We start from the raw sequence: 69,700 nt of genomic DNA, 5'->3' as shown, positions 1-69,700 counted from the left end.
AAAAAAAGTTCCAACTTCATAAGGGTCACTGAGAACTTAAGTGACAGTCACTCGTCGTCGTCGTCGGCAGCCATCCGTCTCGAGAGACGATGGTGTAGCTTCTTAAGAGTCTATCTGCACCGCCGAGAATGGCTGTGCAGTCCGACTCGGGAGTGACACGGTATCTGTCTCCTCCCGTGTTGAATCGACATCTTACGATGACGCTGGAGTGTCCTCTCCAGTGAAGCTGAAGCTACAGAGCCTGGGCAGGGTGATATGGAGGGTCTGCTGTTGCCCATGCAGCAGACCCCCCCTCTCTTCGCAGCTGAAGGGTCCAAGGGAAAGACGGAGTCAATACAGCTTGGCTTCAGGTGCGCTGCAGGAGTTGCCGGTGTTGACTACAACATCAAACCGCCTTAGGGACTCCGGCTCCGGATTTTCTGTCGGGGTTTACTCCCTTAGCCTTTCCCCTGAAGAGGTATGCCGCAAGGCAGTGGAGGTTTTTTGGAGTCAGAGTTTTCCTTCTCTGATGTGCCCTGACTGGAAGATCGAACCAGCGACACTTAGCTCGCAGGCCGACGCTCAATCCACTGACAGTCACTATTCTAGCCTTAATGGGGTAGCCAGAGACCCCTGCCCATGTAGGTAGATGCTATATAAGTAAATAAAATGTATCATTGGCAAACTTGGGATAAGTACTTTGGAGAAAAATAAAGGGAGGGATGAGAAATCACGGTAGTTAGAGTTTTAGCTTGGATGGTGAGGAAAGGTTTCAGTGAAAGCTGAAAGAGGTGGGAGGGGCCCACCTCTGGGTGGCCTGGGGGAAGAACATTTGTGTAAAGCAGTCAGAAACTGCTCAGTAAATGTGGGCTGTAGCTATCATTATTATCATCCCCAGCCCTGGCGTTTTGCCTCAGTAAGTATGTGTGTATGAATAAATAAGCGGATGGCCTCTCCTGGGTTTCTAGCTAAGAATCCTGTCTGCTTAGCCCCCTCCTCCAAGGCCCCATGCGTACAGGTGTGTACAAGGTTCTGGGTGAGGCTTGGGGTCCCCCCACTTTCCCATTAAAACTGCAATGGGGCTCATTTTAAAATGCAGATTCCAGGGCTAGGCCCAGATCTACTCCCAGATCAGGCAGGACAGCCCCAGGAAACTGAATATAGCCGTTTTTCCTGGGTGACAGGGACTTCATCTACCTTCTGCTCGTGTCCTACGGATGAGAGTGGTGCAGCGTAAGTGTTCCCTTGTGCAAAGAATGAAGAAATGCCTTGTCCCACACCCTCCTCTCTGTCTTCACTTCAGCTGCGGCTCTGTTCCTGACTGGCCCTGGGCCAACCCCGCCCCGTCCTGGGCAAGGCCCCTTTCCGCTCTCTCCTCCGCAGGGCCAGTGCCAGGCGAGTGTGCGCACAGGGCGGCCACTCACACATGACGCTGAGCCCCACGGTGCGGTTGTCCTGGCCATAGGCGTTCTCTGCCAGGCAGGCGTAGACGCCGTCCTCCCCGGGGGTCACCTCTTCCAGCTCCAGGAACAGGCTGTCTGCCACGGCCTCCCGGAGTACCGTGCCGTCCCGCATCCAGGTCAGCAGCGGTGGCGGATTGCTGTCAGCCCCACAGAGCAGGCTGACGTGGGAGCCCTCGATGGCCTCCACCGAGGAGTTCATCTCCACAATCACAGGCGGGTCTGAGGCCGGTGACACAGCAAGGTCAGCGGGCAGGTGCCGCATGCCCTGTCCCGGGCCCCGCCCCCACCCCCGGGCCCGCACCCAGGCTCACACTTGACGTCCAGACTGGCATAGCCCTCGAACTGCAGGGTGGTGTTGGGGAAGGAGGCCTGGCAGCCGAGCCGGTGGCCGTTGGCCTCCCTAGTGGGCACGAAGTGTAGCAGTGACACCTGCACCCAGGTGCCTTCCTCTTCGCGCAGCCGACCCAGCACAGCGGGCTCGCCCAGCCCATTGTGGCCCAGCCAGCTCAGCTCTGGGCGCAGCTCTGGGCAGTTGTCAGGCACCATGCAGCTGACCTCCACTTCCGTGCCTGCCACCACCTCTGGGGGGACCACGATGTTGGGGGTGTCTATGTGAGGCGGGGAGAAGGAGAGTTGAGGAAGCAGACACTCCCACCTTGGTCCCCTCCCCTTGGATACAAGATTCCCTAAAACCTTCACCTAGAAGCCCTGCACAGATCCATCCACAGATGTAACACTAATGAAAATATAATGGTCTGAGTACTTCACAAGTGTTGAACTTGCCAGTCCTTCCAGTCACGTTAGAAGAAAAATGAGGCCACAGCTGGTAATACTGAGCTTCAAACCCTGTCACTCTGGCTTCGTCATCTGTGTCTTAACACTACAACATATTCCTTATGAAAACTGTCTCCTCTCCCATGTTTGTTTTGGTTTACTTTCATCAGTATGTGTGCGGGGGGAGGTGCATGTGTGTGTGTGTGTGTGTGTGTGTGTGTGTGTGTGTGTGTGTGTGTGTCGAGAGCAGAGGTCTCTTTCTGCATCAGGATCAGGGCTGTAATCTTCCTACTCCTTACTCGATGCTGATAGGGAGCCTGAATCTAAGACCTCCAGGCAGTAAGTTTCTCAGAAACGAGGCAGTAGAAATGCCCAAAATGGAGCTGTGGGCCCCACTCTCATTGTCAAATTTGGCCCAGAGCTGCATTTTATTTGGCCTAAGTTTAGGAATTAAAAAATATATATATCTGAACCAACAACAGCTAATGTTTAGGAATTAGGAGATCACGGGGAAATATACAATTCTGATTTCTTCTGAAAATTCAGATTGCCTAACAGCAATGGCTCTACATTCTTGCCCAGCACCTGTTAGCAGAGCTGGTGCCATGTGCCAGGTTCTGTTCTGAGCACTTGATAACCATTCACTCACTGAACTTTAAATGCTGCTGTAGTCCCCATTTTACAGAAGAGGAAACCAAGGCTTAGAGAAGTTAGGTAACTTGCACTCAGTTGCCCAGCGAACACAGAGATCAAGAGGCCTTACTTACCCTTGAGCCCCTGGGCCCCGCTGCCTTTTCCCCAGGTGTTTCTAGAATAGTAAGAGCACTCCTTTCCCTCTGAGGGCAGCAAGACTGTTTGGGGACTCCACTTTGCTAATTTCTGTCATTTACCTGGTCCCTGTGGGCACTGGGATTTTCACCCTTCAGTCTAACAAACAAGTCTCTGGATCTGTGCTGGAGAGACCTCCCTGGAAATGTGCTGGGGAGGACTTCCTGCTGCACCCATGCCTGCCCCAGGGGTGCCCCTACCCCACTGCTTGTGCAACCTCCAGGGGACTCACTGACGATGTCCAGGACGCTGTGCTCAGAGAAGGTGTACTGGTTGTAGCCGCCTAAGTCCCCGCGGAAGTAGTACTTGCCGCCAAGCTCAGGGCTGAGGTTGCTGAGCAGGAGGGTGCAGTTGCGCAGGCCCAGGTCTCCCAGGAGGCGGCTGCGGCCCTGGAAGCTTTCATGGACGACTTGGGTGCGTGACTTGAAGACCACTGGGGGGTAGTTTTTTGGGTAGGGGCTATTGAAGTACCAGACGCCATGCACGACAGCAGGCCGCAGCTCGTCAGGGAAGTCGAAACGACAGGGGATGGAGACGCATGTGCCCTCGAAGGCCGAGATGGACGATGGCATCCAGGCACCCCAGTGACCCCCTCGAGAGGCTGCGGGCAAGCAGAACTGCTGAGGTCAAAGGACATGTCCTGACTAAATCACCCCTTCCCCACTCCCATCACCTTCTCACAGCCAGAGGGGTCCAGGGACCCACAGAAACAACCCCAGCCTGCTTGGGGCCAAGGCCCCAGAATCCCCAGCCACCCCCCACCCCAGCCATTACCTGCAATCATAATCCAAAACAGGGGCAGTGCTGTGAGGAATATCATTTTGTACAGCAAGTGAGTGACAGCTAGAGAAGGGAGAGGAGGGCATTGAGGGCCAGCAGAAGTGAAAAGGGGTGCTTCTATTAAGGCTTCAGGAAGGGGTTTATTCAGATGTTAGGCGCTGCTGCTATTAATATTTATAATCACAAACATTTATTGGCTTGACCATGTACCATTCCTCAGTGCTTTGCTCTGCTGTGTTAATTCATTTAATCTCTTTGAGGTGGGTACAATTATTATCCTCATTTTATAGCTGAGGCCCAGAGATGTTAAGTAACTTGTCCACGGCACACAGCTGGTAAGTGACAACTAGGATTCAAGCCCTATTTTCCAGGCTCCAGCTTTGCAGACTTAACACCCAAATGTCCTTGTCTCTGTGTGGTAGTAATATGCTGACAATGATCTTCATCACCATTGTGCCCCTTGGGGGTCCCCAGAAAGTAAGGACAGAGCCAAGGCTGAATCAGCAGGAAGAAGGGAGAGCCAGGAGGAAGGAACACAGCCCCTCACCTCAGTCTCCCTGAGTTAGGAATGTCTTCTGGTCCCACTTGAAGATGTCAACCAACCACCCTGGAACAAGAGTTAGGCAAGTGCTAGGAGTTGGGGGGCTTGAAACATCTGCTATGCATTGTGGCCTGTTGTAAGGCTGCCCATGGATGCTTGGGACCCTCCCACACCTGGGAGCTCCTCTACGTAGGGTCAGCCCCCCGCACACACTTCCCTCCAAACTGCAATGAAGAACTGTAGGAAAGGAAAGGGGAGTGACAGAACATTAAGTTGGGGTGGAGGGATGTGGTGAGTGGGGTGAGGCCTGGGGGTGGCAGGCAGGGACCCAGTGCCATCAATGACTGGGTTTCACAGCATCAGCATTCCCAACATGCCGTGAGAATTCCTGACGCCCGCTCCTACCCCACAGACAGCCTCTGCTGTCCCCACCCTCAGCAGAGGCTAGTGCCTGGCACAAAAGAGCCCTGTTCCCTCAGGGAGAGGGTGCTGCTCTTGGGGGACTCCTGGGGTAGTAGGTGGGGTGAGAGAAGGGTTGTCACTCCTGGCTGGGCTCTACCTGGGGCCAGGAAGGACCAGGGGTTGGGAGGTAGGGAGACCCTGGTACCCAGCTTCTCTGTGGGTCCCCTCAGGGTTGGAGCCAGGGTTTCCAAGTGGCCTTCACCATTCTCTTCCCATGGACAGAGACATGTACACACTCAGACACATGCAAATGCTGCTATGAAATATGATAGATCTAGACGCAGCCAGAGGAGCAGGCTTGTACAATAGAGACTCATGTGAATACCAGACCAGGACCCTGCCCACACAAACAGGCACGGAAACCCCCTGTGCCCACAGAATGCTGGCATACACAGTCATAGAAGCATACCTGCTGTGCCTTCCTCCTGCCCACCTCATACCTGCACTGACGTGGGCACATCATTCATGCATGTTGCCCTGCCTGCATGCCATGCTCTCAAAGACACTCAGACCTGCACACCCACACCGAGGACTAGCTAAGGACTGACCCGACCAGACATGTGCTGAGGGACTCAGGGCAGATACCACCCTTGCACCTGTGATGAGAAGGTGCAGGAGACAGACACAGGGCCTGAGCAGACACATGAAACAATCATGTAAACCAAGCATTGGGGAGTGGGGTAGAGAGTAAAGTTTTTATTCACTTTCCAAGAACGGAGGGGGCATGTTGTGGAGAGATACACCAGCCAGCCCTAAGCATTTTTAATGGGGGTGAACATTGGTTCTTGGGGTGAGGGCAAGAAAAGACTTAGCTATGACAGTGATTTGTGTACATAAACATACATACAGCATATCTTAATAGTGAAATTCATAGCGGGTGTGGGATTTAGGAAAAACAGGTCTAAAATTTTTCCTTAGTGTGCTGTAAGGAAGAAAAGGTTGACAAACACTGATCTAAATTAAGACCCACCCAGCGGAGATGCATACACACACACACACACACACACACACACACACACACACACACACACGCCTTGTTATGTTCCCAGGTGCTGAAACTTGCTCACCCACAGTCCACTGCCCCACCCCCTCTCAGAAGGCAGGATGCAGGTGTCTAATCACCTGGACATCAGTCCATCTTCACCCAGCCCCAGGCTGCTTTCATCACATCTGTCCCAAACTTGGAAGCCCCAGGACAGCTGTTCCTGTATAACCTCCACCACAAGGGGTGCTAAGGAGAGCCCATGGTTCTCTCTGCAGTTTCTTCCTAAAGTACTGTCACTGTCCTACCATGGTCCCAGCTCATTTCAAAGTCCTAAGGAACACCCTCCCGCATCCTAAATTAGTGGCAGTTCACAGCGACCTCACCTTGCATGTGCTTTGGATGCCCCTGCTCCACCCTCTCAGCCCTGGCCTTCAGCTCCCATCCTGTCTCTGGCCCCTCTTGGCTGTTATGTACTCACCGGGATGCTCCTGTGTCTGCACCCTCTGCTACGAAGCCCAGCTCACAGTCCCCTGGCCTCCCAGGATCTAGGCCCCCACTAGCTGGCCCCTCCCCCCCCCCCCCCGGGTGCCAGGGGCCGCCTGCCTCCAGGGCCCAGCTCCTCCCTGTCCTCCTGGGGGAGGGGGGCACAAAAGGGCCCTTGTCACCACTGCTTAACTGGGCAGCTTGATGCCTGGGCCCTACTAGCTCCTTCCGGGAGGGGATGGGGGTGCTGCCTCACTTGTTCCTCTCCATCCTCCACCTCTGTGCACCCTGGGTCTGAGTCCCTGGAAGGGCATTCTAATATCTCTGAACATCTCAGACTGAGAAACAGAAGACGTTGTGCTCTGCATCCAGGGAATCTTGGTGCCAATGATAGATATAACCCCGGTCATAAGAGGCAACGGAGACTGGTGTGGGTGGGAGGAGAATGCTTCAGTGTCACCTCCACCCTCGCTTATAGTCACTTCCCTGGGTCACATTTAGTGCTTGCATCCTGGTCTATTTTCTTCTAGGCTCTTCTTGTCATCAGGAATGACCTTAGGTATTGACTGTTCCCTTTCATGAAAACATGACCTTCAGAAGGACAAGGGCTTTGCTAGCTTATTTCCAATCTATCCTGCTTGTAGAACAGCTCCTGGCACAGCTAAGCTTCATAAATGCAGAGTGGATGCATGAATGTGCCTGTGTAATACCCTGTGGCACCTTCTAACTGGAGGCCTTTGCCCTTGTTCCTTTCTCCTAGAAAGCTCCCCTACCATATCCCACCACTACTCCATCTGAGCCAAAGGTCCGACTGGATGCCATTTCTTCCTGAAGCCTACCTGCCTTCTCACCAAGCCAGAGCCCCTCCATTTGTTTTATTTTATTATTATTTTTTAAATCCTCACCTGAGGATATATAGAAAGGGAGGAAGTGAGGGAGAGAGAGAGAGAAACATCAATGAGAGAGAACCCTCATACACATCCCAACCAGGGATAGAACCTGAAACCTAGGTATGTGCCCTGTCTGGGGATTGAACTCTCAATCTTTTGGTGCATGGGATGATGCTCACCCAACTGAGCCACCTGGCCAGGGCAAAGTCCTTCCATTTAAATGCAATCTTGTCCTTCCACAGCTCTCAGCACATCTTCCCACTTGCACTATCAGTGAGCTCCTTTCCTACTAGCCAGGAGCTTCCAGGGTCTGTCTGTCTGTTTTATTCACTCTGTGTTCCCTAGAACAAAGCCTGTGCCCAGAGGGTGCTTGGTGAGAGCTGTGCTGACTCTGAGCTGGGTGGGGACCCTCTGTAGGAAGATTTCACAGCGATCCTCCTGCCACCTCAGTCCCTCACATTCGTCATGATTTTTGCAAAGTGGTTGCTGGGAGCTGGCAGTGTTTGACAACTGTAGTAGTGGTTTGACCATGAGCTGCTCAGTCACACGGGCATCTTCTGTCCCCCTTTAGGCCATAGCAGTGGGGAGGGATTGAAGAACGGTTCTTTCTGCTGAGAAAAAACCTGGGTGGGTCAGGGGGTGAGGGGTGGGAAATCCCTCAGATAGGGAATTGAGGAGTCAGAGAAGGCTGGGTGGAGGGGAGAGGGAGAGCCCCATCCCCATCTCAGGCTTCATGATGTCAGACTCTGCCCGTGCCTTTCCCAGTCGGGAACAAGGGCCCATTGAGAGTGGGATGGGGCTTGGACGCCTGGATCCCGGAGGAGAGAGGGGCCTGGTGCCTGGGTTGTAGGGGAGGACACCATGATCCTGGGGTTCTCATATGTTATAGCCTTCAGGGTCAGCACCAACTCCCTTGGGCTCATGTACCTGTGAAGTTTTGGGAGCACATCTTCTGTCTGAATGTGAACTGAAGGCTGTCCCTGGGAGAAGCATGCGCAGGAGAGAGTCCCACAGACAGCACTGGCAACTATCTCCGAAATCTGAAAACTCTGGTCCAGAGCACAGAAGAACTCCGGGGCTGGAGAGCACGTGCTTGCCTATAGGGAGAGGAGCCGCTCACATCCTGCTACCAGCACTGCCCACTCAGCTGATGCTTCCAGACAAGGCAGGGCTGTTTGTCTGCTAGGGCTACTGTGACAAAGTACCACAAACTGAATAGCTCAAAAAACAGTTTATTACTCACAGTGCTGGAGGCTAGAAGTCTGCAGTCAACTCATTCGCACTTGGTTCTTCTGAGAGCTGTGAGGAAAGGATCGATTTCTTTCCTTCAGGCCCCTCCCCCAGGCTTGTAGATGGCCATCTTCACATTCACAAGGGCATTCTCCCAGCGGGAGAGTCACTGTGTCCAAATTCCCCCCTTTTAAAAGGACACCAGTCCTATTGGATTAGAACCCACTCTAATGACCTCATTTTAAATTGATTATCTCTCTAAAGACCCTTCCTCCAAATAAGGTCACAATCTGAGGTACTGAGATTTAAAACTTCAACTTACGAATTTGGGAGATGGGCATACAGTTCAACCCACAACAACAGGAATTCATATTTTAATGTGAAATACCTTGCTTTTTAGATATTTGCCCAATTTTACCTAAAATATTGTGCAGACTAAGCAAAACTCACCTCAGGGCAGAATCAAGCCCTCAGGCCCACTGGCTTAATGTTCTTGAGAGGAAGCTGGTGCCTGGTCCAACCAGAGGCACTTGCTGCCCTCAGCCAGAGGTGGCAGCTTTGTACCAGGAGTCCTCAAAGTGTAGCTCCCAGGCCAGCAGCAGCAGTATCGCCTGGAAGCTGGTTAGAAATGAAAGTCTCAGGGGTCCACCCCAGACATGCTGAATCAGGAACTCTGGCAAACTGCACTTCACTGAGCCTTCCAGGAGATACTGGTGCCCACTGAAGTCTGAGTGCCACTGCCTCTCATCTTTAGGACCACCTGGAGAACTTGCTAAGATGAGCAAAGAGCAATACTCAGTGCCATTTAATGTACTTAGTAATTTCAGGTTTCCCACCTCTCAGGTATTTATGGAGGGGGACTGACAGTCTCCTACCTTCCCGTCAATACTGATCCTTTACCTTGATGAAGCATTTGACAGTTTCCAAAACCCTTCCACACTCATTCCTTGCTGAGCAGTTCAACGGCCCAATCACTCAAGAACTGTAGAAACACTTTTTCCTTCTATACATGAGGAGGTGTTGTTTCAGAGGCAGGAGAAGATGCCTGTGAGATTCCACAGTAAATAGAAGGCCAGGTTCTCAAGCTTGCCTTCCTCTCCCTACCCCTCAGTCTCAGTCTAAGTCTCGGTTCAGGAAATCCTCTCTTAGAGGATGAGACTCTCATGGTTTCAAAGGCAGAAGTTAATGGCTTACCAGACTGAACAAGCTCCCAGCAGGGTTAAGTTTGGCTCACAGAGTATTGATTTGATAAAATAAAATTCCTTTAATTAGTTGCAAAATTTTCTAAAAATCGGGATATTTCGCATAAAAGGAAGGATGGGCACCTTCTCTTGTAAAGAAGCCGTAGCCATGTTCAGCCTGCCTTTGAGCATGGCAGCCATCACCAGGAGCCCTCTTTAGCTGGGATCCAGGCCTCCCACTTCCCATTTCTACACAATGTTGAGGCCAAATGGCCAAGGCCCTTTCTCATCACACTACTGCTGATGTTTGCTTATGAGCTAAGAAGATAGTGAAACGAATCTTTGTTTCTATCAAAAGTGAGGAAATCAGATAAATTGAGAGAAATACAGTTTTTAAGAATGGGAAGGACCTTAATTCTTTATGGAGGTGACAGTATTCTCTTATGCGTCTCATGTGCAAAGTGTGTTCTTACTGAGAGATTACAACCTAAGATGCTCCTATAAAACAAACCCACACCTAACTCATTTATGCATCTGTCTGGAAGGACAGTGGTTCTCAGACATTTTGGTTTCAGGAACCATTTCTGAAAAATTATTGAAGACTGCAAAAAATTTTCACTTAAGTGGGTGATATGTAGAGTTGCTTAACATATTCAAAATTTAAACTGGGAAATTTTTAAAGCACAAGCCACGGCCCATTAGCCATCAGAGTGATGATGTCATCATATGTCACAGAGCTTCCGGAAAACCCCATTGTACACTCATATGAGAATAAGAGTGAAAGAGACAAGTAACATCTTCGTAATGTTCAACTGTGGAGCCCTAGATGGAGCCCTAGATGGAGCCCCAGACCTGACTTTGAGAACCCCTGCTAGGCATTTGAGTTTATCACCCATTTCAAAACTTTGAGAAGAAGAAAGTTTGTCTAGTTTTTATTCCCTGCTATGGCAACAAAAATCCTAGGTTCTACGAGGTGGGGCTTAAAGAAGGGGAGGAAGCAATAGCAAATTCCCCTCACCAAGCTTCTGCACAACTGCAGTGCACAGCAACCCCATACAGCCCACCGAGTACTGGCCCTTACAAGGCAGTGGCTGAACAAGCCTCTGGCATAGGCCTTTGGCAGGGAGAAAGGGCAACAGACACTCTTGTTTGGAAAATAAAAGCTAGAACCAGCCACTTTATTCCGAAACCATTCACCAAGTGTTGGAGGGCAACAGGAATAAATAAGGGAGGGAGAGGAGGGCAGGGAGGTTCTACGTCTTGCAGCAGATCCCACACTTTGAGTTATGACAGCAGCCACAGCAGAAGATGCAGATGGGGAAGTGGGTGTCTCGCCTCCTCAGCCTCTGGAGCCCGGGCTGTGGGAAGAAAGGAGAGAGTCGGTGTGGGCCCAGAGAAGGCTGTGGAAGCTACGAAGGGAGGCCCAAGTGTTCTTACCATCAAGCCAGCCGTGGTGCTAGCTGTGTCCTGGGTCTGGAGGTCTGCAAGCTGTTTTGTCTGTGAAAACAGAAAGGGCATCAGGGATGGCAACTAAGTAAAGCTGCCATCTTTTATAAGTGTCAGAACCTTAAGATATGGTCCTGGTATCTGGAAAATGTCCCTGTGAAACTTTGACCATGAAAGAGCAGTAGCAGTAGTGGCTGCACCTCATTCGCCACAGCTGATGTGCTGGCTCACTCTTGTGCTAACCCAGCCAGTACCACCTGTCCTCAAAGCAGCACCTGCCTACCCCAGCAGAGCTCTCAGATTTGCCCCCACCAACCCATTCCTTCCCTAGGGGTTGCGTCCGGTGCTCAGATGGAAGCCTTGCTGTCTGGACTTTTCTCACATTCCTACAGGCAGTCTCCTTCCTACAAACAACCCAAGTCTCCTGCTCTCTCCACATCTGCTGGTCTTCTTCGGGACATTGCCTTCCCTGGTCTGGATGCCAGCCCTTACGCCTAACAAGTCTCCCTGCATCTTGCACCTACGATTTGGTCCCCTCGCAGAATCAGTCAGACTGCAGCTTTTCCCATTAGGAAAGCCTGCAGGGCTCTACCTGCACTGAGGAAAATCAGTTTGCATTACTGCCCATAAGACTTGGCATACCCGCCCCTTGATCTCATCTCCAAGCACCATCACCTCCACTTCCTAAAGCCTCTGATCATCAAGTACACCGTGCTTGCCCCCACCTTACATCTTTGCTTGCTGTCGCCTTTTTTTAACCTCCAAGTCAGGTCAAATAACATTTTCTCACAAAACACTCCTTGCTTGACTGCCAGCTCTTGATTCTACCTCACATCCCACCCCGCACCATGGTAACTCTATTACAAGCTCCTGTGTTATTTGTGAGTAGCATTTACTAAACACCATGATCTTGTGTTGTGCCTTTTTGACTAATTCCCTGACTAGATTGTTAGCACCATGAGAACAAAAATCTCTCATTTACCTTGTTCATTGCTTGACCTCCACTGTCTAGAATAGGACTTTACGCAGAGTAGGTACTTAATAAAGAACTATGGAATTAGTTCAGGGCACCCAGTCCCTGCCACTTGGACCCCATTTCTGTATTTTAAGCAGCTGCCTATCCCCACTTGGCCCGTCTTGCTCTCTGTCAAGACCTGAGGGGTCTCCAGCCGCCCTCAGCAGCACCCCTCCCAAGGCCCGATTCTCAGGTCCTAACTGCCTGCTGGGCCCGAACCTGTGGGCTCTCACCTGATGCAGGAGAACTGAGGCACTGGCGAGGCTGGCCAGGAGGAGGAGCAGGAGGCAGGCAGCCTGGGTCCGTGTGTTCAGTGCCATCATGCTGTTTCGCTGTCCTGCTCTCAGGTCCGGGACTGCTCTGATGTCTGGGCTGTCACAGTTGCTTTTATGGGGCCTGCTGGGGGAGGCGGGGGTGCTAAGCCCCCTCCCCTTTGTCCTAACTCATTTCCAAGAAGGTAGTGGCGCCGAAAAGGCGGGAGATAAGCGGGAACAGAGCAACAGGGAACGGTTGTGTCACCCTCAGCCAGCAGAGGTGTGTCTGGGGGGTGGGGCAGATGGGGCCACAGACAACACGTCTTGCCAGCCACCTGGGAAATACTTTCCCTGACATGACATCACCTTGTTGATCTCAGAAAAAAAATTCCCCCTTTTGCCCCAGAGGCTGAACAGGTCGATGAGCAGGAGCAAGGTTTCCTTGTCCCCCACCCTTCCCTGACGTCCTCATTCACACGGGGAATGGCTGTCTTTTCCCAGGCCCTGCAGGGGTGCCTGGCACAACTCCCACAGCTTTGGATCTGTTCTGTGGGGGCCACTGCAGCAGTCAGACGCAGGAGTTTGAGTTGGCACAAGCTCCCAACACGTGTGTGATCTTCTAGAAGTGTCAGAACCTTAATATGTGGCCCTGGTATCGGGAAAATGTCCCTGTGAAACTTTGACCGTGAAAGAGCAGTAGCAGTAGTGGCTGCACCTCATTCTCCACAGCTGATGTGCTGGCTCACTCTTGTGCTAACCCAGCCAGTACCACCTGTCCTCAAAGCAGCACCTGCCTACCCCATTCTGGGATTTGCGCTGTATTCAGTCCCTAGCTATCTACTCAGCCCATCCCCAAGGACCTGGCTTTCCAGACACTGCTCCCTCTTAGGACCCCACCATTCATGTCTTGTTTTCACTTGACAGGAGAGGAACTGAAGGCAAAGAGTGGGGCACTGCCTGAGCCAGAGGCAGAGTTGGCATTCCAGACTAGGCAGCCTGATTCGGGGGCCTGTGCTCTGATCACCAGGCCTTCCTGCCTCCCCAAAACACTGGCTCAGTGAGCTACTGTGCACACCTCATGCGACCTCTACATTCAGTGGCATCATATTGGTGTCACGACACCAGCAGTGGGGTATGTACACCACAGGAATCTGCAACACTATAAACCAGGGCTTTTCTTGGAGATCCAGTTCCCTAGAACACCGCTGGATGGGGAGATGTAGCAAGGCTGCCTGACTGTCCTAGTCATTGCCTGAACCATGGGCAGTGGGTGCACATAGCCCAGGACTCACAAACTTGATTCCAGAGATGGGGCTTCGGCCATTTTGCCTGACTCATTCTAGGATCATCCAGTGTCAACCCTATCATTGGAGCCTAGAGATGCTGTTGCCAAGGAATGAAGACTTCTACCCTGCCATGAACTGTAGCCAAGCTCAGTCAAAAGCACAGGAATGTGAAACCCCTGGGAAGTAGAGGCTGCTCCCTGCCATCTGCCTCCTCATTCACTTCTTGTTAGGCTCTTCCTGCTGCACAAACCCTTGCTCTCCAAGGTGGCCTCAAGCAGAGGAACGGCCAGGACGAGGAGACAGGGCTCTCAGAGGGAAGAAACCAGTTGGGGGCATTTGTAGTGCACAGGGTGGAGAGCTCAGCAAGGTGACGACTGAAGGCCTAGATCCTGGGAGTGTATGGAGTTGCACGGGGGCTGCAAGCTCAACTTCAGGGAGACACAGGAGCATCCCCCAGCACGGCCTGGTGTTGCTGCATCTCCATTCAGGCAAGGTTTCATCATCAGCCAGGGGCCAGGGGTCACAGCACAGGCGCCAGAGACACAGTGCAAGGCGACAGGCTGACGGGCCAAGCCTGGCTTCTTGGCCATCTGCCTTCCTTGGGGGTGGGGGGCTCAAGGCCAGGCCCCACCATTGGCTGGTGAAGAGGGAGGGGCTTCAGCCCATAAGGGCAGGGCTAGGAGCCAGTCCCATTTTTTAGAAACTGGTGACACAGGAGACCCCAGCTTCTCCTCCCAAAACATGGGTCCTTCACCCAACCTCTCTCCCACCCCCACCCCCACTCCATATATACACACCTGGGGCCTCAAAGAGAATATTTTTTCCTTAATTTCTCGATCCATCCATCCAACAGACTGCATACCATGCAGTACAGGATGGCAGGGACTGATACACGGCCAATGACACAACAGCTGAGGCCCTGCCCTGACAGAGCTCTGCTCAGACCCCACGCCCTCCGCCCATACCTGAGATGGACAGATACACAAACACACAAGGCGGGGCCACATGGGGCCAGTTTATTGCAGTTAAATACCTCTCTCTCTATTTTTTGTCCATTTTTTTCATAAAGAAAATTAACACACACACACACACACACACACACACACGCCCGAAGGGAAGCAGGAATCCAGAAACAAGAGGTGGGGTGGGACATGGCCTCCCTGCTTAGGTCCAGGTCCCAGGGATGGCCCCCCAAGGGCTCCCTTCTTTCCTGTAAGCACCGTATCAGTACCTCTAGAGACCAGGGAGGTAGTGGGGTATGACAGGGCCTCTGCCTCCTCCCTTTTGCCTTCAGGCGAGACCACTAGAAGTGCTGGGGCTTAGTGGGGACCAGGAGAAGGGACACAGACAGATAGGGGAGGGAGGATATCATATCCATGTTGAGGGGAGCAGTGGGTTCTTATCCACAGAAATGCATTACTTCTCCCCATATTTTTTTTCGTTAAAAATCTACTATAAAAAAACGCAGCTGGGGGAAGGGCATCTGTCCCTCTCTGTGCTAAGGGCTGGGGAAGGGGGCAGCAGAGGCCCAGAGGAGGGCCCCACTGCACGATGGGGTGGGTGTCACTGCCGGCTGCTGTCGCCCACCATCTCCAGGTTGTGCTGCTGCAGCTGGGCGCGAAGCACGGCATTCTCATTCTTCAGCTCCTCTATCTGGAAGACACAATAGTGGACAAGGAGCTAGGGATAGCTCCCTGCACCTTGGGGTTCTGGGCTCTCCACCCAGCTCCCAGCCCTGGCACTCACCTGTTGCCTCAAGAGCTCATTGTCCATCTGCAGCCGCTCGGCCTCCTTGAAGGTCTCCTGCATGCGCTGGTTGGTCTGGCGCAGCTCCCGGATGTAGTCGCAGGCCTTTGACAAGATCCCTCCTTTACTCTGGGAAGGGGTGGGCAAAAGCATTAGAGCGAACACTGCCCACTGGCCTCTGCCCACTGGCTCACCCCAGGGCAACTCCCATGTTCAGTGGTCAGACACACTTTCTGGGAGGGGTAAGGAGCACTCACCGCTCCTGTCTTGCTATTGTCTGCATTACAATCTGGAATGATTTTTGAAAGTTGGACGATCCAGTTGTTGATCTTGTCCCTCCTCCTCCGCTCCACTGCAGGAATAACACCAGTAATGAGAGCTAGGTTACAGCACTTCCTGTGCACCTAGGTGATTTCCCTCCTGAGGCAGGTGCCAGCAGACCCCAGGTGGCTGAGGGAGAGGGTGGGCCCTGGGCAAGGTCACACTGCTAGCAAATACAGGAGCAAGATCTGAACACAGGTGGCGGGCCTCTATGCCTGCTTCACACTGCTTCTCAAGAGGAACAAAGGAAGTTTCCCTCTCAAGTGCCACACATACCTTTAAAGCAGAATCAACAGTGGGAGACTGTGGGTTCGTTCTCTTTGCCTATTTTTAAAAATTTTAGTCGACACTTTAAAATTAGGAAATTTCACATAAAATTAACATCTTTTGAAGAAAGGAGTTGTGGATAGAGTGGGCATGTATTCTTGAGAGGCAAAAATGGGCCAGAGTCCATTTACATGGGAAGTGAGTGCCCCTCTTTGGTTCCCACAGCCCCTGCATTTGATTCTCCACAGTCCTTAGGTCTCCCCAGGGCAACGGGCCCCATGGTTCTTTTTCTTCATCTTTAAAATCAGTCTGACCTTGTCTCATCTTTGTTTAAAACCCTTCTTCAGAGACACAGTAGCAAATCTCAGATCCCCAGAATGGCATTTGTGGCTCACAGGGGCCTGGCCCATCAGGGAATTGGATCACCCAGGAACTACATGAACACCACCTTGAAGGCCAGGGATGGTAAACACTGCAATATAAGATTTCACGTGAAGAAAATCCAGATTCATGATTTTCATAAAATGCCACAATTTCACTCTGCCACCTGAGTTGAAAGGCCGTTGCTGCCTTCAGATGGGGCATGACTTGTCTCTGGCTTCTAACCTGGCCCACATGTCCTGACCTTAGGACAGCTGCCTGGGGTCTGCCTGTGTTGAAGCCGGAGACCCCTGGTTTGGGGCCTACTGAAGCAAATCTATCCCAGCCCTTTCTTATCTTCCAACTCCAGTATTAGGCACTGGTGGGGACACATAAGAAAGCCTAGTTATCCCCCAACTCTCAGTCACACTCAGTCCCTTGCCAGGATGGCCCGTGGACAAATGCAGGTATGTTTGTGGAGAGGAGACTGGGCCTATACGTAGGATTTAGAAAGAAGTGTGAGAAGATACTTTCTCAGAGTTGGGTGGTGCTGATGGGAGATTGGGAAGGGGGCTGAGTGATAGTGAGAAAAGAGGGGTGGGCCAGGAGAATGCCCCTCGATCCTCATCTCCTAAGGCGAGTACTGCCCCTGACCCTGTGTTCCCTCAAAGAACACACCTGGTCACCAATAGACAAATCCCACTGTCTTCTCTTGGCACCTGGTTTTGTCCACTCATTCCACCTCCACGTGCTCCCCCAGTCTGGCTTGGGTGACAGCACCCTCCTATGTGGAGGACTCTCCTCCTCCCTGGCCTCTCTTCCTCCCTCGCTTTCCTCTTTCCTGAGAAACCTTCCCAATACCATGACAAGCACAGTGCCCAATAGAGAGCTTCGTCTGACCCTATCCCTGGGCCCCACTGCTGTCGGAGTGAGAAAAAACTTCCCTTTGAGGACAGCCATGTCTGTCTTAGTCTCTGGCAACTCTGTGGCCCAAAGCTGCAGCACAGCCAAGAGTGCAGCCCAGGCCTGGTGGCACAGCCCACCACTTCCCTCAGAAGTGTGCCTGCTCCATTCCTGAGGTTTCAGCTGAAGAACTTAGTAGCAGATGACTTCTTGGTTTTTCCCCCACTCTCATGCAGTCCAACATTCATGAGCCTGGACACCCAGGCTGTAGCTGTATATCCCATGTAATCCTCATTTCAAGCCACCAGGGGGCAAGCACAGGGGGTGTGGCACAACCCCAATTTGCATTTACATCTTAAAAATGTAGCCCTCGCTGCTGTGGCTCAGTGGATCAAGAGCCGGCCTGCGAACCAAAGAGTCACTGGTTCGATTTTCAGTCAGGCACATGCTTGGGTTGTGGGCAAGGTCCCCAGTTGGGGGCATGTGCGAGGTAACCACACATTGATGTTTCTCTCTCTTTCTCCCTCCCTTCCCCTCTGTCTAAAACAATAAAATAAAATCTTAAAATATATCGCTTCTCTGTCCTTCTGGTACTCAGTGTGAAGTGTGCAGATGAACAGCTGATAGTCATACCAATGATATATGTTATAATTGAAAGCTGTGCCAAGTGCCTGGCGAACTCCAGGGTAGAGGAATGACTTCTGCATGGGGCTGGGGTGGGGTATAGCTTCAAAGACTTAGAGAGGGGACATTTGGGCTAGTTTCTGAGGGGGATAGGCATCAGGCAGACAGGTGTCAAGATTCCAGAAATGGTGACATGGAAATATTGGGGGTGGGGTGGGGATGAAACAGGGTGGTAGAAAAATGTGAAAATAGGTTGTGATGGCCTTGAATGCCCTGCTAGTGGTCTGGATCTCATTCTTATCCTAGGGGTCCAAGCCCTTGAGTCTGGGGCCTTTCATTAAGCGAGTGGTAATATGGTTAGACCTGTGGCTTGGGAAGACCATTCTGACACATTTGAAATGGAGGAAAACCATTAAGAAGACCAAGGCCATGTATACTCCACAGAAGTGCTTCAGTTACATCCATACAATATTTAAAACACAATTTACAAGTAAAATATGCCAGGACTGAAAGGAGAAATGGACATGAATTTGGAGACATCAACACTCCTCTCAGTAACTGATAGAACAAGTAGACAAAAATCCCAGGATAGAAAACCTGAACACTGTCAACCAACCAGCTGACACTGAGGAAACACTGTAACAGCAGTGGATACATATTCTTTCAAGTGCACACAGAAACTTTCATGAAGATAGACCATATTCAGGGCCATATAATAGTCTTAATACATTTCAGAGAACTGAGATTATACAGAGTATAATAAAACTAAATTTAAAAAAATCAGTAACAAAAAGACATCTTAAAAACCCACAAATATCTAGAAATTAAGCATCACACGTCTAAATAACCCACAAGTCACAAGAAGAAATCACAAGGAAAATCGGAAAATATATTGAATTGAATAATAATGAAAGCATAACATATCCAAATGGGATGTAGCTAAAGCAAGTATTAGAGTGAAATTTGTAACTAGAAAGGTTTGTATTAGAAAAAAAGGTTTAAAATAATCTTTTAAAAAGTGGGGGAAAAAAACCCCAGCAAATTAAACCCAAAGTAAGTAGAAGGAATGAATTAGTAACATTAAGAATGGAAACTGATGAAATAAGAGAAAAAGCAATCCCATCTGGCATTTAAAAATCAGATTTCACAGAAAGATCTGGATTTCTGGCTACTCAAGACGTTCTCACAACAGTGGAGCTAAATGCTGAGATGGCAGCAGTGGGCTGGCGCTGCTAAGGTTGTCCTTCAGGCAGGAAGGACACACATGCCCCAGTTCACTGAGGGGCTGGGAGATGGGTTCCCATGGTACCAAGAAATGGTGGGAAAGATGTAAGGAGGAGGAAAGAGAACATGATTTGAAGTCCACTTCAGTAGAGAACTTTAGGTTTTGGGGATGTGAGGGAAAAGTGGGCAGAGTTGAAGATGGCCTGGCTAAATTTAAGTTCTGGCTTGGATAATTGTGCCAAGGGTGCCTTTTGCTGCACTAGAACAAGAAATGTTGCATGGGAGCCTTTGGGAAGGAGAGAGAGCAGATTCTCTTTTGGTCACATTGAGTCTTAGGTATCTCAAGGACATTCAGAAATGGAAGTTTTGAACGAGCAGCTCAAAATGAGTTGAGTTCAAGGAAGCCCTGGAGGGACATAGAGGAGCAGGTCTCACCTTTTTGAAGTCACATAGGAGAAAGCCAGCAGACCCCCCTCCCCAGAGAAATAATGCACACTGAAAACTGGGGATAGGACTTTGGGGATAATGACAATCCCTGAGCCTAATGCTTCACTCTCCTGAGGCTGACCTGAGAGGGGACCAGACCTTAAGAAACACCAAGAGCCAAAGCAGTTTCCCAGCCTTGACCAATGGAAGAAATCACTTGGGGAACTTATCAAAATACAGACTTCTGGGCCTCCCTCCTCTGATCTATCCATTCAGAACCTATGAGGACAGGAGTGGAGACCTTGATTATTAACAAGCTTCCTGGAGTATTTGGGAAGCCCTTAAGGAGCAGGCTGGGAAAGAAAGGCAAAGAGTATAGGAGACACAGAGCAGGTAAAGCAGAAAGGATCATTACTGAATGAAGGGGAACAGAGAGGTTCGGGTGCTTGGAATGCAGATAGGAAAGGAAGCCAATGGATTTGCCGTTGAGGTCATCATGGGTACAGGATGGGTAGAAGGTGATCCAAATACTCTGCAGGTTAGGAGAGGCAGGATAAAGATGGAGGGTAGGGCAAGGTTATGAAAAAGACTGCTTTTCGTAGGAGAAAGATTCCAGACTGTTTGCAGGTAGATTAACCCAGTGAGAGGTAGAGAGTGAGAGAATGAGGTAGAGAGTGACTGGATGGTAACCCAAGAGTGTTCTGCTGCAGTCGCACCGGGGATGGGGGGACAGCACACCACCAGGGAGCCAACATGTCTCAGCTGGCTATATCCTCACTATGAGCCTCTGCATAAGTCTGGCTAACATCATCTTACGGAGGACTAAGTAGGTGCAGATTTTAAGAACCAGTCTGAGGTCATATGACATAAGCAGTAGAGACAGAACTGCTGGGTAGCCTACAGGAGGCCCCTCAAACTTGCCACACTTAAAAACCAAGCTCCAACTCACCCACTCCCTCTTCAAACCAATCTGCCCCATTATGAACTCTGAGTAATGAAACCCTGATTTTTCAGCCTTGGAATCTTCTCCCTATGCCCTGGTCTGTCTCTGACCAGATATCTGCAGTCACCTCCTATTTTCCTAGCCTTCGGTATCCCTTACTCTCTAGCCTCATACACAAACCTCTTCGCTGGTTTCCCCCCAAACTACAATAAAAACTCAGAGCAGGAACACTGGAGGGCCTCATGTGACCTGGCCTTGACCAATCCTCCCACAACTCTGCCAACTTCTTCTTTCCTTTCCTGAATTCTGATCTTCTTTAAACATGCCGGCTCCGTTCTGGTTCAGGTCTGGGTGTTTGCACTTGCTCATCCCTCTGCCTGGGACTCTCCCCCAGTACTTGGCTGGCCCATTCCTTAAGGCTGATTCAGGTCTTTGCTCAAATGTCACGTCCCAGAGGCCTACACTGCCACCATTACCCTCCATCTCCTTACCCAGCTTTATCTTCCTTCATGCTGTCTGATGTCATACTGTACCTTTGGATAATTTGTTTTCCCCACCAGAATAAACACTACAAGAGCCAAGACCTCATCTGTCCAATTATCCACTGTATCTGAGAGCCTAAAACAGGGGCTGGCACATAATATGTATGTGCTGAAATGAATACCTCAACTTAGTGAGCTGTTTAGATCACAGATGCTCAGGCCCATTCCCAATTGAATACCTTTAGGATTCTGGGGCCTCACCCTGGCATTCAGGGCCTCCCTCAACTCTCCTGGCTTCCCTCTCAAGCACTCCACATGGAAGCTCTGCAACAACCAAACCAGCACCCACCAAAGAAATTTGACTCCTCTCTGCCTTCCCCCTTCCAGCCTGTGCTCCCCTCTGACTGACAGGCCCTCCCAAAGACCACCTCTCTGGGGAATCATCACCTGATCCCCCAGTCAGTGTTCAGTCAGATGCCTATGCTGAACTCCTAAGTCTCTCTGACACTCCATACCATGCCCTGTATTTGGCCCAGGGCACATGTTGCTCAGCCTGGAATCCACCTTCAAGAAATATTTGCTAAAGAATTGTCTGGGTGTAAGTATTCACCTTGACTTCCATGCTGCTATGTCCACCATGCTGGCTACTGACTGGAAGCAGGGTTTGGGGTGGGAAACCAAGGAATAGCAAATAGGGCCAAAATGACCTTAGGATGGATTTGGTGTTTATGGGAAGGACAGGATGCTCCAGTGTTGGCCAGTCAGATATAGCTTCCTGCAGTTTCAGCCTCAGATGTACTAACTATCAGACCAGAGTTACTTCTGGAATCCAGGCAGGCAGGGAAATGATGGACTGACACCCGGCAGCCGCCAATGGATGGGTAGGTCCATGAGAGCCAGATCAATCCCATTTTTCAACGGTGTGAAACCTGCCATTTTAGATGTTGGCCATTAATTCAAAATCAGTAGCCAGGATGACAAAGCACATTCTAGCCCATGACTGCTTCCTATGTTTCAGACAGTGAACGTCTCCCACCTGTTTCTCCTCTTCCAGCATTCAACAAACAGCTCTCTAGCACTTGCAGCATGCCCAAACACCAGACTTGGCTGTGCCTGTGAGGCCAAGGCCCAGGTGGGCCCAGAGGCTCCACTTTGACCTTACCTTCATTGTGCTGAGCTCTCCTTCTTTCGTCCCGTGGTGTTCTAGTTCCATCAATTTTCCTAGAAGAGGGAAAAAATGGGCACATGTTATCTCAGGCCCCATTCACCCAAGCACTTAGTAAGGAGTGAGACTTGAAAATGACCTTTGCAAGACAGATCCACATGTAGAAAGAGGAAATGATTCTTTGTTTATACTAAAGAAACAGAAGTAGACCAAAAAATAAAACAAGTGCCTGCTGTGTGCTCAACTGCCTGGCTTGTATTCCACAAAACCTTCCCTTTCTTCGACACCACACCAGGCCCTCCCAGTGTCCCTTGCTCCTGGGCCCAGGTCTCCTGCACATACGGGGAGTAGGGGTGTGTCCGGGGTGCAATTGTCCTTTGTGTTCCTGTCTGAAGCACGTCCTGGGGTGTCATCATGACATAGAACTGGCCTGTAGGGAGAGCGGGGGTTAGTGCTAGAATCGGGCAGAATCAGAAATAGCTGGGAGCTCCCTCCCTTGCTAGGCCTGTTGCCTCCCCTGCCTTCCACCTCAGCCCCTTCCTCCCTTTACCTCCAGCCTGCAAGCTCTGGTCTGTGGTCTGTACTGACACAGCCGTGGTATCTCCCACACTGGACGCTGGGAAATAGGCAAATCGTGCCTCCCCACTGACAGCCTCAGCTGCTGGGCTGCCGCCATTGCTGAAGGGATTTTGGATTACAGCCTGGGGAGTAGGAGGACACAGAGGCCACCCTTAGCCATCTTGTTCCCCAACCCATCCCCCTGTTGCCCTGTTTGAGGGATACTGCATCCGCTATGGAGGGTGAGGAACTCCTCTGTGGGTGCCACTCTGCCTACATCTCAGATAGCACTGGACCTTGCAGACACTCACCAATCATTTAGTAGACCAATTAATTTCTACCACTAGGAGACTTTTTTAGTACCATCATCTCCATTTTACAGAAGGGAAAAAAACGATGTTCCAAAACTCTTGCCTAAGGTTTCACTAGGCAGAGCAGGAATTTAACCCACACAGCCTGACAGCCTGAAGGCAGCATCTGTGTCGGACATGCCCCACCCACTGGGGCTCCCCAAGAACAGTCAGTGTTGCTGACCACCTACCAGTGGGAAGGGTGCTGCGGGACCTGGGGGCACAGAGGCAGCAGCGGGACCGGGGCGTTGGGCTGCCCCATCCACACCCACCTGGGTCACAGCCTGCTGCCCCCCCGCAAAGGCAGCCGTAGACACGACGCTGACGGCACCTGCTGTGTCGCCCTGGCCATCCAGCTGACCATCAGTCACCTGGACTACGCGGTACGTCACCTGCAGGGGGCGGCAGAGGAGCGGGACCAGCGCTAGAACTCAGGCAGGGTCCAGGTCAGAGCCCCTCCCAACACTCCGGTTTGTCCCATTCGACCCTCCGCTCACCCTTCCCCTTGCCCCCCCCACCCCCACCCCCGGGCTTAAGGTTCTCAGTCTCACCTGTCCTCCATTATTCTCTGTGCGGAACTGGTACTGGATGTTGTGGTCGCCGAACGCCGCCTGCTGGACGCTGGCGATGGCCACCGCTGTCTGCTCCTCTGCCCCGGGGCCGTCCCCGCCTACGGTCGAAGAAGGGCAGGGGGATGGTCAGCGGTCGTGTGGGCACCGGCATCCCCAGTGCCCTTCCCGGGTGCAGGCCACAGCCCCGGTGGGACCCGCGAGCACTCACCCTCCTGCAGCTCGACGCCCTCCTCTGCCTCGGGTCCCTTGTCGTGACTGCGGGGAGGGCGGGATGAGGAGGTCAGGGCCGCCCGCACCCCCACCCCTTTGCTCAGGTGCAAGGCCCCCACCCTGCCCTGACCTTTCTAGGGCTGGGGCATCGCTAAGACCCGGGACAGAGGCATTAGCATGTTCCCCCCTCCCTCGCGGCCTCCATTTTGAGCTGGGCCCGGCGGTCGCTAGGGATCATGGCGGCCCGGCCGCCAGACCGAAGGGCCGGAGCCAGGGCGCGCGGGGGCACGGACCCGCCAGGCGCCCTTACCTGGCGGCGGCAGCAGCGGTGGCCGAGGCAGCGGGATCCAGACCCGGGTCCAGCATGTCCATGGGGGGGTGGGGGCGGGGGAGGGCGCGGGGCCCAGGGGGAGGGGAGGGGAGGGGTGGGGTGGGGTAGGGTGGGGAGGGGAGGGAGGGGAGGGGGCGGGCGGGCGGCCGGGGGGGCCCCGAGCCCGGCGCTCACGCCGCGCGGCAGGAGGGGACGGAGGAGACACGGGAGCCGCTCGCGCTGATCACGGGGACAAACAGTGGGGTCATGTGAGGAGGAGATGCCGCCGCCGCCGCCGCTCTTCCTGCAGCCGCTGCCGCCACCGCCTTCGCCCGCCTCTTGCCGGCTAGCGGCAGCTCTAGGCTCCGGGACGCAGCGCGGTCGCCCCCCACCCGCTGCACGCGGCCCTCCGGCCTTCTTCCCCGAGTCGCCGCCGCCGCGACTTTTATTTTTTTTAACCCGGCCCACCCTGGACGGCCGCCGCCTCTTCCCTGGATCGTCGGCTCGAGCGTCAGCCGCCCGGCCAGGCCCAGTCCGGCGGCGGATCGCTGCTGCAGCAGCCGCCGCCGCTTTCTATTTTTTCCTTTTTTTTCCTTCCTTTACTTGAGCTGCGCGCGCGCGCGCGCGGCGGCGGCAGCAGCGCGAGCCCGGGCCCGTCGCGCGCGTGGGGAGGACTGCCACCGGGGAACGCGCACGCTGTTTGTCTCCAATGGCGGGCGGGTGCGCGCCTGCTTTGGTCTCTGCGGGGCGCTGGGTCGCCGCCACCACCCCGGGGCTGCCTGGCACTCGCCAGCGGGCCGCCGGGGTGGAATGCGGGCCCGGATGGGACGCCGGACGGCGAAGCTGACTGTGGGATTTAGAGACTGTAAAGCAGTCAGGAGCACGGGGAAAGGTGAACGGAGTGGAACGGGAGAGGAGCGCGCACGCGCGCTCCTGGCTCAAACTGCCGGAAGGCGGAGGCTCGGGGCGCATGCGCAGGTCTGGGCGGGGCTGGGGCGCGCACGCAGGGCTGGGCGGAGCCAGTGGAGGGCACGTACTCCCTACCTAGGGAAAAGCGAGAGGGCCGGGTGGGTCCTTTCCTCTTGGCCCAGGACTAAAAGTCCCGGGAGGAGAGGGCACACGTGGCCTTGTGCAGACCGAAACGGTAACTCTCGGGGCTCCCAATCTTACGCAGCAAAACAAATGCTTCCCTCCGTATTCAGGCCTTATGATCATATCTTTTATTAGACTTAGGAGTATCACTATCAGTTCCTCAAATTGAAAAAAAGTACAAAAACTACATACAAAACGCGATCAGACGACTAAACTTTCCCGACTTGGGGCCAAGTTCTGTAAAAGAGAAAGAAAAGGGTGTGAGCTGAGGAAGACAATGAGAGGTCCAGGAAGGGTCTTAAAGCCAGGGAAGGGGTGTCTACTCACCTTCCTAAGCCTCCGCTCCCGTGAGGCCTGGGAGTCAGTCTCAGAGTAAGGGGGAGGGGCTGGTGGATAGTAGGCCTCCTCTTCCTCCCTGTAAGGTCTCCTTTCTGCTGACCCCTTTTTTCTCAAGGCCTCTTCCAAAAGCCGCCCATCATATTGGGAGTCCCCAGACCTAGAGCCATTGTTCCGGAGGTCCCGGGAGCGGTGGTAGCGGGACTTAGGGTCAGCATGAGGGCCGTCTCCAGACCTAAAGTCATCGAAGTGGTGTTCCTGGGAATGTGGGAAGCCCCTTGGGTCTTCTTGGTCGTAGAGGTCATCACGGCTGCGGCTTCGTGGGGGTGCATAAGCTCGGCCTCTCCTCCCACTATTTGGGGGAGACCTCCTCCCCGATTCTGCAGAGCCTGGCAGTGTAAGGTCGTCCAGAGCATCCACAGAGCGAGCCCGGGGCCGACCAGCCCCCCAGCCACTCTTCGGCCGCTCCGTCAGGGGCTCTTTCTCCCACCTCCTGGGACTCCGAGGGGAATGGTGACCCCATTCCTCATCCCGGATTGGGGTGAGGGCAGGGCCCCGGGAAGGCCGAGATCTCCAGTCGTCTTCATGGAGGGAGGTAACTTCACTCATGGCTATAGGGAAGGGAAGTGTCACTGACTGTTAGGTCAACACTTAATGCCAGGCGCTCCAAGTCCAGGAGTGTCACCACTTGGCTCATGCAGTCTACAGGGCCCTAGGCTTCTCATCTACTAAGGATTGATATGCAGTGTCCCATACACTTCTCACTGTGGTCATGGTAGGGAAGGAGTACTATGTCCAGGGTTTGCAGCAAGCATCCCTGGGACAGGTACTCAGGGAGACATGCTTGCCCCCCTCCCCTCTGAAATCCCTCAAACCCTGAGGCTTCTCACCCCTCTCTACACGGCCGTTGAGGGGGCCAGGTCGAGAAGGGTCAAAGTTGGCCAGTTCTTTCTCCATGTAGTACAGGACCCGCATGGAATCATCCTGCTGGCTGGCCTGAATCCTGTAGCCACTACGGACTTCTAGGAACAGGAAATGGAGGTGATCAGTTTGGGCGCTGACCCAGCTTCCCTCCCCTACAGGCATGTCCAACTTTATAATGCTTGGGTCTTACCAGAGGTCACACTGCTATCTGCATCACGAAGTAGGGGTACCTGGGAGCTATGGCCACCTATTGGGGTAGACTGGCTGTCAGTAGCTGCCCCCATGGAGCAAAGTCCTGCATTCCCAGCCCCCTTCCCTGCCTCCAGTTCCCTTTCTTCCAGCCCCGCACCCCTTAGAGCCCAAATACCCAGCCCACCCCTGCCCCATTTGCCTGGGCCCCCCCCAGACCTCACCTGAGCTACTCTTGTCAAAGTCTCCAGAGTATCCATTGTAGACAGGGCCCATGGGAATCATGGTTGCGGGGGGTGGAGTCTTGGCCGGGGAAAGGTAAGCATAGGTGCTGGGGGCGTAGATACTTGGGACACCTGAGGTGGCTGCTTTGCCAGCTGCATACACTGGTAGGGGACACACAGCATGAGACAATGACCAAGAGCCATCCTACCTTTCCCTGTGATAAAAAGGTCCAGAGGGACCTTCCCCCCATCCCCCCAGTTGTGGATCTACCCTGAAGACTTGGTTTCTGCAGGTCCATTATCTTCAATGAGGCCACCACCCCTCTTGAGGATGGGGCAGAGACCCTACATTTGTTGAGGTTTTAAATAAAATCCCAACTCTATGGCCACTTTTATCAGAAGATGTGGCCATCTGGGGCCTACATTCTTACAGAGCAACAGGGGGCAAAGATGCCCTTTTATATAAAGCCCATGTGTTAGACCCACAGGCCAGCATATTCCTGTTGGCAGCTGAACCCTAGCTTTAGGAAAGGAATCATCTTAGGGGAGGTCCCATACCTGCTCCCCTCTCAGGCCTGCTGGATCCTCCCCACAGAGTCTCCTAGACCTAGATGCCATAGGAAATATATAGTCTTTCCAGCTCCTAGGCTGCACCCACTCTCACTCTGCCTTTGTCCTCTCCTGATTCTAGGCTTGACTGTTCAAGGGCAAATCCTTGCTGCCTTCCTCCCCAGGCAATAAGAAACTAGGTTCTGGTGGCTGCTGTTGCAGCAAAGTCACCATGCTTAGGCAGACTGCTTTTTCCCTGGGCCTCTAACAGGAAAATGGGAGTTGTGGTGGGAGGAGATAGGCTCAGAAAGGTCTCTTCACCTCTGATTCGGTGGGGGAAGCAGAAGGCTCAGTGGTCTTTCCAGGCGAAGCCCATTAGTCTTTAAGGTGATTGGCTGTTTTATAATTTGCTGTGGGAGCTGCTGCTCTCAGATAGTTCAGGAGGGCTATGGCTGTGGAATAATACAGCCTCTGGTAGGGCGTTAATGGGGCCTTGGTTTGGGGTAACAGGGACTCAGGATGGAGGGAATTTGAATTCCTGGCCCCAGCCCTAACCTAATTTGTGGTGTAACTGCAAGTTTAGTTATAGCCCCTGGGGGTCTCTTTCCAAGGAATGGACTAACATCCAGTACCTGAGCCAAAAGCTGTCAATGAAAAATGACAAGAAAGGTGATAGCTAGCTTAAGCTCCCAGAGAGCAGTGGGTTTTTTTTCAGGGAAATGCTATTTTAAAAAAGCAGTTTGCCTACCACTGAGCACAGTGACCATAAAATTAGCATGGATTGAGTCAAAGCTCTGTGCTGAACACTCAGTCCTCCCTTAATGCTCACCACACCCCATTGAGGCAGGATCCTTGGAGAGAAGGAAACAGGTTCGGAGAGGGCATACTACTTGTTTGGGGTGTGAGTTGCAGAGCTCTGATTTGCTCTCTGGCCACGGTCATTACCAATGCTGACAGCAGCAATGTACAATGGCTAGTAGATGTGGAACACTATGTAGGCTAAGCCCTGCACTGAATGCTGAACACACCAATTTCCCATGTTCACCCTGTACAGAGGGCTCTGTCATAGCCCTGTTTCACAGAAGAGGAGACTAAGATACAGAGGGCTCTGCCATAGCCCTGTTTTACAGAAGAGGAGACTAAGACTGAGAGGTGAATTCACTGGGCTTCCAAGCAGGTAAGGAGGCAAGTCAGGCCTCAAACCTCCACCTGCCCAACTGTACAATCGCTTGTGATTCAATTGTTCATGAAGCTTGAAGTGCATTACATTGGAATCATGGCATGTAAGCTTTAAATGTTAGTACACAAACTCCATCTATCTGGAGTACATGGTTCATTCTTTCCATCACTCGTCACTACCGGCCTGGAAATGGACAGGTATCATGAGAGGAAGAAATCTGTCCCTCTTTGGCCTCATGTTTTAGGTACTCCTTAAGTGTAAAGTTATTTGTTTCTAGCTGTCAAGGTGATCTGTTCATCAACAAAGATATAGTGAACTTGGCCATGATAAAGAAAAGGTGGAGCCCTGGTTGATGTGGCTCACTTGATTGAGCTTCAGCCTGTAAACCAAAAGGTCGCTGGTTTGATTCCCGGTCAGGGCACATGCCTGGGTTGCCAGCCAGGTTCCTGATTGGGGGTGTGAGAGAGGCAACCACCAACTGACTTATGTTTTTCTCCTTTTTCTCCCTTCCTTCCCCTCTCTAAAAATAAATAAGTAAATTTTTTTTAAAAAATAGAAAAGGTGAAGTGTTGAACTCACTGTTTTGATGGCCCATTTTCACTGCAAGAAACTAGGTATCATATATGTATGAATTCAAGAAAGTGGCCAACATAAACATCCATGTCAAAGTTGATAATAATTGTCATGAAAACTTCAAAACTGAGTGCAGAGGTGCTGGTCTATCCAGACAGTGCCTATGGAGGGGCAGTGCGGCAGCGGGAGGAGGGAGACTTATTTTCTTCCTTCTTGCCCCTCTACTGTTTTGTTTACTTCTTATCCACTTCATCTCTGGTCCCATTTCCATTCCCAACCCTCCAGGTGCCACTCTAATGTGCTAGATATGTATGTCTTTAAACATAGTATTTGTAAAATCCAAGTGCTTGTGTGGATTTTTTTTTCTCTTAATTTGCTTAAATTATGTGGTGCTATAATCCTTGTTTGATTTCTTACCGTTTTCACTTAAGATTTTGTTTTTTAAAAGGACATTTACTTTCTAGTGTCTGTTTTGTACTATTTGAAATTTTTTTTACCATGTATATAACTTATACTTTCAAAAAGAAATGCTCAAAATAAACAAAGATTCAAAATAAATGAAAAGTTGAAGCACATGAATAAAAATCTAAATCAGCTGATCCTCCCTGGCCCACTTTCTCCAAAATCGCTCACCTCATAATCTCCAGACCAGTTGTACCTCCTCCCCTTGGACCCAGACATGTTGTTAAGTGGGGGTGGTTGCTCAAGGGGCACTTACAAGCCTCTGGGCAGCAGCACCTCTCCGGGCAGCAGGGGCATCTGATATAACAGCAGCAGGTGTGTGGGCAGCATTGACACCAGCAGATGCCCAGGAGGAGGAAGACAAGGAAGACAGCCAGGCAGACAACAACCACGAACAGCCAGTCTGCAGAGAGATGGAAACAAGCCCTGAGCCAGGAGGCCTGGGCAGGAACAGGGACACAGGCACAGCAAGGCAGTGCAGAGACATGGCTGGGGCGAAGCTTTGCATAGCTTGCGAGGGAAGATGCACCACTGCTGGAGTCTCCATGCCAGATGCCCAGGCACAGCAGAGGGATGCCCACTCCTCTACAGCCCAGGCCAGTCCCAAAGTTAGTGAACTTGCTCTGGGCTCATCAGGGCAAGGCAGAAAAGGAGTGGTGAGCTGCTAAGAACAAGATAGGCTGTAGCCTCAGAGAGGGATAGAGCACCAGCTGCCCAGATTCCACGCCCCAGAAAAGCACTACAGGCACCAGTCACAGGAGCCTCCTGCCTACACCCGAGGTTCCTCCTCAGCCATCCCTGCCCACCCCAAAGCCCAGAGCCAGGTCACTAGATGCCAGAGTTGAAGTCAGGCAAAGTTAGTGGGGGTCCACAGCGAGCGGTGTTTAGGGTGGGGGAGAATACTTAAAAGCAATGAGTGGTGTGTAGGGGAACTTCAGCCCCGTACCTTCCATGGGCCCCGCCTGAAAACCAGGTAAGAGCTCAGCCACCCCCGAGGTCCTGCCTGGAGGGACAAAAGAGAGACCGATTATACTGGCAAGGGCCAGCCCAGGCCGTCCCTCCCCAGAAGCCCAGCTCCAGGCTTATCAGGGTGAAGGTGTGCCCAGAAGTGGAGGACAGACTTATGGCCTAGGAAGGTCATAGCACATGGCTCCTACCCTCCACTCCCACACCCCACCCACATGGGTGTTGTTTACCAGAAGGCTTCCATCAGATAATTTTCCCTCTCTCATGCCACAGGGATTCTGTTGCCCAGATGGGTCCCAATATATTTCCCAAGGGTTCTGAAGGTGCGACCTCAATTTGCGCACTCCATCTTTTCCACATATATGGGTCCTAGTGCCCCAAAGGGTTGCAACCCATATGGTGAGGACAGTCCTGTTCCATCAGGCACAGTAGGCACAGTGTCCTAGGGCCCTTGAAAATTGTTTTATTTTAAAATCTGAAGAAAAAATATAATACCAAATACATAATAACACATTGTCTTTATAGCAAGGGAATCTTTATATATATGCATATTTAACACAGAGGAAGAGGCCCATGAAGTCAAAAGTATCTATGGCCTCTAGAAGTCGTACTGTGGTCTTGGTTCTTTGGCCCATGAGGGTCCCATCTTGGTCCATGCATTCTGTCCCATCCACAAGTTTCGTGGTCCAGCTAGTGCCTTCCCTCAGGTGCCATGGTTGCTTTGTGTGCACACAAGCATATCACAGGGGCATCCATACACCCAGCTCTCTGCCAATGAACTTCTATCCGGAGCTCACATACTCCATGCCGCATGCCCCATTGAGGGGGTTTCCACTATCCAAACCGGCAGTTCTCAAAGTGTCGTCCTGTCCCCAAGGCCAAAATAATATTCATAACACTAAGCTGTTATTTGCCCTTTTCACTCTCATTCTGCCATGAGTGTACAGTGGAGTTTTCCAGAGCTCCTGTGACATGTGATGGCAACATTATTGCTTTGATGGTAATGGACTGTGTCTTTGTGTATCTTGCTTTAAAAATGTTCAGGTTTTAATGCCTAACCCATTAAGCAACTAAAGATATAACCCACAAAAACATAAAGTCTTTGAGATCCTCAACAATTTTTCAGAGCATAAGTGGGTCCTGAGACTGCACTCTGAGAACTGCTAATACAGATTATACATTTTACCAAAGGACAGGCAGAGGTTCTCTGGGTCACTGGTGCATGCATTCTGTAGCCCACACGTGAACTGGCGCATAGTCTGAGTGCCCTGGAACATGCTCCCCCATCATGTCTGCTCATTGACACATGCATTTCCTTGCAGCATCCATATGATGGCAGTGTATGGCCTGGCAGCACCTCACATATACCATGTCACACGAGGCTATATCTGTTGGCTGAGAATAGAGCATCTGGCTAATGGCAACAATCCTTCCACAGATGGCAGGGGGCCCTCATGGCCAGACAAGGGCTGCTGGTGGCTACTCCACCCTGCCCCTGGGCATCTGGAGGGGCCAGGCCTGAGGGGAGCACTCACTGTATAAGCCACAAACACTATCCCAGCAGGACAGAGGACAAAATTCCTGTGCTTTGGCAAAGGTCTCTGGGATCAGATGTGGTCCTGGATTTGTGACAGGTCCAGTTTCCTTTCAGTTATACATACCATCAATCCTCCTCACTCACTGTCAATCAACTCTGACCATTTTTGTATTTTTTAAAAAATGAGACTGAGAAGAGGTCAAGTCCCCAATTCTCTCCACTCTTAGTTTGGCTCTGGCTTACTTGAAATGTTGTGGGGGGAGGGGTCCTACCTAGGGTGCAGGGCAGATAAGCTCAAGTGACTGGTGGTGCTGTGAGGCAACAGCAAAGCAGGCAACAACAGCCCAAAGAGCGAGCTGAAGGGCAGAGGGAGACACACAGAAGTGGCAGAAGAGGCCCCCTTTCACCTTCCCATCCCAGGCCCTCAGGGCCCAGTCCACTCACCCAGGACGATGAGCTCTGCGTAGGCCTCGTTGTTCCCCTGGAGGTCCTGGGCTGAGACCACAGAGCAGTAATACACACCACTGTCCCCCCAAGCCGTCTGGTCAAAGGTTAGGTCAGCATCTGTATCAGGAGGAGACTGTGAGGCCACTGTGAGGGAGGTCGGATCCTTCCCCATGGGACCATCAGAAGCGGGCAAGGGAGTGGGGCTGCAGATGCGCTAAGTGAAAAAAATAATTCATACCAGGCAGTGCTTCTTTTAGGCTCTCTATTAAACACCTGACATGGGGTATTTCAAGAAATCTGTGAGGGGGGCAGTGGTACCTTTCCTGGATTATAGATGAGATGACCTGACCTGCCCGAAGTTGTCCAGCTCATCAGTTGTCTTGACTCCAGAGCCAGTGCTTCAGACTTACAACCACACCCTGTACCACCTCTCAAAGCAAGTTACCTCCCCCAACACAAACTATCAGGGAGCCTGGTGTAGGCCTAGGGCATGGGTACAGGCTAAGGAGGCAGAGATAAGGAATCAGGATACATGGAGGCATGAGAAAGTGTGTGTGTGTGTGTGTGTGTGTGTGTGTGTGTGTGTTCCGGACAAAGACTTGGACTTTCTCAGTTCCCTAATCCATCCATCCACCATCAGCCCCCACAGTCCAGGGTCAGGCCCAGAGCTTGGGGACGCTCAGGTCTAAAGCTGCCCCGGGCAGGGAGCCTATTAATTACACCTGTAAAGAAAGTCTTTCAGCATTTCCTGTTTCCTCTGCTCCTCAGGCTCTAATTATTAAATTTCTTCAGCCACCCACCAGTGTGGGACAGGGTGGGACCCAGTGGGCAACTCCTCCTGAGGCCCATGGAGCATAGGAGACAGGAATACCCCCATAGCCACCAGGCCAGTTTCTTCCCAGATGCTCTGGCACTCTGGCCCTGCTGACTTGCATACCACCTTGCCCCACATGCCCACTGCCCTTCTCCATGACACCTGAGGCTAGTAGCGTGTACGCCCAGGTCTGCAGCATCTGGAACTCACCAGGGCATCAGCCAATTGCCATAGAAATGAAAGGACCAGAGCCTTCCTCCTTTGGAAGGCCTTACATCCATAGAAAATCCCTTCTTTCAACAATGTCTACCTCCACCACTCACAAGGTCCTTGGCATGATCTGGCTGCCAGTTATACCAGCCTCATTCCACCACTCTCCTCCACTCACTAGACTCTGGACACCTTAGCCTCCTCACTGTGCCCCCAACATGCTGGGCACACAGCTGCCTCACCTTGCGCTCGTGCTAGTTTCTGCCTGGCACTGTGTTCTCAGATCCTCACAGAGCTGGTTCCATCCTGCTCACACAGCTCCCCTACCCGACTGCTGAATTATATCAGCCAGGTTAGGGGCTGAGCACCCCGATCCTACCCAGGAGAATGTGAGCTCCATGCATGCAGAACTTGGTTTGCATCAGTCACTGCTGAGTCCCCAAGTGCCGGACACCGGGCCTGTCCAAGACCCAGAAATGAACCCCTTGCCTCCTCAACTTGACCTGCCTTAGCTTTTGTTGTCTGTTCCAGCATTCTAAGCACACGGTGATATTCAAATAGGCCCTTGATACATTCAACATTCAAGACATAATTACTGAAAGCATCCTATGTTCCGGGGAGTATCTGAGGCACGTGGTATACTTGAGAGCAAGTTTTCAAGGTGTGATCTGTGGATCCTAAGGTCCCCCAAGACCTTTTCAGAGAATCCCAGAGGTCAAAGTTACTTGCATAATACCCTTTTCACTTAATCTCTGGATGTACTGGAGTTTCCCAGAGGCTACAAGACATGTACTATCACAATATATTGAATGCAGAAGCAGTTTTGAGAATCCAGTTTCTACTCAGCCAGACTTCAAGGAGATGTGTAAAAATATAAAGCAACGATGCAGTTTTTACTCAAGTTTTTTGTTTTGTTTTGGAAAATATACTAGCACTTGCACTAAAAGTGTTATCAATATTGACCTGAAGGACCTCAGTGATTAAGAATGTAGAGGCCTGCCCTGGCTGGGTGGCTCAGCTGGTTGGAGCATTGTGCCATACACCCAAAATGTTGCAGGTTTGATCCCCAGTAGGGGCTGGTACTGGAGGCAACTGATCAGTTTCTCTCACAGTGATGTTTCTTTCTCTCCCTTCCTCTTCTCTCTGAAATCAATAAACATATCCTCAGGTGAGTATTTAAAAAAAGTGTAGAGGCCCTACGACTAACAGTTTGAAAGCCCCTGCTATAGACAGCAGATATAAACCTCTGCCCTTACAGACCTCAGACTTAACTGGGAAAGAGAAAACAAGTAAAAAAAGTAAATATGTGGCATATCAGATGGTGATAGGCAATACAGAGAAAACTAATCAGGGAAGGCAGACAGAAAGTGCCAGTGTGGAGGTGGGGGTTGTGCAAGTTTAAGCAGGGTGACCTTTGGAGCAGACATGAAGGAGCGGAGGCCATGGCTCCCCCTCAGTGACATATCTAGCCCATTATTGAGTTCTTACTATGTGCTGGGTCCCTTTGCACTAATTCTATGAATCTTCATAAAACTTAACTATTGTACATTCTCCCAAATCCTTTAGACTCTCCACAACACCGTCACTTTTCCCACCCTATCTTTAAACCAGACTCTGACCTCACCTCTCCAAGACCTGAGCTGTAGGGCAGGGCCCTGCCCAACGCTGAAGAGGTGGACAGGAACCCCCTGCCACAGTAAGTTTGTGTTCTTGTGGTCCTGACCCTGGCCTCAATGTGTTTTGTTTAGCCTGCATGATGTTTCCAAAACCCGTGAAAAATATGGATTTCCAGCTTCTTTTGATCAACTCTAAAGCTTGGGCCCACCTCCTTCCTGCAAGGCGCACCCTGTTCCTGGTATGTACTATGTCTGGTCCTGACACACTGGGCTGGGCATTGCTCTGTTTTAAATACAAGAAGATACCGGGTCTCCAGTTGGGAGCAGAAGCTGGGCCTCTGGTTCCTTATCCACACACAACAGAGGTGGCCCTCACAATCTTGGGGGTCAATGGGCAATTTGGTCCAGTGTAACAGAGTGTAGGGCGGTGGGGACGAGAGGATGTGGCAGGCAGGACACATGGACCCCAAGCAGCCTAAGGAGGTAGAAATGGGACTCCTATCCAGGCATCCCACGTCACCCAAAGCAGAGAAAAATAGAAGGGGGAGTTCGACTTGAGGGACTCTGAGGGTGAACCACCATTACAGCTTGCTCAGAAATACTTTCACTAAAAACCTGATGGCTCGTGACCCTTGGAAAATCATGAGGGAGTCTACTTCTCAGAGCTGAAAGGGAGGAACCTCCCATGGCTACTGGGTTTCCTGAGAGGATGTACATACAATGGACCCTCACAGCTTGTATCAAACATGGGCCCAGATCAAAGCAGCTTGAAAGATCTGGGCCTGTGAGGCCTCTGGAGCATGAAAAATCTGCCCCAGCTAGAGCCTGAGGGCCACTCTGGAGTTTTGGACTCAGCAGAGGTGCGATTCCAGCCAGCCTTTCAGGGCACTATCCATACTTGAGCTAACCTGACAGGGCTGCCAGATATTAAGTCATGCCTGGTCCTGGCTGGTGGGAGAGGTCGTTGGGATATGGGGGAGGAGGCCAAGACAGGTTGAACCCCTAAGAAGCACTTTGTCCTCAAGAACAGCAGGATGCTTTGGGCTGAGCTGCCCATGGAAATTCAAGGCAAGTAGGTTCGATCCCTCCTAGAAATAGGACTGACAGGCTCGGTCCCTGGAACCGTGCCTTTTGTCCATGATGTAGACAGTGTGAGGGAAGGAGTATGCCCGTGCCCCGGTCTCTTGGGGTATGCAAAGGGACACTCCCTTCACCCCTCTGCCCCCATGCCCAAGATTAAAACTCTAATTTTGTTTAATACAGTGAAAGGATAAATCCATTAAGTGGGTGAGCCTTCACTCCTCACCCACTGCTGCTCATCACCTTCTTCCCTGCTCTCTAGATTCTTCAGGACCCAGTCCCAGCCTCTCCTCAAATCACATTCGCAGAGGTCTTAAGGTGTGCACCCGAGTCACTCCATACACGTTTGTTTTATTGCAGCACTTAGTATTCTCTAATATTCTCTTACTCTTTCTTTATCTGCTGTTTACTGCCTACCTCACCCCACTAGCATATCACCTCCTTGAGGGCAGGGCTATCAGGTGTCCTGATCACTACTCCATTCCCAGAACCTACAACAGCTCCTGGCACTTAGTAAATGCTCAATAAATACCAAATGAATGGATAAATGAACAACTTCCCCACCGTCCCTTACTCAGTTCCAGCGGGCACTTCCTATCATTAGGCAGCACTAAGGTTATAGACAAGGGCTCTCAGGGCTGCCTAGGTTCAAATCCCAGCTCCAGCTCTTTGCTAGCAGTGTGCCTAGATGAGCTACTTAACCTCTCCGTACCTCAGTTTCAAGTGTAAAATGTGAGGACTCAGTGATGTGTAAAGCAAGTCATGGACTTTCTCCATTAAAATCTCTCACCCTTTCGGTTCACTGTTACCTCCTCTGTGGGCCCTCTGCAAAGGGGTCACCAGTTTAGATATTAGAACAAAGGTAGCTGACTTAGAATCCCAGCCATTACCAGCTGTGTGACCCTGTGCAAGTCACTTTGCGTCTCTGGGCCTCTGTAAAATGACACTCACAGAATCTACTTACATAGTTACACTGTGGTCTAAATGAGTTAATCCACATAAACCTGTATTAGAGTCTGGCGCGTACAGTCCTTTATAAGTTGTTATTTATATCAGTTTTACTTACTATTGCTGGTAGTATTAGTATTATAGAACCCTGCCTCTCTTTCCACTACCCACTGTTTCTTAATGTTCAAGCATTTGACAGTATGTGGTGTGTTTATCTTGTCTCCCTCTCTGGATGGCAAGCTCCACGAGGGAAGTGATTCTATAATTTTCTTTACTGTTGTATTTCCAGGGCCTCGAACAACACCTGGTATATGTTAAGTGCTCAATACATCTTTGCTGTTAAATAAAGGAATAGGTGGCTTGATAGGAAAAAGGATCCCCTTAATCAGTCATTTCAGACACTGGCGCTAATGAGCCTCCAGGTGGGGACTCCAGGTTGCACACCAGAGAGCCTGTGCAAGCCTGTCCCCAACCCCATCCCCTGCCTTCTCCCTTGCCCTACCCTACATACTTCCTGTTATAGTGATCCTCCGGCCCTGGTAGTAGTCTCCCAGAGTCACAGCATTGCCCTGCTTGGTGGCCACAACCCTGACGGTGCGCACGCTGTCCTGGCACTCCACATAGGGGTTGTAGCCCGGGTTACCAGCCGCCAGCTGCGCATTGATCTGGTTGTCTACACTGGCTGGAGAAAAGGCATCAGCAATGCGGTCCCGGCAAAAAGACTTGTACTTCCAGATCACGATGGGTGCTGTGGGGGTCGTGGTCAACTGGTAGGTGCAGGGCAGGGTCACAGGCTGGAAGAGGATCACCACATGGTAGGGGTCTGACACAGTCACCTGGATGGCACTGGCAGGGGCTGAGGGCAAAAGGAGAGTCAGTAGGGACCACTATGAGCTCTGGAAAGTGTTTCAGCAGGAATACGCAACATCACTTGTCACCAACTTGACACTTACGAGTCTATGGTTTTACAGAGAGACTGACACACATTGTTCCTTAATCCTCAGGACCTCAGGTGAGGCAGCTAGAATAATCATGCCCATTTTATAGACCCATCGGGCTGAAGTGGCAGGTGCAAGGTCAGAAGGCCAGGTTTCTTGGAAAACCCTGTCCATCTCTCTTCCCAGAGTGTGTCCTCTGAACCACCCCAGCCCCCTCTTCCCTTCGCCATTCTCTCACAGAAAGGGCTCCTCTCTGCGGCCCATACAGGGAAGCCCAAATGGCCACCACAAAGTGCTGGCAGCCTCACTTCAAAAATTACATCCAGGGTTTCACCCCCACTTTTGTGGATTGGGGGTTAAATTTTGGAGTTGTTTGACTGAACTGCTTTGCCATGTAGTAGCGAATGCCCTACAAGGTCGCCATTACCCTCCCACCTCACCCTACCCAAAGCCATCCCAAATAAACATGCCAAAAGTGCTTGCAAAAGATAAAATTCTCCCCACGCCCCCACCCAAACATCTGATCCAGTGAAAGCTTGCCAGGAGAAAACTGTTTCAAACCAAATCCAGAAGTCCATCCCACCAGACCCTTATGCACAGATACTTCGGAGCCCGAGGGACATGGGTGGGGAGTTCCCAATCCCGCACCCGCCAGAGGCCTGGGCACTGTTTCTTGATCTCTCCCTCCAGGACGTGTCTGATCCAGCCCTCAAGTGCTCCTTTCCCGCTCCTCCAAGACTTAGTAACCTCTCTGTGCACTCAAGTCTCCATTCCGGCCTCTCCCAGTGGTCCCTTCACCCCTTCCCTACAAAGAGTTTCATTCTCCTTGCCGCCCCAGGGTTTGAGGTCCCGAAGTTTCACTTCCTGCTATCTCTGAACAAGGACACGGGAGCGCTTACAACGCGAATGTGGGAATTCCCCTCACAATGGTACACAAGGGATCTCCCGAGACCCTGGGGATCGGAAGATCCTAGTCTTTCCGATCCCCCCCCCCCCCCAGCTCTCCTGCCTCCTCGGTGGTGTAGAACTTTATCCATCCTCCTTCTATAATACTCTCTCGCCCTTCCGTGGCACCAGCGGCCCCGCTCTCCGTACCTGTGCACAAAGTGCCAAGAAGGAGCCACACGAAGACAACCGCGCCCCAATCCGGGGTGTCCGAGTAGGAGCCCAACACCCCAACCAGCCTGCGGGCGACAGGCGCCATCGCGGCCGTCGGGACTCGCTGGTCCGTGCGTCCCCTACTGGGTACCCGGAGAGTAGGGGGCGCAGACCGCACCAACGCTGGGAGGGGTGCAAGCTCCTCCCATTCCCAGTTCCGTTCTTTTTCCCTACTCCTACCCAACCCTGCCCTGTTCTAGGACTTTAGTGAACAGAAACAACGTGATTGAAGAACTCTTCCAGTTTTCTTGGAGAAAATCGCTTGACTCACTGTGGTTCTCTCAATCACTCCCCCCCCCGCGCACTATGGCGAATGGATCGGCCCAGGTACACAGGGCGAGAACAGAGGGCTGGGCAAGGGGTGGGCGGCATGCGGCGGAAGGGGCTCCTCCACGTCCCTGACCGGAAGTGGGCTGACCTAGGTGCGCTCCGGCCCCTAGGGTTGGAACCAAGTAACTAGCCCGCTGGGAGGGCATCTATAGACCCGGGGTCCCGTCCAGCCCCCTCCTGCTCGTTCCAACCCGAGGGGAGTGTGACTCAGGAGAACCGAGACTCAACTGGGGTGATTCACCTATTTAAGGGGGCGGAGTCCCCGGTGCGCACCTGTTCCCTCTCGCCCCTCTCCCGGCGGGCGATGGACCCGCCTAGATACACCCCTGCAGGGCGGGGCGAATCAGAGCAAGCTTGGGACTGGGAGAGGCTTGTCACTAGCTCCTGACTGGTGATTGAACCCACAACTTTGGTGTTATGGGGACGAGTTCTAACTGAGCTACCTAGCCAGGACCAGGTTTTTCACTTAGACGACTTAAAAAACCAAGTGAAGTTCCCAGAAAGGAAGCTCTTCTCTCTTTGGGACGTCCAAGGGGAATCAGGTTCACGAAAACTGGGAATTCTACTTTAGAAGTTTTTTCCGCCTCCTCCCCTTCCCATCTCGAGGTTTGGCTCCTGGGCATCTCTTGCCCCAGGTCAGGCTTCTGGAAACCCTAGCTCTTATAGGGGCAGAGAGGAGGTGCAGGGCTAAAGACAGCATTCGGCTTTCCGGCTAAGATTCCCAAGGACTAGACCACCTGCGTGCTAGGGCGGGTCCGGGAGAAGCCACCCGAACGCTGCGCCCTCGGCGGGGCTCTGCTGCCCCACGATGGCGGGTATGGGAAACGCGTCCTGGGGAACCCTGCACTTTCGACTAGACTCTAAAGATCGCAGACTGGCCACTCTCGCTGGCCGGTTCCATAACCAGAGATATCTTGTTTTGATCACGTACCTTTGCTCAAAACTTTCCTGTGGCTCTCCCTCCCAGCAGAAACCAAAATGCTTAATAACTGGCCTGCGCCCTCTCTGACCTCTCCCCCTTCCACTCAGTCACCCTGGCCTCCCCTATTCCGGAATGTGCCTCTCACACTCCCACTTCAGCCCCAATGCCCTTAATAATCCTGCTGGGACACCCTTACCAAAGGTGGCCACATGATCCTCTGCTTCCTTCAGGCTTTACTTAAAGGTCATCTTAGCAGTAGCATTTTCCCTGGCCACTTTCTCTAAAATTTCAATATCCCTCCCCAACATCCACTTCTTAAAAATATATTTTTTTATTGTAGTAAAATGTACACACCAAAATATGTATGTATCATTTTAACCATTTGAGGATTTATTTATTTATTTTTAGAGAGAAGGCAAGAGAGGGAGAAAGAGAAACGATGTGAGAGAGAAACAAATCTGTTGCCTCTCCCGTTCCCCTGGGGGCAACCTGGCCTGTACCCTGACTGAGAATTGAACTGGTGACCTTTCACTTTGCAGGACAAAACCCAACCAACTGAGCCACACAAGTCAGGGCAATTTTAATCATTTGTAACTAAAATTCAGCATCAATTACATTCACAATGTTGTGTATTCAACACTCGAAACTTTTTCATCATCCTCAATTTAAGTTTTGTACCAATTAAACAATAACTCCCCATTCCTACCTGTCCCCATCCCCTGGTTATCTCTATTCTACTTTCTTTCCCTATCAAATTGCCTATTCTAGGTACCTCATATAAGTGAAGTCATATAACATTTTGTCTTTCTTTGTCTGGCTTATTCACTAAGCATAATGTTTTCAAGTCCATCCGTGTTGTATAGATTACAATCAAAACTTCATTTTTTATGGCTGAATAGTATCTCATTGTATGGTTATGCCACATTCTGTGGTATAGCCATTTATCTGTTGTTAGACACTTAGGTTGTTTCCACCTTTTGGTTATTTATTGTAAATAAGGCTGCTGTGATTTTTGTTGTACAGGTAATCTGCTTTTAATTTTTTTTGGACGTATACCTAGAAGTGGAATTCCTAGATTATATAGAAGTTCTATTTTTAATCCCGTGGAACCAACCGAACTGCTTCCACATTGCTGCACCTTTCACATTATATTACAGCAATGCAGGAGGGTTCTAAACTCTACATCCTCACAGACACTTGTCATTTCCCGTTTTCTTGAGTAGAGCTATCCAAGTGGGTGTGAAGTATCATCTCATCCTGGTTTCATTTTCAGTTCCCTGAAAACTAATGAGGTCGACCATCTTTTTATGTACTTATTGGCCTTTTGTATATCTTCTTTGAAGAAATGTCTGTTCAAATCTTTGCCCATTTTTGAATTGGGTTGTTTGGATTTTTTTTGTTGTTGAGGTGTAATTCTTTTTATATTCTGAATATTAACCCCTTGTCTGATATATAACCTACAAATATTTTTTCCAGTCTGCAGGTTATTGTTTCACTTTCTTGATAATACCCTTTCATGTACAAAAGTTCTTAATTTGATGAAGTTCAGTTTATTTTGTTGTTGTTGCCTGTGCTACTGTCATTATATCTATGAAATCATTGCTAAATCTGAAGTTATGAAGATTCTCCCCAACATTTTCTTCTAAGAGTTTTATAATTTTAACTCTTAAGTTAGGTGTTTGATCAGTTTTGAATTAATTTTTGTATATGGTAGAAGGTAAGTGTTCAACTTCATTCTTTTGCATGTGGTTATCCAGTTTTCCCATCACCATTTGTTGAAAAGTCTATACTTTACCCATTGAATGATATTGACATCTTTGTCAAAAATCAATTGACCATATATGTGAGAATTTATTTCTGGGTTCTCTATTCCATTGGTCTATATATCCACCCTTCTGACAACACTCGTCGGCAGCCGTCCGTCTGGAGAGACGATGGTATAGCTTCTTAAGAGTCTATCTGCACCGCCGAGAATGGTTGTGCAGTCCGACTCGGGAGTGACACGGTATCTGTCTCCTCCCGTGTTGAATCGACATCTTGCGATGACGCTGGAGTGTCCTCTCCAGTGAAGCTGAAGCTACAGAGCCTGGGCAGGGTGATATGGAGGGTCTGCTGTTGCCCATGCAGCAGACCCCCCCTCTCTTCGCAGCTGAAGGATCCAAGGGAAAGACGGAGTCAATACAGCTTGGCTTCAGGTGCGCCGCAGGAGTTGCCAGTGTTGACTACAACGTCAAACCGCCTTAGGGACTCCGGCTCCGGATTTTCTGTCGGGGTTTACTCCCTTAGCCTTTCCCCTGAAGAGGTATGCCGCAAGGCAGCGGAGGTTTTTTGGAGTCAGAGTTTTCCTTCTCTGATGTGCCCTGACTGGAAGATCGAACCAGCGACACTTAGCTCGCAGGCCGACGCTCAATCCACTGAGCCAAACCAGCCAGGGCTGTGACAACACTATATTCTTGTAATTAATAAAGCTTTTAGTAAATTTTGAAGTTTGGAAGTGTAAGTCCTCTAACTTTATCCTTCTTTTATCAGGGTTGTTTTTGCTACTCAGGGTTCATTGCAATTTCATATGGATATGAAGATTTGCTTACATTTCTTTGAAAAAGGCAGTTGGAATTTTGATAGGCATTGTGTTAAAGCTGTACATCACTTTGGGTGGTGTTGACATCTTAACAATGTTAAGTCTTTCTATCCATGAACATGGAATGTCTTTTCATTTATTTAGATATTCTTTAATTTCTTTCAGCAATTTTTGTAGTTTCAGCGTACAAATCCTTTACCTTCTTGGTTAGATTTATTCTAAGTATTTAATTCTTTTAGATGCTATTGTAAATGGAATTTAAAAAATTTTCTCTTCAGATTGTTCAGTACTGTTGTATAGAAATACAACTGATTTTTGTGTGCTGATCTTATATCCTACAAGTTTTCTGGATTTATTAATTAGCTTTGGTGGCTTTCTTGTGGATTTTTTGGGACTTCTTTTTCTATATGAGGTCCTGTTGTCTGAAAATATGGATAGTTTTACCTCTTCCTCTCCAGTTTGGATGCCTTTTACTTTTTTTCTTGTCTGATTGCTGAGGGTAGGACTTCCAGTGCAATGATGAATAGCAGCAGTGAAAGTAGGCATCCATGTCTTGTTCCTGACCTCATGGGAAAGTGTTCACATTAAGTCTTTCACCATTGAGTATGATGTTAGTGATGTATTTTCTATAATATCCTTTATCAGGTTGAGGAGTTTTCCTTCTATTCCTAGTTTCTGTGAGTTTTTATCATGAAAAGATTGGATTTTGTCAAATGCTATTCCTCATCAATTGAGATGAGCATGTGGGTTTATTTCTTTCATTCTATTAATGTATTACTTTTATTGATTTTCATATGTTGAACCACCCTTATATTCTTCGATAAATTCTACTTGGTCATGGTGAATAATATTTTAACATGCTGTTGGATTTGCATTGCTAATATTTTGTTGTGGACTTTTGTATCTGTATTTATAAGGGACATTGATTTATAATTCTCTTTCCTTGTGATGTCTTTATCTGGCTTTGATATCAGGTTAATTCTGGATGCATAGCATGAGTTAAGAAGTGTTTCTCCCTCTTCAATTTTTTGGAAGAGTTTGAGAAACATTGGTGTTAATTCTTCTTTAAATGTTTGCTTGAACTAATCTGTGAACATCTGTTCCAGGACTTTGCTGGGAGGTTTTAAATTTCTGATACAGTCTTTTTATTTATTATAGTCTGTTGAGAGTTTCTGTTTTTTCTTGAGTCAGCTTATTAGGTATTTGTATGTTTCAAGGACTATATTCATTTTTTTCTAGGTTATCTGATTTGTTGTCATACAGTTTTTCCTAGTATTCTCTTATGATCATATATCTGTAAGGTTAACAGTAATATCCCTACTTTCACTTCTGACTTTAGTTATGTGTCTGCTATCTCTTGGGTTTTTTTGTTGTTGTTGTTTGTTTGTTTTTGTTTTTCTGGTTTTTTTTGGTTAGGTCTAGCCAAAGGTTAGTGAATTTTGTTATTTTCAAAAAAAAAAAAAAACCCAACTTTTGGTTTCATTGATTTTCTCCATTATTTTCTATTCTGTGTTGTACATATCTCTATGCTACTCTTCACTACTTTCTTCCACTAGTTTTGAATTTAATTTGCTCTTCTTTTTCTAATTTGAAGTGTAAAGTTAGTTACTAATTTGAGACATTTCTTACTTTTTAATGTAGACATTAAAAGCTATACATTTCTCTCTGCAGCCCACAATTTCAAAATATTGTATTTACATTTTCATTTGTCTCTAAGTATTTTTAAATTTCACATGTGTTTTCTTCTTTGACCTATTGATTGTTTAAGAGAGTGTTGTTTAACTTCCACATAGCTGTAAAATTTGCAGTTTTTCTTCTGTTATTGTTTTGTAACTTTATCCCATTGTGGTTGGAAAAAATAGTTGGTATGATATCTATTTTTAAAAATCTACTGAGACTACATTGGTGACCTAAGATATCGTATATCCTGGAAAATGTTCAATGTGCACTTATATTTTGTTGTTGAGCAGAGTGTTTTGAATATGTCTGATAAGTTTAGTTGGTTTATTGTATTGTTCAAGTCTTTTATTTCCTTATTATCTGTATATTTGTTCTGTCCATTATTGATAGTGGGATATTGAAGTCTCTATTATTATAGAATTGTCTGTTTCTCCCTGCAATTCTGTCCATATCTGCTTCATATTTTAAGGGTCTGTTTTAGGTGTGTAAATGTTTATATAAGTTATAGCTTCTTGTTTTGTCAAGCCTTTTATTAATATAGAAGATCTGCCCAGAAGGTATCCAGCTATGTATTTTGAAAAATAGAGACATTTATTGAAGAAGATACAAGATACAAGAAACATTGTATATAGGACAACGACGCCTCGGTCCCCTTCAAACTAGGTACCTTGGGACCTCACACAGTTCTCCCAGTCATCATCAGCTACCCCATCTGTTTTCCTGAATCTCATCAATGGTCTGAAATCTCTTCCCTTTCAAAGGTGATTTTAGTTCAGGGAAAAGCCAGAAATCACAGGGCAACAAATCTGGGCTGTAGTGGGGCTGAGTCACCTGGGTGATTTTATCGTTCACCAAAAATCTGCATGAAACGTGATGCATGAGCGGGCGCATTGTCATGATGAAGCTGCCAATCACCAGTTTCCCATAGCTGTGGCCTTCTGAATCATCTGAATCGTTTCCATGGAGTACTGTTCAAGCTTAACAAAAAATTTTATGCAGATTCGTTGCTCTATTCACTCAGTCATTTTGAATGCAATAATCGCACAATACACTTGTTCACTCAACAGTGTCTACCACCCCTACTGACTAGGACAGTGAAGTCATCATTGTTCACACATGTGCATTCCAGTATGCTCTCCTTGGCTACCAGGTTACATTGTTATTGTGCAAATTATTTTTCTTATATTAATAATAGTTGGACTTTTTCCAGATAGACCTTGTATAATGTTCTTTGTCTTTTAAAGCCTTTTTCAATATAAAGTCAATTTTGTCTGATATGAGTTAGCCACTCATATATCTTCTGGTTACTGTTTGCATGAAATATTTTTTTTTTACCATTTTTCTTTCAAACTATTTGTGTCTCCGGATTTAAAGTAAGTCTCTTGTAGACAGCATATACTTGAATTATGTATTTTTTAAAATTCGTTCTGCCAATTTTTTAATTAAAGAAATTACTGAGAAGTAGAGACTGACTTATGGCATTTTGCTATTTGTTTTCTATATGCCTTATAGATTTTTTTGCCCCTTATTTACTCCATACTGCTTTCTTTTGTGTTTAATGTTTTTGTAGTGAAATGTTTTGATTCCCTTCTGATTTCCCATTGTGTATATTGTATGGCTATTTTCTTTGTGGTTACCATATGCATTACATTACTCCCTATTATATAACTCCCTAAATTAATAACACTTCAGTTTGAATTTATATTCACTTAACTTCAATAGCATATAAAAAGTATGCTCCTGTACATTTTCATCACCTCTTTCTATTATTGACATCACAAAATATATTTTTATACATTGTTTTCCCAATAATAAAGATTAATAATTATTTTTATGCATTTTTAACTCAGGTAGATGATTTAAAGTAGGTTTTAGTACAATAAAACTAGCTTTTATAATTGCCCACATATTTATATTTACTAGAGATCTTTACTTCTTCATTTGGCTTTGAATTACTGTCTAGCATCCTTTCATTTCAACTCAGAGGACTCCCTTGAGACATCTGGCCAAGATGGAGGCATATGTAAACGCACTTTGCCTCCTCACACTACCATTAGAAGGATCACACTAACCTCAAAACAAGAACTACCAGGAAATCAAACTGTATGGAAATCTGACAACCAAGGATTTAAAGAAGAAATATTCATTTAGATGGATAGGAGGGGCAGAGATGGGGAGCTGGGGTGGAGAGAATGCAGTGTGAAAGTGGCAGTGGCAAGGCAGTGGCGGTGTCTGGCGGATTGGGTGGTTCAACATTCATGTGTGGCAGATAAAAGCTAGAGGGGACATCTGGGGAGCGATCTTAGTCACAGGCCAGACTGCGCAGCCTAGGGTTCCAACATCAGGAAAATAAATCCTCATAGCTTCTGGTTGTGAAAACCAGTGGGGATTGGGGACTCTCAAGAGAGTCTGTTTAAAGAGCCCCCATGGTCCTAGAATGTACACAAACCTACCAATTCTGGGAACCACCACCAGAGCATCAGCTAGAGGGGCTCCAGTCACATACTGGATGGGTGAAGTGACTGGAAAAGTGGTGGGTGCCTAGCAAGTGGCATTATTTCCTCTCTTATGTCTCCCCCACATACAGTGCCACAAGTGGTGAATGGGTCGCCCTGCAATGCCAAGTATGTAAGGCTTCACCCCTTACAATGTAACAGGTGTGCCAAGACAGGGAGTCAAAGCAGCTCTACCTAACACACAGAAACAAACACAAGGAGGCTGCCAAATTGAGAAGACAAATATGGCCCAAATGAAAGAACAGATAAAAATTCCAGAAAAAGAACTAAGGAACTCGGAGATAACCAACCTATTAGATGCACAGTTCAAAACACTAGTGATAAGAATGCTCAGAGAAATGATTGAGTACAGCAAACACATAAGGGAAGAAATGAGGGCTAAACTAGTTGAAGAAAAATCCACAGGGAACCAACAGTGAAGGGAAGGAAACTGGGGTTCAAGTCAATGACTTGAAACGTAAGGAAGAAATAGTAAACCAGTACAGAATGAGGAAACAAGAATTCAAAAAAAAACCCAAACAAAAAAAAAAAAAAAACAGAAGATACTAAGAATCTGAGACATCTCCAAAAGTGCCAACATCTGAATCATAGGGATGCCAGGAGAAGAGGAAGACCAAAAAATTGAAAACTTATTTGAAAAATTAATGAAAGAAAACATCCCTAATTTGGTGAAGGAAATAAACAAATAAGTACAGGAAGTACAGAGTCATAAACAAGTTGGACCCAAAGAGGACCACACCAACACATGTCATAATTAAAATTTCAAAAGTTAAAGCTAAAGAGAGAAACTTAAAAGCAGCAAGAGAAAAGCAGAGAGTTACCTACAGAGGGGTTCCTATAAGACTATCAAGCTAATTCCCCAAAAGAAACTTTGCAGGCAAGAAGGGACTGGCAAGAAGTATTCAAAGTGATGAAAAGCAAAGACCTACAACCAAGACTGCTGTATCCAGCAAAGCTATCATTTAGAATGGAAGGATAGATGAAGTGCTTCCAAGACAAGGTAAAGCTAAAGGAGTTCATCATCATCAAGCTCTTATTATATGAAATGTTAAAGGGACTTATTTAAGAAAAAGATCAAAACTATGAACATTAAAATGACAACAAACTCACAACTATCAATCAGTGAATTTAAAAAACAAAAAGAAACTAAGCCAACAACTAGAACAGGAATAGAATCATAGATATGGAGATCATATGGAGGGTTATCAGCAGGGAGGGGGAGGGAAGAATGGGAGGGAAGGTACAGGAATTAAGCATCATTGGTAAGTACAAAATAGATAGGGGATGTTAATAGTAAAGGAAATGAAGAAGCCAAAATTATTTTTTTTTAAATATTTTATATATTTTTAGAGAGGGGAAGGGAGGGAGAAAGAGAGGGAGAGAGACATCAATACATGGTTGCCTCTTGCACGCCCCTAACTGGGGACATTATCCGCAACCCAGGCATATGCCCTGACTAGGAATCAAACCAATGACCCTTTGGTTCACAGGTCAGAGCTCAATCCATCGAGCCACACCAGCCAGGGCAAGAAGCCAAAAATCTTATATGCATGACCCATGGACATGAACTAAAGTGGGGAATTGTTGGAGGAAAGGGGGGGTACCAGGTGGAAGGGGGAAAAGGAAAAAAATTGGGACAACTGTAATAGCATAATTAATAAAATATACTTTAAAAAATAAGAGAAAAAAAATAAAAGACTCCTTTAGCATTTCTTGCAGGGCAGGTATAGTGGCAACAAACTCAGCTTTTGCTTATTTGGGTATATTTTAATGTCTCCCTCATTTTTCAGTTATGGAATCCTTGGTTGAATGTTTTTTCTTTCAGCACTTTGAATATTTCTATCCATTGTCTTCTGGCGTCCAAGGTTTCTTGTGACAAATCAGCTAGTGCTCTTATTGAGGATCCCTTTATAAGACAAGTTGCTTCTCTCTGTTTTCAAGACTGTCCCTTTGTCTTTGTCTTTCAACAGTTTTATTATAACATGTTTTATGCATCTTTTGAGGTTTTTCCAGTTGGCATGTGGTGAGCTTTTTGGATTTCTAGATCCATGTCTTTTATCAGATTTGGGAGGTTTACAGGCATTTTTTTTTTCTCCAAATGTTGTTATACCTGTGGCTTTCTCTCTTCTCCTTCTGAGACTCCCACAGTATGTGTGCCTGTTATGTGATAATATTACAGTGGTCCCTTAGCTCTGTTTCCTGTTCTCCGATATTTTTTCTTCTGTTCCTCAGACTCAGTAATTTCACTTGTCTTATCTTCACGTTCACTGATTGTGTCTTTTGCTTGCTCACCTCTGGTTTTCAACTTCTCTAGTGGGTTTTTTTTTTTTTTCATTTTAGTAACTGTATTTTTCACCTCTAGAATTGATTCTTTCAAATATTTTCTACTTCTTCATTGATATTCTTACTTTGTTCATAGATCATTTTTCTTGCTTTGTTAGCTCTTAGAGCATTCTTAGACAGTTTAAGTCTATCAAGTATGTCTGCCACTTGGGCTTCCCCAGTGATGGTTTAATTTTTTCTTCCTTTTAATGGGCCATACATCACATAAGGCCTTTCTGTGACTGTGATGAACCAAGAAAAAAAGAAAATCACTCTAGGGAGAGGGGAAGATGGCCGCGGAGTAGAGACAGTGTTCTCAGCTCGCTCCTGTTAAGGAGAGACTCCAGGAACGAATGAGGAAAGGAGTGACTGAGTGAGTGTGGATCTCCAATAGCGTGAACAAGGAGGAGAGCGTGGGAGCAGCGTGGAGGGGGATGGAGGGGTTTACCACACACTGCAGGCTGAGTCATTCCAGGATTCGGTGCGTCTGCAGTACCACACCCGAGGGCTCAATAACCGAGAGCTGCTTGGAGGCTCCCCCTGCTAGGGGCGCACCGATAAGTGAAGTTTTGTAGGGAGTTAGGGAGAGGATTCAGCTGAAAAAGCTAGGGGAGTGGGAGAACAGTGAACAACCAGGACTGGGAGAAACTGTGTGATCTGAGTCTAGAGGGAAACCTCCTCAGCTGCAACCTCTGACCGAAAGCTTAGCACTCTGGGTGCACGCAGCACTTGCGCTAGGGCCCTACAGAACAAAGGGACAGTTTTGCGGCAAGGAGACCGGCCGCACGGAAAAGCTGCTGAGGAACTCTGGACTGGGGGAGAGCTCCTAAGCAAGAGTAAAGTGCATGCCCCGGCGCTTTGAGCAATCGCGCTAGAATCCCACAGAACAAAAGGCGGGTTTGGGGCTAGGAGAGAAATAGGACACGCAGGGTGTGTAAGTAGGGAAGAGAACGGAGGCGGTGGTTCTGGAGTGGAGACGGTTTTAGGGCGGGGAGAAGGGCCCGCAGGGAAAGGCTGCTGCGGAGCTCCAGACTGGGGGAGAACTCCTAGGTAGGAGAGCGCTGCCCTGACCGACCACACTAGAGTCCTGCAGAACAAAGGGATGGTGCTGGGGTGGAAGGAAGATAGAGCGTGCAGGCCTATACACAGGGAAGCCAGCGGAAGCTGTAGCTCGGAATAGAGACAGTTTTGGGGCAAGGAGAAGAGCCCACGTGGGAAAGCCAATGCAGAGCTCCAGACCAGGGGAGAGGCCCTGGGCAGGAAAGTGCCACTGGGCCCAGCGCTATGACTGACTGTGCCAGAGTCCTGCAGAACAAAGGGACGGTCTTGAGACAGGGAGAGAGGTAGGGTGCGCAAGCATATAGACAGGGAAGAGAGCAAAAGCTGTAGCCTGGGAATAGAGACACGACTGGAGGCAGGGCGGGGATTGCTGGCAGGCACAGGCTGGACCAGCATGGGGAAGGAGAAGCTGGACAAGCCTGAGGAGGGCTGAGGGTGCCTCAGGAGGGGACAACTAAACGCAGCTCACAGCAGAGTGGCGGTAGGCCCACGAAAAAAAGACTAGCAATCCCAGAATCAAGCAGAACCCTCCCACAGCCAGCCAACCAACCAGAAAAGATTTGAAACTCATGGAATTTTGAATAGGAGCGGACTCAGGAAGGAAGGAAGGAAAAACAAAAAAACAAACAAACCAAAAATACCCAGGGACTGTGCCTAAAAGTTGAATTGTTAAAATCCTCTCATTCTTTTATTTCTCACTCTCTCTCTAACTGCCCCGTCTGTCCTTTCTTATTCTCTCTCCTTTTCTCCCCTCCCCTTCCCTCCCTTCTCTCCCCTTAGCATATCTCCCCTGCATCCTATTCTCAGTTAATTTTTTAATTTTAAGTTCTCTCCCTTTCTCTCTCTCTACTTTCTCTGCGCTAAGCACCTTCAATTTTATTAAATTTCTTTCTTTATTTTGTCCCCCTTCAGTCTACATTCGTTTTTCTTTCATCCCTTGCCCTTATTTTCCTTCTCTCCCTATAAATATTCTCTCTCTTTCTACTTCACTTTATATTCTAATGTTTTAATATTCAAATTATAATTCTAATCTATCCTCCTCTCCCTTCACCCTCCCATTCTTACCCTTTCTCTCTTTCCACCCCATCCCCTCACTTCTTTCTCTCCCTCTTGTATTTCTCTCCTTCATCCTATCTTTTGTCAACTCTTCAATTTCAATCTTTCCCTCCCTAATATCTCCTCTTCCTCCTGATATCCTTCCCTCCTCTATGTTCTTTCCCTCCCCCATCCTCTTGCTTTCCCATCTCTTATTCCTCTCTCTGTATATTCTCTCTTTCTCTCTAGCTTGCAATTTTACATCATGTTTTAATCTTCTAATCTTTTTTTAGAATATATAATTTTTAAAAAATTTTAATCCAGTCCCCCCTCTTCTTCCTCCCCTTCTTCTTTCGTTCTCTCTCCTACCCTTCTCTTCTCTACTTTCTCTCTCTCTTTCCTCTCTCTCTTCCTGTCTTGGTATTTTCTACTCTGTATTTTTATTCTTGAAAAATTCTTTCTCAATCTGTTTCCTACCTTCTAACCAACCTCCTCAGCCCTCTCTTTCAATTTCTGGCTGTCTGTCTGCCTGGATGTCTGTTGTGTCTATCCTCCCTCCCACACTAATCATATAGCATATCGTCGTCGGCAGCCGTCCGTCTCGAGAGACGATGGTGTAGCTTCTTAAGGGTCTATCTGCACCGCCAAGAATGGCTGTGCAGTCCGACTCGGGAGTGACATGGTATCTGTCTCCTCCCGTGCTGAATCGACATCTTGTGATGACGCTGAAGCTACAGAGCCTGGGCAGGGTGATACGGAGGGTCTGCTGTTGCCCATGCAGCAGACCCCCCCTCTCTTCGCAGCTGAAGGGTCCAAGGGAAAGACGGAGTCGATACAGCTTGGGTTCAGGTGCGCCGCAGGAGTTGCCAGTGTTGACTACAACGTCAAACCGCCTTAGGGACTCCGGCTCCGGATTTTCTGTCGGGGTTTACTCCCTTAGCCTTTCCCCTGAACCGATTATATAATCCTAATACTATACACTTCCACTTTCTCACTTCACACTGTAACCCTCTCCTCCTTTTCAAACATACAGTGTAAACGTTAATTGCTGTCTTACATAACCTAGATCCCAATTGCTAATATTATTACTCTATCAACTTGCAGCTCAAAAATTACCCTTCCTTCATTTAAAACAACTCTTACCGGTTTCTCCTATGAAATAAGAGTCCCAATATCTCCACAAGTATATTAATACTGTTACAGAACCCCTGGGCTGCTCCAGTTGAAAACAAACCCACGGGCTCTTTAGTTAGGGGCCCGATTGCCCGCCGCCAAAATTATAACTCTCAATACCAGAGTTTGGTGAAAAGAAAAAGAATTGTTTATTTAACAGTTATATAGATTTAGTTATTTGCAGATTTCTGTTGTTAAATCTTATGCTCTTTAAAATACCCACAAACACATATCCTTGCCTCCCCCCCTTCCAAACCAGGCTAGTTTTAGGAAAGTCAGAGAAACTGTTTCCCTACTTTCGAAACACAGTTCAGCTTTACCAGCAGCTTCCAATCATTCAATCTGATTGGGGAGGTCCTTTCTGTGCTGTGGTGCCCTCCAGCTCTCAATGCAGAACCACCTGGATTCTCAGCCTCCTTGCAAACTGCCTTCTTCCTGCAAACCGCATGGATCTCCTCTCCTCAAAACCGCATGGCAAGAGCCTCTTAAAGCAGCCTGGAGACCCCTTCTCCAAGCCACATGGAGAAGGCCCCTTCACCAAGCCACGTGGAGGGAGCACACGAGAGAGCGAGAGAGCAAGAGCGAGCGTGAGCGCGCGAGTGAGAGAGAGTCAGAGCGCCAGAGCCAGAGCGCGAGTGAGAGCCCGAGTCAGAGAGCGAGAGTCTCAGAGTGCCAGTGAGAGCCAGAGCCTGAACGAGAGCTTGAGAGACCCCAAGCTAAAATGTCTGCAGCTGCTTATATATCCCTGACTGCGTCATCTGACGCAGTGGGCGTTGCAAACAGTTCTGACCATTCACAGAACCTTACACAGGCTCTGTGTGCTTTCCATACCGTCCCCTGGTTCAAGACTCCTCCCATCTGCCTGAGGCTTTGGATACATTAAAGTCATTTGCATAAGAAAGACAGTAGCCACCAGCCTCAGGCATGTGGAAGCATTTGAAAAGCTGCTTACTTCTCCCCATCCCCCAGCAGCAAACTCTGGGGATTTTTGGACTCCCCTGTTTCTGTAACAATACGGGCTCATTTGCAGCCTATAGTGAGATTGTGGTTGGGGGAGATATTGGAGGGTGTGGGTTTCTTGCCTGGGTTGTGTGATTATGTTTTAGCAGCACCTCCACAAAAGATCTCAAGACAAGGTGGGCAGAGTGACTCTCAATCAACTAACCAGAGAAAAAGATCCACCAAAGAGTAGCTGAAATACAACCAGACAGATAAAAGAAATAACATCAAGGACAACACAGACGGAGATCCAAGAGGGCGGAGGAGTAAGTGGAAGCTACACTAACCTCCTCCCAGGACCAGCCAGTGCTGACTCAGCCCCAGTACAGCAGACAGACCATTCCCCTCCAAGTGGCGTCAGCCTGAGGGGAAATAAAAGCCCTGTCTACAGGAATTAAGCTGCCACACCCATGGTCCTTAAGCCTGACGGCTAATCACAGATTCAGTAGATTAACAACTAAAGAAGACAGACAAAGGCAGTAGATCACTGGAAGTCTCCAATAGGCCGCCTAGGGCCAGTCTGGTACATGATCTGATGCTACCAGAGGCAGATCCAGAAAGAGCAGATCATTCTAAGAAGCACTAACAAACAATAGGAATCACAAAAATGGGGAGACAGAGAAACAACCCCCCCCATCAAAAGGAAAGGTAGAATCCCCAGAGAGGGTGCTAAATGAAATAGAGGGGAGCAAAATATCAGATACAGAATTCAAAACATGGATTATGGAGAAGCTGAATGAGCTCAGCAGAAACTACAAAAAACTCCAGGGAAACTACAAGGAACTCCAGAAAAACTACAAGGAACTCACAGAGAATTACACGAGCATGAAAAAGGACATAGAAGCTATCAATAAGAGCCAGGAGGAAATGAAGAATACGATCTCTGAATTGAAGAACACAGTAGAAGGAATTAAAAGCAGGCTAGAGAAAGCAGAAGATCGGATCAGCGAGCTGGAGGACAACGTGTACACAAAAACTCCCAGACAATGCAACAAAAAAAAAAAAGACTGAACAAGACTGAAGAGGTTCTAAGACAGCTGCAGGACAACATGAAACGTAATAATATCCGTATCATAGGAATTCCAGAAGGAGAAGAAGAACAAGGGATAGAAAACCTCTTTGAAAAACTAATGACAGAAAACTTCCCTCACATGAGGAGAGAAAGAGTCACGCAAGTCCAGGAAGCACAGAGGGTCCCAATGAAGATGAACCCCAACAGGCCCACCTCAAGACACATCATAATTAAAATGGCAACATTCAAAGACAAAGAGAGAATCCTAAAAGCAGCAAGAGAGAAACAACTAATAACATACAAGGGAGTTCCAATAAAGCTATCCTCAGGTTTCTCAGCAGAAACACTACAAGCCAGAAGGGAATGGCAAAAAATATTCCAAGCAATGAAAAACAAAGGCCTACAACCTAGAATACTATACCCAGCAAAGCTCTCATTCAAAATGGAGGGTGAAATAAGGAGCTTCCAAGACAAAAAAAAGGCTAAAAGAATACATCTCCACCAAACCAGCAATGCAGGAGATGCTAAAGGGTCTGCTTTAAGAAGATAAAGAAACAGAGAGAGACAGAGAAGAACACGAGTACAAAGGGGAAAAATGACAATGAATAAGTACTTATCGGTAATAACCTTAAATGTAAATGGATTAAATGCTCCAATTAAAAGACATAAGGTAGCTGAATGGATTAGAAAGAATGACCCACATATATGCTGTCTACAAGAGACCCACCTTAGAACAAGAGATCTACACAGACTGAAAGTAAAGGGATGGAAAAAAGTATTTCAAGCAAATGGACATGAAAAATAAAAGCCGGGGTAGCAATACTTATATCAGACAAAACAAATTTCACAGCAAAGTCCATAAAAAGAGACGAAGAAGGGCATTTCATAATACTTAAGGGAAAAATCCATCAAGAAGATATAACCCTTATAAATATATATGCACCCAACTTAGGAGCACCCGAATATATAAGGAAAATTTTGAAAGACTCCAAGAAAGATATAGACAGCAACACACTCATAGTAGGGGACTTTAACACCCCATTACCAACAATGGACAGATCTTCGAAGCAAAGAAATACCAAAGATATTGAGGCACTGAACAACACTCTCGATCAAATGGATTTAGTCAATATATATAGAAGTTTTCACCCCAAAGAAGCAAAATACATATACTTCTCAAGTGCACATGGAACATTTTCAAAGATAGACCACATGGTAGGACACAAAACAAGTCTTAACAAATTCAAGAAAATTGAAATTATATCAAGCATCTTCTCAGATCACAATGGCTTAAAATTGGAAATCAACCTCAAGGAAAAAACTCAAAAACATACAAAATCATTGAGAATGAATAACATGCTATTAAATAATGAATGGGTTAACAATGACATCAAGGAAGAAATCAAAAAGTTTCTGGAAACTAATGATAATGAACACAAAACAACCCAAAACCTATGGGATACAGCGAAAGCAGCCCTAAGAGGAAAGTTCATAGCAATACAGGCCTACCTAAAAAAGCTAGAAGAATCTCTAATAAAAAATTTAACCCTACAGCTACAAGAACTAGAGGAAGAACAACAAGCAAAGCCCAGATCAAGTAGAAGGAAGGAAATCATCAAGATCAGAGCACAATTAAATGACATAGAGTCTAAACTAACAATTCAAAAGATCAACCAAAGTAGGCGCTGGTTCTTTGAAAAGATAAACAAAATCGACAAGCCTTTAACCAGGCTCATCAAGAAAAAAAGAGAAAGGACCCAAATAAATAAAATCAGAAACAAAAGAGGAGAAATCACAACTGATACAATAGAAATACAAAGGCTTATAAGAAATTATTATGAACAACTGTATGGCAAGAAATTTGACAACCTAGAGGAAATGGACAAATTCCTGGAAACCTATAGTCTTCCCAAACTGAATCAAGAAGAAGCAGAAAGTCTGAATAGACCAATAACAGCTAGTGAAATTGAAGCAGTAATCAAAAAACTCCCGGCACACAAAAGCCCTGGACCAGATGGCTTCACAAGTGAATTCTACAAAACATTTAGGAAAGAACTAACTCCTATCCTCCTCAGACTATTCCAAAAGATACAAGAAGAGGGAAGACTCCCAAACTCGTTCTATGAAACCAGTATAACCCTAGTTCCAAAACCAGGTCAAGACACAACAAAGAAAGAAAACTACAGGCCAATATCACTGATGAACATAGATGCTAAAATCCTCAACAGAATATTGGCAAACCGGATCCAGCAACACATTAGAAAGATCATACACCATGATCAACTAGGATTCATCCCAGGGATGCAAGGATGGTTTAATATTCGCAAATCAATAAGCGTAATACACCACATAAACAAAATGAAAGACAAAAAGCACATGATCATATCAATAGATGCAGAAAAAGCATTTGATAAAGTACAACACCCATTTATGATAAAAAAAAAAACTCTCAGCAAAATGGGAATAGAGGGAGCATACCTCAACATAATAAAGGCCATATATGAGAAACCTGAAGCCAACATCATACTCAATGGGCAAAAACTGAGAGCATTCCCCCTGAGATGGGGAACAAGACAAGGATGTCCGCTGTCCCCACTCCTATTCAACATAGTCTTGGAAGTTCTAACCACAGCAATCAGACAAGAAAGAGAAATAAAAGGCATCCAAATTGGAAAAGAGGAAGTAAAACTGTAATTATTTGCAGATGACATGATACTGTACATAGAAAACTCTATAGACTCCACCAAAAAGCTACCCAATCTAATAAGTGAATTCAGCAAGATAGCAGGATACAAAGTCAATATTAAGAAATCAAAGGCATTTTTATACACCAGCAATAAAAACTCAGAGATTGAAACTGAAAGAAAAATTCAATTTACCATAGCAACAAGAAAAATAAAATACCTAGGAATAAACTTAACCAAGGAGGTAAAAGACCTGTACTCAGAAACCTACATAACACTGAAGAAAGAAATTAAAGAAGACACAAATAAATGGAAGCATATACCATGCTCATGGATGGGAAGAATCAACATCATTAAAATGTCCATACTACCCAAAGCAATTTATAGATTCAATGCAATCCCTATTAAAATACCAGCAACATATTTCACAGACCTAGAACAAATACTTCAAAAATTTATATGGAACCAAAAAAGAGCCCGAATAGCCACAGCAATTTTGAGGAACAACACAGTAGGAGGAATCACAATACCTGATATCAAACTATACTACAAGGCCACGGTAATCAAAACAGTCTAGTACTGGCATAAAAACAGACATATAGATCAATGGAACAGAATAGAGAGCCCAGAAATAAACCCAGGTTCATATGGTCAATTAATATTTGACAAAGGGGGAAAGAACATCAAATGGAGTGAAAAGAGCCTCTTCAACAAATGGTGTTGGGAGAACTAGACAGGGACATGCAAAAAAATGAAACTAAACCACCAACTTACAGCATACACCAGAATAAACTCAAAATGGATCAAAGACTTAAATGTAAGCTGTGATACCATAAAAGTCCTAGAGGAAAAAATAGGCAGGAAAATCTCAGATATCCCACGGAGCAACATTTTCACTGATATATCTCCTAAGGCAAGGGAAATAAAGGAAAGAATAAACAAATGGAACTCCATCAAACTAAAAGTTTCTGCTCAGCTAAAGAAAACATCAGCAAGATGACAAGGAAACCAACCATATGGGAAAATATATTCGCCAATGACATCTCAGACAAGGGATTGATCTCCAAAATATATAAAGAACTCATACGACTCGACACCAAGAAGACAGACAACCCAATTAAAAAATGTGCAAAGGACCTGAACAAACACTTCTCCAAAGAGGACATACAGAGGGCCCATAGACATATGAAAGTATGCTCAACATCACTAGCCATCAGAGAGATGCAAATAAAAACCACAATGAGATACCGCCTCACACCAGTCAGAATGGCCATCATCAACAAATCAACAAACAACTTCTGCTGGAGAGGATGCAGAGAAATGGGAACCCTGGTGCATTGCTGGTGGGAATGCAGACTGGTGCAGCCACTATGGGAAACAGTTTTGAATTTCCTCAAAAAACTAAAAATGGAACTGCCTTTTGAACCAGCAATTCCATTGCTAGGATTATATCCGAAAAATCCCGAAACGCCAATTCAAAATAACCTATGCACTCCAATGTTCATAGCAGCACTATTTACAATAGCCAAGTGCTGGAAACAACCTAAGTGCCCTTCTGTAGATGAGTGGATCAAAAAACTGTGGTACATTTACACAATGGAGTTCTATGTAGCAGAAAGAAAGAAGGAACTTCTACCATTTGCAAAAACATGAATGGAACTAGAGAGAATTACGGTAAGCGAAATAAGCCACGCAACAAAAGAAAAATACCTTATGCTGTCACCTATTACAGGAAACTAATGAACAACACAAACAAATGACCAAAATTGAACCAGAGCTACGTAAACAAGAAGTAGACTAACAGTAACAAGGGGGGAGGGGGGAGGGAGAGAAGGGGGTAAGAAGGGGAAGGGTCAAGTCAAAAAACATGTATAAATGACCCACGGACATGGGCAACTGAGTGGGGACTGAATGTGGGGGAAGGGAGGGGCAGGGTGCAGGGAAGCAAGAGGGGGAAAAAAGTGAGACAACTGTAATGGAAAAACAAACAAAAAATTTTTTTAGTGAGGGAAAAATGAAAATATGAAGAAGGGAAATGCCAGTTCAGTGAATATTAGGACAAAGATTTTCCTTCATGTTGTATATTTTTCTCCCTATTTGATCCGTCCAGAGTTTGGCATTCTAAACAAGTAAGTAATGACAGAAGTTTCTTTGCATAGAACTAATAAGACCAGTTGTTAATAGACGTTCATTTTTTTTTTTTGACCAAGTCTTTGACTGGAATGTCAAGCCTAAAGGAGACATACTTGGGCTGAGCTTGTTACCAAAAAGCCCTGAGGAACTGGGAATGACTTTCAAAGGTAATAAAAGCCCACGAGATAAAAGGCCTGGTACCATGGTTGGTTGTGCGGTCCACAGCAATCTTTCCAGGGAAGGAACGAAGGTTGTTTTCCTGAAAGATGGCAAGAAGGGACCTTAAGGCACAATGAAAAACCAGAAAGACTTGGAAAGGACAGGTGTGTATAGGCAAGGATGAATGCCAGGCATGTGGTTCAGCTTCTGTGCTCTGAAGAGCAGACTGAGTGTCACCCTAAATATTCCTTGGGTAAGTTCCAGCAAAGCACAACTAAAGATCATAAGTGATCATTTGCTGCTCTTGTTATGTTTATGCAAATGAACAGAATAAGTTAAAAATGGACTTAATGTAGTCCCTTTAAAGACAAGGAGGGTAATCTTAGGGAGAAAAATCATTATTCAAGGAAAATCACAATGATCAGTAGTAGACTATAAAGTAGGGCAACTAACCGTCTTAAAAGTTTCTTCTCATTTAAAAAATTGTTTCACTTAAAAATTAAACCATGTCTGTGATATCTTCAAAGATACTCAAGTTGCAGGCAAGTAGAATGTCAAGTGCCTTGCAACTTTATGTCTTCCCAATAAGACAGTCTTACAGATTTAGAGACTTGTTTGTTGGTTATGTTACATAAATTAACATGTGTTTTCTGTTTTCAAAGGGCATAAGCCTATGACCGCATTACCTGAGTGATTGTCTGTACCCATAAGCCTCACTTAATCCTCTCTGCAACACTGCCTCCTGAGACTCAACGGTTTGTCTGAACTAAATGGCTGGGTTGGTGAAGAATGGGGTGGTCTGTGGGCTTCACTTTAAAACTGGTTTCTCTTTTCTATCCTAATGGCTTGGACAGAAAGGGCCCAGAGGTCTGAGAGGGGGGAAACCTAAACTATTTCCCTCAGCCCAAATTAAGTATAATGGGCAAAAGGGTTTTGGACAGGTGAGACGTGCCTAGCACACCTTCCTCCAAAGAAACCCTTTTTTTATTTTCTTTTTTTCCCTAATGTGGAACATTGAAAAATTAATCCCTGCCTTTTGTCATCTGGCAGGTATGGATTGAATGATATCTCTTAACCCTTTTTGCCAAATCTGTTGCCCCCAGAACACAACAAGGATGCCAGGTTGTTAAACCAAGCACGCCGTTGTCCAGAGACAGCCAACTGACCTGGAGTCTGCACGATCCTTCCCCATGTGGGTAGGCCACCCTCCCCTCCACACCCCCACTCTTATTAGGGTTTTCTGGACCCAAGGGCAGGTAGGACGACGACCATGTCCAGCTTGAAGCAGCTAGAGGAGCTTGAGACCTTCGCCCATTGTCCTTTACAAGATTACAAAGGGTCTTAATATCTGAGAGGGAGGGATTGTTATTTTTTATTGTTAAAATAATAAATTAATCACATATTTACTAAAAAAAAGAGAAGAAGAAGAATATATGAAAGGGTGAAGTGGGAGAGCTTGTATGTACGAACCATGGGTATGGACTTGGGGGGGGTTGCTGGAGGAGGGAGATGCTGGGTGGAGGGGAGTAAAGGGGAGAAAATTGGAACTATTGTAACAATATAATCAATAAAATACATTAAAATATAATAAATAAATAAATAAAGATTGAAAATTTTTCTTATAATTCCTAATTTGCCAGGAGTTTTGAATTATGAGTGGGTGTTGAACTATATCAAATATTAATTGTACATCTAATGAGATAATAGGGCTTTCCTCCTTTATTCTGTTAATGTGGTGAATTATATCAGTTAATGTTTATGTGTAAGCCCAAACTTACCTTCCTAGATTAACCCAGTTTGGTTATGATGTTTATCCTTTTCATTTATTATTGGAGGCAATTTGCTAATATTTTTTAAGAGATTGTGTCCATGTTCATGAAAGAAATTGGCCTGAGGTCTACCTTTGTTGTAATGTTTACTTTGGGTGGTTTCTTTTTCCTTTTAAAAATTGTTTTTCTTTTACAGTTGTCCCAATATTTCACCTATTTCAATCTCCTGTCCCACCCACACCCCCCTCGCAGAGTCAATCCCCACACTGTTGTCCATGTCCATAGGTCATTTATACATGTTCCTTGACTGGACCCTTCTTTCCCTCCTTATCCCCCTCCCCACTCTCTTCTAGTCACTGTCAATCTGTTCCTTGTTTCCATGCCTCTCGTTCTATTTTACTTATTTGTCTTGTTCATTAGGCTCCTCTTATAGGTGAGATCATATGGTATTTGTCTTTCACCACCTGGCTTATTTCACTTAGCGTAATACTCCCCATTTCCATCCATGATGTCACAAAAGGTAGGAGTTGCTTCTTTCTTTCTCCTACATAGTATTTCATTGTGTAAATGTACCACAGTTTTTTGATCCACTCATTTATTGATGGCCACTTACACTGTTGCTAGCTCTTGACTATTGTAAATAATGCTGTTATGAACATTGGGGTTCATAAGCAGTGTTATTTAGGTAGATGGAGATTCATATACAGCAGCTGCCTGCTGGCTCTGGGGTGGGGAGGGCTCAGCGAGGGAATAATGGCCTCTGCCAGGACTGCTGTGTGGAGAAACTGCCCCTCCCGCCTTTGTCCTAAAGCCAGAAAATTCTGTTCTTCTGCATATGTCCCTGGGGTCTTTCAAGCTGCTGTCCTAAGGCTGGAGTTCAGAGGGAGGGAGTCCCAGTAAGTCTGTGTCTGGGCCTTTTAAGACAAAGACTTGGATTCCAGCACCCCTCAGTCTCACTCAGCCACAATTTCCACTGGTGTTGCAGCATGATACCTTTTTTTATGATAGGTTCCCCAAATTTAGCTGATTACATTTTTGGTTTTTATTTACATATTAGAAATATGAGTGATAGTTTTCACTCAGTAAACTTAAGACATTATGAGACCTAAATAAATACATATCAGTCATATGTCAGTTGCCATTCAAATTAATGTGTACATTTGTGTGGTTTTTACCCTACTTTGTTCAGGGCTTACCTTGTTTCTTTCTGTGCTTGGTTAATGGTCAATGGTTGCTTGGTCCTGTATGTTTCAGAAATAGTCTTAATTTTATCTCTCTTCATGGTTGAATTTATGTTCTGTTTATGTGAGATAAAAACTTCTCTAGTCCTGGCTGGTGTTTGAGTTGGTGTTTCAGGATTCTTTGGGTATATTCCCAGAAGTAGAATCACTGACTCAAAAGGAAGTTCAACTCTTAGTTTTTATAAGAAATTCCATATTGTTTTCCATAGTGGCTGCACCAGTTTGCATTACTACCAACAGTACACTAGGGTTCCCTTTTCTCCACATCCTCTCCAGCTCTTGTTATTGTTGATCTTTTAAGGATGGCCGTTCTGACTGGTGTGAGGTGGTATCTCACTGTGGTTTCAATTTGCATCTCTCTGATGACTAGTAATGTTGAACATTTTTTCATCTATCTATGGGCCCTCTGTATGTCCTCCCTGGAGAAGTGTCTGTTCAGGTCCTATGCCCATTTTTTAATTGTATTGTCTGTCTTCTTGGTGTTGAGTTGTATAACTTCTTTATGTATTTTGGAAATCAAAACCTTGTCCAAGGTATCTTTGACAAATATGTTTTCCCATACAGTTGGTTCCCTTTTGATTTTGCTGGTGTTTTCTTTAGGAATGCAGAAGCCTTTTAATTTGATGGAGTTCCATTATTTACCTTGCCCTAGAGGATGTGTCAGCACAAATATTGCTGCCTGAGATATCTGAAATTTTACTGCCTGTGTTTTCCTCTAGGACTTTTATGGTGCCATGGCTTACGTTTAAGTCTTTTATCTATCTTGAGTTTATTCTGGTGTATGGTGTAAGTTGATGATCTCGTTTCTTTTTTTCTTTTTTTTTTTTGCATGTACCTGTCCAGATCTCCCAATACCATTTGTTGAAGAGACTATTTTTATTCCATTTTATGCTTCGGCCCTCTTTGTCAAATGTTAATTGACCATAGATACCTGGGTTTATTTCTGGGCTCTCTATTCTGTTCCTTTGATCTATGTGTCTGTCTTATGTCTGTGCCAGACTGTTTTCATTACTGTGGCCTTGTAGTATAGTTTTATATCAGGTATTGTGATTCATCCTACCTTGTTTTTCTTTCTCAAGATTGTTGAGGTTATTCAGGGTCATTTTTGTTTTCCATATACATTTTTGAAATATTTGCTCTAAATCTGTGAAATATGTCTGGTATTTTAATAGGGGTTATATTGACTCTATAGATTGCTTTGGGTAGTATGGACATTGTAATGATATTAATCCAATCCATGAACATGGTATATGCTTCCATTTATTTGTATCTTCCTTGATTTCTTTCTTTAGTGTTCTGTAGTAGTTTTTTGAGTATAGGTCTTTTACCTCCTTGGTTAAGTTTATTCCTAAGTACTTTATTTTTATTGCTGCTATAGTTAATGGGACTTTTCCCACTAGTTTCTGTTTCTGATGCTTCATTGTTTATATACATCCAAATTTATGGAGACTGAATAACATGCTATTAAACAATAAAGGGGCTAATAATGATATCAAGAAAGAAATCAAAAAGTTTCTGGAAACAAGTGAAAATGAACACACAACAGCCCCAAACCTATGGGACACAGCAAAGGCAGTCCTGAGAGGGAAGTTCATAGCAATACAGGCCTACCAAAAAAAAGATAGAAATTTTTCAAATAAACCTAACCCTACCTCTACAATAACTAGAGGAACAACAACAAACAAAGCCCAGAGCAAGTACAAGGAAGGAAATGATCAAGATCAGAGCAGAATTAAATAACATAGGACTAAGAGAACAATTCTAAGGATCAATAAATCCAGGAGCTGCTTCTTTGGAAAGATAAACAAAATGGACAAGCCTTTAATTGGGGTTATCAAGAATAAAAGAGGTCCAGGGCCTGCGGGGGACTCGGGGAGGGAGGTAAAAAAAAGAATAAAAGAGAGATCACTTCTCAGCTTTTTGGCAAAGATCAAGTGAAGAAAAAAAGCGAGAGGACCCAAATAAATGAAATCAGAAATTAAAGAGGAGAAATTACAACTGATACTACAGAAATACAAAGGATTGTAAGAAATTACTACCAACAAATATATACCAAGATATTTGACAACCTGTGTGAAATGGAGAAATTTCTAGATGTATAATCTTCAAAAACTGAATCAAGATGAAGCAGAAATCCTGAAAAATCTTATAACAGCTAGTGAAATTGAAGCAATAATAATAAAAAGAAAAAAACCCAGCATGCAAAAGTCCTGGACTGGACCGCCTCACAGGCAAATTTTATGAAACATTTAGGGAAGAGCTAACTCATATTCTCCTCAAATTATTCCAAAAAATTCAAGAAAAAAGAAGACTCCCCAACTCTTTTTATGAGGCCAGTATTATCCTAATTCCAAAACCAGGAAAAGACACAACAAAGAAAGAAAAATACAGGCCAACTTAGATGCTAAAATCCTCAACAAAATATTGGGAAACCGGATCCAGCAACATATTAGAAAGATCATATACCATGATCAAGTGGGATTCATCTCAGGAAGGCAAGAATGGCAAGACATTCACAAATTAATAAATGTAATACATCATATAAACAAAATGAAAGAAAAAATGACATGATAATATCAATGGATGCTGAAAAAGAATTTGATAAAGTACAGCACAGATTTATGATAAAAACACTCAGCAAAGTGGGACTAGAGGGGACATATCTCAACATAATAAAGGCCATATATAAGAAACCTAGAGCCAACATCATACTCAATGGGGAAAAACTAATAGCTTTCCCCTTAAGATAAGGCACAAGACAAGGGTGTCCACTTCCACCACTTCTATTCAACATATTTTTACATGTTCTAGCCAGAGTGATAAGACAAGAAAAAGAAATAAAAAGCATCCAAATTTGAAAGGAGGAAGTAAAACTACCATTGTTTGTAGATGACATGATAGTACACATAGAAAACCCTGTAGGCTCCACCAATAAACTACCCAACCTAAGAAGTGAATTTGGCAAAATAGCAGGACATGAAGTCAATATTCAGAAATCAAAGGCATCTTTGTACACCAGCAATGAAATATCAGAGATCAAACTCGAAAAAAAAAAAAAAAACCATTTACTATCCAAAGCAATCTATAGATTCAACGCAATCCCTATTAAAATACCAATGGCATATTTCACAGACCTAGAACAAATATTTCAAAAATTTATATGGCACTAAAAACAACCCCAAATAGCTTCAGAAATTTTGAGAAAGAAGAACAAGATAGGAGGGATCACAATACATGATATCAAACTATATCTCAAGGCCACTGTAATCAAAACAGTCTGGTACTGGCATGAGAACTGACACAGAGATCAATGAAACAGAATAGAAAGCCCAGAAATAAACCCAAATCTCTATGGTCGATTAATATTTGACAAAGTGGGCAGAAGCATAAAATGGAGTAAAAATAGTCTCTTCAACAAATGGTACTGGGAGATCTAGACAGGTACATGCAAAAAAGAAAAAAGAAAAAAGAAACTAGATCATCGACTTACACCATACACCAGAATAAACTCGATAGATAAAAGACTTAAACGTAAGCCATGGCACCATAAAAGTCCTAGAGGAAAACACAGACAGTAAAATTTCATATATCCCATGCAGCAATATTTGTTCTGATACATCCTCTAGGGCAAGGTAAATAAAGAAAAGAATAAACAAATGGAACTCCATCAAATTAAAAGGCTTCTGCATGGTTAAAGAAAACACCAGCAAAATCAAAAGGGAACCAACTGTATGGGAAAAAATATTTGTCAAAGATACCTTGGATAAGGGTTTGATTTCCAAAATACATAAAGAACTTATATGACTCAACACCAAGAAGACAGACAATACAATTAAAAAATGGGCACAGGACCTGAACAGACACTTCTCCAGAGAGGACATACAGAGGGCCCATAGATAAATGAAAGGATGCTCAACATCACTAGCCATCAGAGAGATGCAAATTAAAACCACAGTGAGATACCACCTCATACCAGTCAGAATGGCCATCCTTAAAAGATCAACAATAACAAGAGCTGGAGAGGATGTGGAGAAAAGGGAACCCTAGTGTACTGTTGGTGGGAATGAAGACTGGTGCAGCCACTGTGAAAAACAATATGGAATTTCCTAAAATAACTAAAAAATGGAAATGCCTTTTGATCAGTAACTCCACTGCTGGGAATATACCCAAAGAATCCTGAAACACCAATTCAAAAACACCTGTGCACCCCAATGTTCATAGCAGCACTATTTACAATAGTCAAGTGCTGGGAACAGCCTAAGTGCCAATCAGTAAATGAGTGGATCAGAAAACTGTGGTACAGCCCTGCCTGGTGTTGCTCAATGGACCAAGCATCAGCCTGCAAGCCAAAGGGTCACCAGTTTAATTCCCAGTCAAGACACATGCCTGGGTTGCAGGCCAGGCCCCCAGCTGGGGGCATGTGAGAGGCAACCACACATTGATGTTTCTCTTCTTCGCTTTTTCCTTCCCTTTCTTTCTCTATAAAAATAAATAAATAAAATCTTTTAAAAAACTGTGGTACATTTATGCAATAGAATACTATGCAGCAGAAGAAAGGAAGAAAGGTAGGAAGGAAGGAAGGAAGAAAGGAAGGAAGAAGGAAGAAGGAATTCTTGCCCTTCTTGACAGCATGGATGGAACTGAAGAGTATTATGCTAAGTGAAATAGCCAGACAGTGAAAGACAAATATCATATGATCTCACCTATAAGTGGAATCTAATGAATAAAAAGAAACAAATGAGCAAAATAGAACCAGTGCTATGAAAATAAGAAACAAACTGACAGCGACCAGAGGGGAGTGGGGAGGTGGGCAATGGGGGAAAGAAGGGAAAGGGTCTAACCAAGGAACAAGTATAAACGACCTATGGACATGGACATCAGGGTGGAGATTGACTGGGAGGGCAGGTGAGAGCAATGGGGGAAAAATGGGTCAGCTATAACTGAACAACAATAAAATAAAATTTAAAAACTGAAAAAAGTAAATATTAATTACAATATTGGCCCTACCAAAAAAAAAAAAATCTAACTTTACATTTAAAGGAACTTGGAAAAGAACAACAAACAAAGCCAAAGTGAGGAGAAGGAAATAATAAAGGTGAGAACAGAAATAAATAAGTGTCTAAAAATAGCACAAAAGATCAAGGAAACCAAGAGCTGGTTCTTTGAAAGCATAAACAAGATCAAGGAAACAATAAAATGACACTATATATGTATCTGTCAATAATCACCCTAAATGTACACGGCTTAAATGCTTCAAGCAATAGACATAAGGTAGCTGAGTGGATAAGAAAACAAGATCCATATATATGCTGCCTCCAAGAGACCCATCTCAAATCCAAAGATACACACAGACTAAAAGTAAAAGGATAGAAAAAAGAGATTTCATGCAAATGGACAAGAAAATAAAAAGCTGGGGTAGCAAAACTTATATTTGATAAAACAAGACTTTAAAACCAAAACTATAGTAAGAGAGAAAGAAGGAAACTACATAATGATTAAGGGAATAACCCAACAAGAGGATATAATCCTAGTAAAATTTACGCATCCAACATAGGAGCACCTAAATAAAGCAAATTTTGATGGACATAAAGGGAGAGATAGACAGAAATATATTCATAGTCAGGGATTTTAACACCCCATTAACCTTGAAACAAATGAAAATGAGGACACAACAATCCAAAATTTGTGGGGCAATTTGAAAGCAATCCTAAGAGGGAAATTCATAGCAATACAAGCCTATCCCAAAGAACATGAAAAAGCTCAAATAAACAATCTAACTTTACACTTAAAGAAACTTGAAAAAGAACAACACAGATGAAAGTGAGTATTAGGAAGGAAGATCAGAGCAAAAATAAACAAAATAGAGTCTTAAAAATGATACAAAAGATCAATGAATCCAAGAACTGGTTCTTTGAAAAGATAAACAAGATTGACAAACCTAGCCCTGGCTGCTGTGGCTCAGTGGATTGAGAGTCGGCCTGCAAGCCAAGTGTCTCCGGTTAAATTCCCAGTCAGGGCAGAAGACCAGGCCGCATGCCAGGTCCCCAACTGGGGGCACAAGTGAGAGGCAAGCACACAACGATGACTCTCTCCCTCTCTTCCTCCCTTCCCCTCTCTGCAAAAACAAACAAACAAACAAATAATCCAAAAAAAAGCCGATGCCTGATGACTCACATATAAGACCAGGGCTTGAAAACCCTAACCCTAACCCTAACCCTAACCCTAACCCCCTAACCCTAAAACCCTAACCCTAACCCTAGCCCGAGCCCTAGCCCTAGCCCTAGCCCTAACCTGAACCCTAGCCCTATCCCTTGCCCTAACCCTAACCACTCCCCTCCGGAAGGGCATTTAGATAATGGCCAAACTTTTGCTTTTAGCAGTGTAAGAAAGGCTGCACTTTGTCACATAATAAGCACTTCATTACCCACAAGTGCAAAGACAGTTATTCAATGAATTCTTAGAATGGGATTTCTTAGTAAAAGGAATGTATGTTTTCCCCTTGCACAGACATTGCCAAATTGCCCCCTTGGTGTTGTACCCGTTGACCTCCCTAGCAATATTTCACCAGTCTTTCCTCTACCCATGCTCATAGACAAAGAGCCTTTTCCAATATTTGCATCAAGTATTCCCTCAGGTGAAAATGATTTCTTAATGTAGTTATTCATGGGGTTTTAGCATTATGAGGGACCCCAGAATTTGCTCATGATAGCTCAGGGGAATTGCAACTTGTCTAAGGTCATCAGGTATGGGTTTTGGTGTCCAGGTGTATAGAACAGGAGTCCCTCTC

The 69,700-nt window shown here is 46.6% G+C and overlaps 4 protein-coding genes across 7 annotated transcripts in view; all 4 read right to left on the bottom strand.

Moving 5' to 3' along the window:
• The window catches only part of MAG (myelin associated glycoprotein), a 14,400-nt gene extending 8,044 nt beyond the window's left edge, over nucleotides 1-6,356 (bottom strand). The window contains exons 1-6 of the mRNA XM_090260439.1: nucleotides 6,291-6,356; nucleotides 4,372-4,431; nucleotides 3,819-3,887; nucleotides 3,277-3,645; nucleotides 1,754-2,050; nucleotides 1,404-1,661 (exon numbers count right to left, since the gene is read on the bottom strand). Coding sequence (XP_090116565.1) covers nucleotides 1,404-1,661; nucleotides 1,754-2,050; nucleotides 3,277-3,645; nucleotides 3,819-3,864 — 970 coding nt within the window. The 5' untranslated portion in view covers nucleotides 3,865-3,887; nucleotides 4,372-4,431; nucleotides 6,291-6,356. The remainder of the gene's footprint in view (nucleotides 1-1,403; nucleotides 1,662-1,753; nucleotides 2,051-3,276; nucleotides 3,646-3,818; nucleotides 3,888-4,371; nucleotides 4,432-6,290) is intronic.
• Nucleotides 6,357-10,741: 4,385 nt separating this feature from the next.
• On the bottom strand, nucleotides 10,742-12,436 carry HAMP (hepcidin antimicrobial peptide). The gene is made up of 3 exons (XM_090259968.1): nucleotides 12,291-12,436; nucleotides 11,034-11,093; nucleotides 10,742-10,954 (listed from the first exon to the last, which is right to left on the bottom strand). The coding sequence occupies exons 1-3, from the start codon at nucleotides 12,378-12,380 to the stop codon at nucleotides 10,850-10,852; spliced, it is 255 nt and encodes an 84-aa protein (XP_090116094.1). The 5' UTR covers nucleotides 12,381-12,436; the 3' UTR covers nucleotides 10,742-10,849.
• A 2,152-nt stretch (nucleotides 12,437-14,588) lies between these two features.
• On the bottom strand, nucleotides 14,589-24,127 carry USF2 (upstream transcription factor 2, c-fos interacting). Of its 2 annotated transcripts, none has more exons than XM_090259499.1 (10): nucleotides 24,059-24,127; nucleotides 23,747-23,793; nucleotides 23,518-23,636; nucleotides 23,158-23,358; nucleotides 22,609-22,759; nucleotides 22,401-22,488; nucleotides 22,056-22,114; nucleotides 15,601-15,695; nucleotides 15,344-15,472; nucleotides 14,589-15,250 (listed from the first exon to the last, which is right to left on the bottom strand). In XM_090259499.1, the coding sequence occupies exons 1-10, from the start codon at nucleotides 24,118-24,120 to the stop codon at nucleotides 15,161-15,163; spliced, it is 1,041 nt and encodes a 346-aa protein (XP_090115625.1). In that variant the 5' UTR covers nucleotides 24,121-24,127; the 3' UTR covers nucleotides 14,589-15,160. The 2 variants fall into 2 exon arrangements, with proteins under 2 accessions (XP_090115625.1, XP_090115626.1); XM_090259500.1 differs by having other exon boundaries at nucleotides 23,239-23,358.
• Nucleotides 24,128-25,255: 1,128 nt separating this feature from the next.
• Nucleotides 25,256-39,403, bottom strand: LSR (lipolysis stimulated lipoprotein receptor). 3 transcript variants are annotated; one of them, XM_090259681.1, is made up of 10 exons: nucleotides 39,239-39,385; nucleotides 37,717-38,061; nucleotides 32,535-32,654; nucleotides 30,534-30,590; nucleotides 29,844-29,990; nucleotides 26,824-26,985; nucleotides 26,601-26,657; nucleotides 26,377-26,508; nucleotides 25,478-26,097; nucleotides 25,256-25,387 (listed from the first exon to the last, which is right to left on the bottom strand). In XM_090259681.1, exons 1-10 carry the CDS (start codon nucleotides 39,345-39,347, stop codon nucleotides 25,352-25,354), a joined length of 1,785 nt encoding a protein of 594 aa, XP_090115807.1. In that variant the 5' UTR covers nucleotides 39,348-39,385; the 3' UTR covers nucleotides 25,256-25,351. The 3 variants fall into 3 exon arrangements, with proteins under 3 accessions (XP_090115807.1, XP_090115805.1, XP_090115806.1); XM_090259679.1 differs by lacking the exon at nucleotides 30,534-30,590 and having other exon boundaries at nucleotides 39,239-39,403; XM_090259680.1 differs by lacking the exons at nucleotides 29,844-29,990; nucleotides 30,534-30,590 and having other exon boundaries at nucleotides 39,239-39,403.
• Between the last annotated feature and the right edge of the window lie 30,297 nt (nucleotides 39,404-69,700).

The sequence above is a fragment of the Furipterus horrens genome, unplaced genomic scaffold (genome assembly GCF_987537825.1).
Source record: "Furipterus horrens unplaced genomic scaffold, mFurHor1.1.pri manual_scaffold_13, whole genome shotgun sequence".
NCBI lineage: Eukaryota > Metazoa > Chordata > Mammalia > Chiroptera > Furipteridae > Furipterus > Furipterus horrens.
This window is presented reverse-complemented; position numbering and strand designations above follow the sequence as displayed.

What these genes read in the sequence shown, in the direction of transcription:
- HAMP (XM_090259968.1), bottom strand. Translation starts at nt 12,380, where the DNA reads ATGATGGCACTGAACACACGGACCCAGGCTGCCTGCCTCCTGCTCCTC. An exon ending in CCTCAGTTCTCCTGCATCAG is followed by an intron (nt 11,094 to 12,290) that starts GTGAGAGCCCAC and finishes CTGTTTTCACAG; the next exon opens with ACAAAACAGCTTGCAGACCT. An exon ending in GCACCACGGCTGGCTTGATG is followed by an intron (nt 10,955 to 11,033) that starts GTAAGAACACTT and finishes TTCTTCCCACAG; the next exon opens with CCCGGGCTCCAGAGGCTGAG.
- USF2 (XM_090259499.1), bottom strand. Translation starts at nt 24,120, where the DNA reads ATGGACATGCTGGACCCGGGTCTGGATCCCGCTGCCTCGGCCACCGCT. An exon ending in CCGCAGCACCCTTCCCACTG is followed by an intron (nt 22,760 to 23,157) that starts GTAGGTGGTCAG and finishes CCTACTCCCCAG; the next exon opens with GCTGTAATCCAAAATCCCTT. An exon ending in CCAGAGCTTGCAGGCTGGAG is followed by an intron (nt 22,489 to 22,608) that starts GTAAAGGGAGGA and finishes CTCTCCCTACAG; the next exon opens with GCCAGTTCTATGTCATGATG.
- LSR (XM_090259681.1), bottom strand. Translation starts at nt 39,347, where the DNA reads ATGGCGCCTGTCGCCCGCAGGCTGGTTGGGGTGTTGGGCTCCTACTCG. An exon ending in GAGGATCACTATAACAGGAA is followed by an intron (nt 32,655 to 37,716) that starts GTATGTAGGGTA and finishes CTCCTGATACAG; the next exon opens with ATGCTGACCTAACCTTTGAC. An exon ending in CAACGGCCGTGTAGAGAGGG is followed by an intron (nt 26,098 to 26,376) that starts GTGAGAAGCCTC and finishes CCTTCCCTATAG; the next exon opens with CCATGAGTGAAGTTACCTCC.